Source organism: Lemur catta, chromosome 1 (assembly GCF_020740605.2).
Source record: "Lemur catta isolate mLemCat1 chromosome 1, mLemCat1.pri, whole genome shotgun sequence".
Classification (NCBI taxonomy): domain Eukaryota; kingdom Metazoa; phylum Chordata; class Mammalia; order Primates; family Lemuridae; genus Lemur; species Lemur catta.
This window is the reverse complement of record NC_059128.1, coordinates 115004601-115073282: the sequence shown is the minus strand read 5'-3', so window position 1 is coordinate 115073282 and position 68682 is coordinate 115004601. Positions and strand designations below refer to the sequence as shown.

Below are 68682 nucleotides of genomic sequence, written 5' to 3'. Positions count from 1 at the left end.
TTGTTGGTTTTTTTACTCCAGAGGTTACTGTTTTGAATGGTGCTGCCATTGGCCTCCTTGATCTTTTGGCATTGACAACTGTTGTGAAGACCCCCCAGGCATGCACTTGGCATGGTGGTCTGGCAGGAGCCACCCTTTCAAGGATACTTAACTCCAAGAGGAGTTAAAGAGTAGGACACTTGACTCTCAGCAATGAGCAGAGAGTTACTCTCCTTCCTTTGCTGGAATTTTCCCTGGTCTAAAACTGTGAGACCCAAGACCTAGAACGCTTTCACTTTGGGGATGTGGCTTTTCAAAGAAACTTCTGTAGATGTTTTCTTATTTGCTCACAGTGCCTTACTAGGCATGCAGTTTTCTCCGTAGCCCATTGTGTAGTCAAAATAATACCAAGGGCTTCTGGGTGCAGCATTTCCAGCAGCAAACAGACACACTTTGGCATATAGATAAGTCATCCAAGTCTGCAGCCATAGGTAATAGGACAGCACTCCCTACATGGTTGTGAAATGAAGCTCTTTTTGCCTTCGGCCCTTGGAAGCTGTGAAACCTCTGAGAATTCCAGCATGCGGAGACGACCAGGGTCATTAAGCACAGTGGCTTATTGTTATAAACTCTTTTTGTCTTGTCTTCTTTTTAAAGCAAGACAGGGTCTCACTGTTACCCAGGCTGGAACTCCTGGGTTCAAGGGATCCTCCTGGCTCAGCCTCTCGAGGGTATCTGGGATTATAGATGCAAACTACCACACCCAGATTTTTTTTCAGGGAGTGAGGGCAGGGTAGAGACAGGATCTTGCTGTTTTCCCAGGCTGGTGTCAAACCCCTGGCCTCAAGTGATCTTCCCACCTCAGCATCCCTAAAGTGCTGGGATTATAGGAGTGAGACACTTCACCTGGCCTTATCTTGTTTTCTTTTTTTCTTAATTAAAGGTGGAACATATTTGTGAAGTGAAAAACTTAGCTTTGGTTAGCAGACTAGCTGTCATTCAACACTGCCTACAATTATGTTTGTTTATGGAATCATTTTGTTACTATCTAGCAAAATAACTGGTGTACCAGAAGGAATTACCATCCTTCTGGCTGGAATAGTGTGAACCTAGGAGTTGCTGTCATTGTAAACTGCCTGAGGGGCGGAGTCAAGGATGACTGAATATCACTTGTCTCAGGAAAATGTGCATATGCTTCTTATAATCCATGTCTAGGCAAAGTAGTAAAGCACACAAAACCACCGCAGTTGTAGTATGAGACTGGCTTTGATAAGCTGTTGTCTTATATGTAAATTCTCAAAGGTGTAAGTAAATTCAGTCCTTTTTCATTATCTTTGAAGATGACAGCTAAAGATGCTGTCTCCCAATGGAAGTTGTGGTATTAAGTAAGCCACAAGCCCCCAGTATTCAGAATACATATCTATCTGGGGAACCAGCTTTAGAGTAATTTGCACACGGATGAGATGTTCCAGTGGAGAAAGTTTGTCCTCTGGGCAGACTGTCCTTCTGTGTAATGCATAATACAGAGGAAATGGGAAGAGATGAGGAACCACAGAGCCTTACTTGTGAAAGTCACAAGGAGTAGGAATTTAAAAGCCTTATGCCATCTGCCCCTTACTCTTTCCTGTTCTCCATTGTACTTACCACCTCCTAGTATATCACATAATTTTAGTTGTTATTTTTTTCTTCTTAATTGTCCCTGTGAACCCACAAGGGTAGGTGTCTTTGGACTGAATTTCAAGAGCCTGCAGTGTTGCAGGGTATGTAGAGGGATGGATGAATCGGAAATGCAAAGTTTTCACCTCAACCAGGAACACCTCAAGTGACAGGGAGATGTACTGAGTCATCCCCCAGCACCTGCTGCATGGCTAGCCTCAGTCAACCAGGAGTTGGTTTGGAACCTGTTCTTCACCATAACACCATCTGCTTATAAACTACTCCAGGAGCAGGGCACAGCAACAGTCAGAAACAGGTCCAATAAACAGGTACATGTTAGTGACAGGGTGAGGTGGGGATGGTGGTGAACACTAGTAGTTGGGTCACAGGAGCAAAGTTAATGAAAGGAGCAAGCTGACCCCTTGTTATAACCTATTGATTGGGGGTTTTGCAGTGTCTAAAGTGCCATAATGGCTACTTCTTCCCATATGGGTCCTGCTGGGACCAAACATACCGTCTACCTCTATAATGCAATAGATTTTTTTCTTTTTTATTTATAAGGAACACTTTTTAAAACCTCAATTCAGCCCTTGTGTTGAAATAAAATCTGTAGTAGCCTGTATCTGTATCATTATCTCTTAGAGATAGTGAACCTAGTCATGAGGGAACTTGTGTCTGTGAGGGGCGGGCAATGATATTTTCATAATTAGGGATCAGTATGAGAATGGAAAAAACCAGAAACATGAAATCTGTGGGCTCAGAGTGAGAAGGAGGTATGTGTGCTGTGAGCTTGTCCCTCTAGGGCAGAGCCTGGGCCGGCAGAGTATGGTGGGGCTCCAAACTGGTCAGGTCAGTTGTTTGCCCCTAGAGGGTCTTCCCACAAGTTGGTGTTTTATATGTTAAAATGAATGAAATTCCTTTCTTCCCCATGCCCGGAGCACATCTGTTTGGGTGGTGTTCTGGGTGTATACTTGCTCTCATTTATTATTAAAGGGGTTCGAGTTGATACTGCATTTGGTGAGGGTTTTTCTTTTTCGGCACGCGTGATACATTTCTTCACCTAAAAGCATAATGCATTTTGATGCTATTTCTATGGCAACCGGTGAATTCCAAGGGAACCAATTCTATTTTTGTGTTTTAACGTGGTAACAGGATTAGTGAAGGAACATCGAAAATTCCATTATAAGTCAGTGCTGCATTTTGAAGAAATTGAAATAGTCGAGTGCTAAATTTTTAGCATTGACTCCATTTGAGCATAGTTCTAATAATCTACTTAACTTAGTCTTGGTTCTAAGTGTCATTAGGTTTTTTGGGACAGGAGGGGGGCCTTGATAGGAGCTTCTTTTTAATCCCAAATGAATCCTCAGTGAAGTCCTTATGGACGTCATTCTCCGGGATTCAGAAGTACACACACCTCTGTCGTTGGGGGCTCATGTGTCCATTGTGTGACTGGTGACTCCTCCCATCCTGGCAGTCAGGGGTGTGTGTGTGTGTGTGTGTGTTTTAATCTGTTGTTCCTTGAAACCAAACCTCTCCAAGAACTAAAACAAAAATGTGAATTCCTCCTCACCCTTCAGGCTACTTCCTCAAGAAGTCTTCCTTGACAGGCCCCCTGTGTTTTCCTGTCTGTGTAGGCAGAGGCCTGGCTGTGGGTGGCACCCTGTGGGCAGAACCCAGAGACTGGGGACTCACAGTGCCCTCATGAGCACACTCCTGCCATGGCCCGAGATCCATACCTTTCCTAGCTTCCATTCTCCCGGTTTCATCAGATTTAGCTATTTTAAAAGTGGTTTTGAGTCAGGGAAGTAATGCCCACCTATTCTGATTCTAGCTTTCTACTGGAGTCATTTGGAGATGACATAAGAGAAGCATCTCAAGCCTACCGAGATTCTTTCTTCAGGGCCTGGCCTCTGGCTCCTGGGCACTACTTGTCTGAACCCAGGACCCAGATAACAGTGGCATGGGGGGCTGTGTTGGGAAGGATTGGGGGAGCGGAACAAAGGCAACCAGATGTAGAAGATACAAAACATATTTTGCTTTCCCTGGATTGTTATGGGCAGTGTGGCGTAGCTCACTTTGTTTAGCTCCTCCTGTTTGGGGAACCTTGCCTATTGCAGCCACCTTGGCATGGTGGGGATTCCATGGCTGTGGAGGGCTGAGGAGTCGGTGCCTGCTCCTCTGACCTTTCCCTCCCCTCAGCAGATGGTACTGTTTCATGTTCTCTGGCACCAGTGAAAGAGCTCATTCATGCCATTCACTGAGCAGTGTGCTCAGAACTCGGCCCTTGTCCATCTGCTGGGGAAGGCTCCCGCCGCCCCACTTGGTGGCCACCCTCAGGCGTTGACTTCCTCCTGTCGGCAGGCAGCTCTGCGTGTCTGCTGGGGCCCAGCGCTGGCCTGTGTAGCACCAGCTGCTTGGCTGCCATGGCGAGAACAAGGGAAGACTGTGAAGCCGAGCCATCCTCTGTGAGCCAGCAGGGTGTGGAAGGCTTAGGCAGCGTCAGTAGTTCCGGGTGAATTGTGTGTGTGCCTCATAAGTAGCGTTTGGGAAGGAGCTACTTTTTGATAGAGAGTAATCGTCCAAGTTATAACAGTGTTCCAGTCCCCTCCTTCTAGTGATAAGGGAAGCCCAGGGACCCAGCAAGGTTTTTGCCTAGGCTTTGGAACCTTCTTTGGAAGTTAACTTTTCATCTTCCCTTCCCTCTTTTTGTGTATTTTACCTTGGTCCTAAAGTTCCTTCAGTATCTGATGCCTTTGTGGGCCAGGCTGGGTGGCTAAGGCAGGAGGATTGCTTAAGGCCAGAAATTCAAGACCAGTCTGGGCAACATAGTGAAATCCCATCTCTACAGAAAATTGTAAAAATTAGCCTGATGTGGTGACACACACCTGTAGTCCTAGCAGCTTGGAAGGCTGAGGCAGGAGGATCACTTGAGCCCAGGAGTTGGAGGCTGCAGTGAGGTATGATGGTGCCACTGCACTCTAGCCTAGGCGACAGAGCAAGACCCTGTCTCCAAAAAAAATCCTTTGTGTACCTCACTTGTAACATTTTCTAGAGTAGATTCCATTCCCCCCCCCCTTTACATCAACTGTTCAACTCTTGGAGGACAAACTTTTCCCCCACTCTTCTGATTAAGTTGCCAGCAGCCTGAGTCCATATGGCCCATATCTGCTGCTTTTAACCTGCCTTGCTGTGTTGCCATCTGAGATGCTGCTGGTTTGATATCCTTTTCTGGGTGTGCTCCTTTCTGGACATAATTTTCTGAAGTGGTCTCATTTAGCCTCATTACTCAGCTGCTGCTCTGCTCTGCTCCCATATGGAAGACCCAGGTAACCTATTTGGGGTTTTTTGTTTGTTTGTTTGGTAGTTTTTAAATCAGAGATGGAGCTGTCTTTGGAAATTTGGAACAATTTGATGGTTCAGCAGTTGAGATTGATCCCAGCTTCCTCATTGGCCTCAACAATTGGGAGTCCAGTTGATTCAACTTCTTAAATTATCTTTGAGTCTGACCACATCCTCCTCCTCTTTTTTTGGTTTTGTTTTGTTTTGTTTTGTTTCTTGCAGTAGCCTCCAAGCTAAACTTGCTCTCCATCCCCTCAGCAATATTTCCAAAGCATGGGATGCCTAACCCCTAATTAAGGTGACTTTAGCTACTGCAGGAAGATCCCCATCTTCCAGGTGCATCAGATGCTGATCTTCTTTTGTGCAAATCAGGAGCACCCCAGAACCTTGGGCCTGCAGCCATGGCGGTTTTCATTGTACTTATTTTTACACTGGCTTTTGCTTTATAGCAGCTGATGCTACTTTTTAAATTAGTGATTCTTTTTTCTTTTTCAAACTTTTGATTTTTGTATTTACTTTTTTTATTTTTTTTTTTAAAGGCGAAGTCTGGCTTTGTGTCCCAGGCTGGAGTGCGGTGGCACAATCATAGCTTACTGCAGCCTCCAACTCCTGGGCGCAAGCAGTCCTCCCACGTCAGCCACTTGAGTAGCTGGGACTACAAGTGCTCACCATGCCCAGCTAGTGTTTCTATTTTATTTTATTTATTTATTTTTTTAGAGACAGGGTTTTGCTGTGTTGCCCAGGCTGGTCTCGAACTCCTGGCCTCAAGTGATCCTCCCACCTTGGACTCCCAAAGTGCTGGGATTATAGGTGTGAGCCATTGTGCCCGGCTTAATGTTGAAAATCTTTACATCCTTTAAAAAGTAAATTCATCCTTTAAAAAGTAAAATTAACATTTTGCCAGATTTGCTTTATTATCTGTGCATAATTTCCCCGTCCTAAGTCCTTTGATAGTAAATTGCAGATGTGATATTATATGTCGGTATTATTCAGCAAACGTCTCTTTAAGAATAAGGGCATTCTCTTGAAAGCAGAGATCAGAACAGATACTTATACACCTATGTTCATAGCAGCAACTATGCACAATAGCCAAAAAGTGGAAGCACCCCAAGTGTTCATCGATGGATGAATGGATAAACAAAATATGGTATATCCATAGTGGAATATCAGTCAACCCTTACAAAGGAAGTTCAGAGGTGCTATAAGGTGAATGAACCTTGAAGACATTACGCTAAATGAGATAAGCCAGCCACAAAAGGATAAATACTGGGTGATTCCGCTCATATGGACCTAGAGTAGTCAGAGTCATAGAGACAGAAAGTAGAAGGATGCTTACCCAGGGAGAGGGTGGGGAGTTAGTGTTTAATTGCTACAGAGTTCAGAGTTTCAGTTTTGCAAGATGAAAGAGTTCTGGAAATGGACGGTGGTAATTGTTGCATGACAGCATGAATGTACTTAATGCCACTGAATTGTACACAGTTAAAAATGCTTAAAATGTTAAATTTTATATTATATATACTTTATCACAATAAAAGTAAATAAAAAGATGATTAGAGTTTTTTACTTTTTTTTTCTTTGGAATATGGGCATGTCCTCTAGAACCACAATAAACATTGTTACAAACAGCAAAATCAACAATTGTATTGCATATTGAGACTTCCCATGTTATCTCCAGGAATGTCTATCTCCCCATCCACACAGGTTCACATATCACATGTGACATGTTAAATAAATATATTTTAGTTTGTAAAAAGCAAATTGATTTAAAGCACAGGTGGATCGGTGGGTGTGGAACTGACTGGGGTCTAACCAGCCCCGAATGTGTAGTGGTGTGGGTCCTTGCTGCCTCAGAGCCACATTCCTATAAGTATGTTTGGGACACCTTGGATATGTGACTCTACATTTTCAACTTCAAGTTTTATGGAATCTAAACACAGGTAAAATATTTAAGTGTGTATAGCACACTTAGATTTCAAAGATTAGTATAGGAAAAAAAGTTATGTATCTCAGCTTTTTATAGTGATTACATGCTCAAATGATATTTTGGATATATTGGGTTCAGTGAAATATACTGTGAGTTTCACCTGTTTGTTTATGTTCACGTGGTTACTAGAAAATTTAAAAGTGCATGAGTAGCCCCGTTAGATTTCTGCTGGATACATGCAGATGTGGTGCAAGTATGGAGTTTCACTTCCATGCAGCAGCCCTGGCTGGTACCCTCCACCTGATCCTCCTCTTACTTCCCTTTCTGTGTTGCTGAAGTCTCTGGGTCCTGTTGTTTTTTGGTGAATTCTCTTAACTGGAGTCTCTTTCTCATCTTTTGTAACTAGGCCTCAGGCCTGAGTGCCCTGGTGCCTGATCATGACCTTTGCACAGCACTGGGTCAGCTTCTCCTTGAGGTGTTAGGCTGGTGGAAGGGAGAGGCTCCGCGGGATCTCTCACCTGCCAGTGGGAGAGGTCAGGACCTTTTGGTGTTTCTGGATATGTGGGAGGAGCCCCGTTCGCCTTTCTGTCTGGCTTTTGGCCCCAGGTGCTCAGGTCACAGACATGGGAAGCATTGGTGGGAGGGCATTGGGACTCAGGAAAAGGGTAGGGGCACCCACTCAGTTTGGCTCCTTCCCTGGATGAGACGTGCCAAGTGTGGCATCTGGGAAAACTTGGAGAGTGATTTGGAGAGCTGGGGAAGGGCGATGTGGGCCTGGTGCTGCCTAGCATGTGGATCTGTGGCTTTCCCCATGCATGCTTCCTAAGCCAGTTGCTGAACCCAGGGTGAGTGCCAGTCCAACTAAGCTGGGTATCTTTCCTGGTGTGCCTCTTGCCTCCACCCATCCCTGGCCATTTAAGTCTCCCTTAAAGTAAAAAAGAAAAAAAATCCTTTCTTCCTGATTGAAAAGTATATTCATGTCATTTCAGGAAGTTGGAGAAAACAAATATATAAAGCAGTAATAAAAATTAGCCAAAGATCTCTATCTTGTGATCTCTTTTCTACTCGGGTGTACATGTGTACACATTTTCATTTATTTGCTTACTCTTTATGCTAGACCTTGGTCTAAAGCTTTGTATGTGACGAACATTATTTCTGCATCCTTAAATACTTTTGTTTTTAATGCAAAGGTGGCAAGGAGTTCCAGAAATGCTGCAGGTTCAGTGGGAGTGTGATAGTGCCCTGGGATTTGGTTTCTGTCTGGCTAAAAGCTCCTCACCAGTAAGTGGCTCTTACTCTTCTAAGTGGACTTGAAGGACAAGCTGACCACATCTGCGGGGGAGTAAACATAGGCTGTGGGACGGACTCTGAGTCTGCAAGATGCCAGCCTGCCTGCACTTCAGGCTCACCTGGAGCACAGCACCCAGGACTGCTACCTACGAGGGCTGGAGAAAGGAGCTGGAGGACAATGTGTGAGGAGACATGCTTTGTACCTTTTCTCTCCGGCACCTCCATCCACTCTCCTTGGAAGTTAGGTGTAATTAATGGCAGACAGGAAGATGAACTCTCATGAAGCATTACATCCCTGCCTAGTTCTTTGCTTCCTTAGCTGTTCTCATCTGAATGGTGTGGGTTTTGTTCATTCGTCTCCTTTGCATTCTGAAAATTAATTCAGTTAGATTGTCTGGGCAGAAGTAGACATTGAATGTTTGCTGGGGGCCTCCTAGCAGTGTGTGAAGGGGGTGTCTGAGTAGCTTACTCTTGCCTGAGGAGAGAGAAGCCTGGAACACAGTCACAGCTGGAGAGAAGGCAGGGCCCCTTGGTCTGTTCCCTAGGGTGGCACTGACTGTCGCCCTAGGGAAACAGGGTGACAGTCCTGAAGATACAGGACTGGCCTTTTCTGTCCCCCTGGGGGTGTATAGCACATATAAATCTGACAGTTTAGACACTGTCAGCTCTCACTGACTGGTCGTCTTTGGGCTTGGATCTGTCTTCAGTTCCTGCCTTGTCAACCAGGGACTGGGGTCTTTCCAGCTCTGACATTAATTTTGTGTCACTTTCTGTATTTCGTTTTCTTTGAAAAAGGTGATTCTGTACCTGATGAAGGGTGAGGCAGGGTGAGAGGAAAAATCATCTTTCCTGGAGCCACTTTTTGAGAGTGCTTGGATAGTAACTGATGTAACCTCCTTTTTTCCAGATCTTTTGTTTTAAAACTCAAGTTTCACAATGAAGAGCACAGGCCCAGGGTAGTGTCATTGAAGAAAAGATCATCCCATCAATCCCAGCTCTCCATCAAGGTAGCCAGGCTCTGGCATCTCTAAACACCGAGTCAGTATATGCCCTGCCTTTTGTGGATTGTCTGTCTGTTCCTGGCTCCTTGCTGTGTCTCCACGTCTCCTCTTGGCCGTTGAAGGCCTAGTTTGGCTTTGCTTCCCAGAGAGGGTTCTTGGTGGCTGTGGTTAAAGTGATCCTGGTGGGGGGTGTCAGCGTTGTAGTGTCTCTGGAAGCATTTGTGTGAGAGGGCTTTGTGTCCCTTTTGTGTCCCCAGCGAGCATAGGTGGGTTCCAGGGATGCCTTGAGTCACATTGTCCACTGCTCTGCGGGTTTGAGAAGAAACTTAGAGGCATGATTTGTTCTTGCTTAGTACTCATCCAGGCTGCTTCCCAGTGGACGAAATTGTAGGAAAGCTGATTGGAAGGCCACCTTCCCCACTCATGGGTCTGTTCCATGTGTTCAGTTTTGTTTCTACTTACATGCAACAGGCCTGTGTGCTGAGCTGGCGCATTCTGGAACATTTCATCCACAGGCAACGTGGTTGTGGGCCATGCAGATGGTTCGTTTGCATCTAGTTCATCTCCCTTTCTTTGGCCCCCCCAAATTCCCAAACAGCTTGACCTTGACACATAGGTGGAAGTTGACACTAAGGTGCTTCCCTGGTGTGTGGTGTGCTGGAAGTGTCATAGTTTTCTTTTTTATAGTTTTAAATTTTGTTCATGGGGATCATGAACTTGATTTGAACTTTTTTGTTTGAAGTGGGAAAATTCCAGAAGACTAGTGTGACATCATCCCTGGAAGCTTTCTGCCAGGGGCAGCCCAAGCCCAGATTACCAGCCTAGTTTGACTGAACCTAAGTTTTTCACTCTTCAACTTCTTTCTCATTTCAGTTCTTCGTGTCCTCCAGGAAGCCTTGTCTCTCACTCTTGCTGCCTTGCAGATGCTTTCGTTCTCCAGTGTCCCTGAGTTTCCTTCCTACTAGGAAACCCCCTGTAAGCAGAGGGAAATGCCCAGCCTTGCCCGCCTCAGCACATCGCTCTCTGCCCATCTTGGAGTCTCTCTCAAAGAAGGGTTTTTCTACATGAATCCACAGTTTTGTTAACTTTGTTTCACATTATGGTGCAGATGAATCCCAGTGCTGCATACCTGGCACCAGCTATGTTGGAAAACAAATAACTAAAAAGGTGTAAAGTGAAGACAAGTAAAGGAGATGGAGTAATAGCTTTAAAAGAGGCAACCAGGAGAAAATGTCACTCCTTTTTTTTTTTTGTTTTTCTTTTTCTTTTCTATCTTTCTTTTTTTTTTTTTTTTTGAGACAAGTCTCACTCTGTTGCCCAGGCTAGAGTGCCGTGGCGTCAGCCTAGCTCACAGCAACCTCAAACTCCTGGGCTTCAGTGATCCTTCTCCCTCAGCCTCCTGAGTAGCTGGGACTACAGGCATGTGCCACCATGCCTGGCTAATTTTTTGTATATATTTTAGTTGTTCAGCTAATTTATTTCTATGTTTAGTAGAGACGGGGTCTCGCTCTTGCTCAGGCTGGTCTCGAACTCCTGAGCTCAAACGATCCACCTGCCTTGGCCTCCCATAGTGCTAGGATTACAGGCGTGAGCCACCATGCCCAGCCGAAAATGTCACTCTTTACCTGTGAAGGGCACAACCTAAGACACACTCAGGGCACAGCCAGGGTCAGTGGGAATGCATAGTTTGAATTAATGACATGATATTTCTATCATAATCTTTAACCCTCTATTTTGGGAACTTAGATCACGGCTGCTTTGGGAAGCAGTCCCTGGGGGCCAGCTCACCAGGCAGGGACAGACAGACACCAGTAGAAGCCAGTGGGGGCTTGTGAAAGGGGCAGATTGCAAAGAGGCTGGGCATTGCTGGTGTGTGTGCTACTTGGTTGGTGGGTTGGTTGGTTTTTCAATGTAAATAGGTGTGGTTGACCCGCTACCATATCCCACTTCATTGTATGGTTCCATGTGCCCGCTCACCTGCACATCGTTGCCTCATTTTGTCTCTAATTTTGCATTCTGCTTTTCTAATGCAGTGTCATAGTGCCTGACCTTCACCAAGTCTAGAAATCTATGGAATAGGCTGCAGACTGTGGCCTGTGTGCCAGTCAGTTTCATTGGCACATAGCCAGGTGCATTTAAGGTTTGTCGGGCTGCTTTCATGTTCTGGCCCTGGCAGAATGGAGTATTTCAACAGACTGTGTCCTGCAGAGCTGACGGTATTGACCCTTTAGCCCATTATAGGAAAAGTTAGCCTAGCCTGTCCCTGTGGAAGTATGTTTCAACCCAACAGTTTGGATCTTGAGCACATCATCATTTTGTTTTGGTTTTGCTGCATGCTTCTCACAGGAGCATTTTAAATTCATGAATCCATCCACCCAGATTTAGCCATCAGTGCCAGACGTAAGCCACATGTAACAGTGGAACCTTCACTGTGCCTGGGCTGCTCATCCCTCCAGCTGCTGGCAGCTTTCACAGGCAGGAGATGGTGCAGCATTCCCAGGGCGCTAGTTTAATTGGCCTGCTGATCAGTTTCTAAAGCAAAGAGACAGGAATTCTGGTTGGCAGGGTTGTGGCCTGCCCAGTCCCTTTGTCCTCCTGGCTGTGCGAGGTTCTTGTGCATCTGTGTCCCCTCCAGTGAGGGACAGGGGGCTTGAGTGTGGTTCATGCTCTTTCCTAGCAGAAAGGCAGGCTGCATGGTCTGAGGTAATGGGGCCCTGCTTGGCAGGTCCAAGGGGTGGGGAGCAGGGTGTGTACACGCTACCTGAAGGAGGATTAAGGCCTCTAAGAGCTGCCTTGATGCACAGCCACTGGCCCTGCTCCAGGCGGTGCAGTCTGGCTGATGACACGATTGCTGTTCTCACCAGCTGCCTGAGCCGGTCAGATGGAAAAGTAATCCTGTGCTTCCCCACTGACACAGATTGCACAATTAAACAGGGCAGTCATCGTGAATGTGAGATAGCTGCTGCTCTGCAACCTATGAGGGAAACGGGCTTTCTGATACCGATATGTGATCAGCATTTCAGCAAAGATGTTCTTAGGATGAGATAAGATGTAAATTGACAATATTAATATTGAGAAATTACCAGGTTTTTACCAGAGTTGGGGTCCCCTGTCCCCTTCTCTTTGTCCCTCAGTAGAAGCTAGCATTTCCCCAGATCTTTACACAAGAGCCTTGTAAGGGTAGGGAGGTGACCTCCTCTGCCTGAATGGTATATGCTACTGTGAACTTGTAATTTCCTGAGGGGCTGGTATCAGCTGGCATCCACTGGTTCGTGGCTTGGCCTAAAACAGATTCAAGCCATGTCCCTTCGGGCCTCTTAACTGCTTGAGAAGCATAAATGACAACTTGGTGTCCACTCCCCCTGTCCTATACTCTAGGGCTTCCGCAGGGAAGTGTGATTTCACCTAAGTTGGGGCTTCATCTCTTTGTAAGCAGATGGCCAGGTGCTGTGGGAAGTTGTCTGAGCTCTGATTTGTTTACAGGGATGAAATAATTCTTTAGCAATATCACTACTAGAAATCTGTCTTGAGACCCAGCTTCGTGGGCCATGTGTCACTTAGGTGCTTCTTCAGGTAAGGCAGGCCTGCTTATGGGGACACAGAAGCGTGGTACAGCTGGCCAAGCTGAGGACCCGCTGTGCTTGGTGAGCAGAGACAGCTATGGAGCAGAGCATTGGAAGCACACACTGCCAAGTGACCTCCAGCCGACTAGGTCATTCTACCTCTGTGTTACCATGGGAATGATGATGATGATGATGAAGATGAAGCAGCTGCCTGTTTTGGGGGATTGCTGTGAGGATTAACTAAGCCGATGTAGGTCAAGTGGTTTTTAGGGTTCCGGCCCAGGAAGCAGCAGGTACCTCCTGGCGAGTTTTCCTAGTATGTGTCATGATGTAAAGCTCTGCTAAGTGTGGTCACCACATTTCACAGGCAAATTCAGAAAGCCTTCCCTTAACTGACACTCATGTTTACAACTGCTCTTGTCTTCCCTGGCATCTTGTTGTCTACGTGTTTGTCAATTTAGGAGGCAAGTAAGTCCGAATCAACAGGACAAAGTTGAGGCAGGGTCACTGGGCTGAGAGACCAGGACTTCAGATGGAACTACAAGTACGAAGTATAGCTGGTCCCAGCCTGCTTGTTTTATTCAGCCTCTGGAACTGAGAACTGAATCTCTAGAAATCAGCTGATTTCTGGACAGTCATTTGTGGTCTTTTCTCTTTTCCTCTCGATTGCTTGCCCTCAATGCCAGCACTGAACCTGCCCTGCACATCTCTTTATCTCTGTCCTGCCTCCTCATCTCCTTCCTGGTCTGGGAATAGGTTGCTTGGGGCCAGGCTGCTTTGTGAAGAGTGGGTTCAGAACAAAAGCCCTGGAGACCCTAAGAGCCCCGACAAAAGATAGGAGCTAAGTGGGGGTCGCGTGGGACAGCTACAGCTTTACAAGTGGAATCTCCATCACAGTGGGAAATGTCCCAACTTTCTGAACTTGTTTTGGATTTTTTGTTTTCTGTATCTCTACATTTCTGGACTGTTGGCTAGATTATAAATAAGATTAGTGTCAAAGTAAATGAAATACTTTCTGTTGAAAGTTGGATAACGTTACTGTTGTGTTGTCTGTTAAATACTGTCCTTAAAATTTTCTCAAATCTCTTAAATATTGTGATAGCATTGTTGAAAGCAGGCATGAACTTGGGAAACCTTCACGTTTTTATTTTCATTATCCCAGAGGTTCCCAAACTGTCTTGATTCACAACATGCTTAAGCGTCTCAGTTTTTTCAGTGCTCCTAGGCCAAAGGAAATAGCCAACATTTTGTTTATTAGGTAGTTCGGTACAAACAACTGAATAAGTACTAATGTCCCAACAACTGTTTAGCTGTTTGAAAATATTTAACACAGGAGTTGAAAGGATAAATATTCTTACATAACAGTAGTTACTTTCTAATGGGGTGTTTGTGCCTGTGGGCACTGCACAAGTCCTCAAACCTTTGAACCAGGTTGGACACTACCACATGCATTTCCTGTTTATATTAATTTTTATGTGGTCTTTGCTTTTTATTATAGCAACTGCTGAACGCTATGCTTTGCAAGCTGTGACATTGATGAGAGGAATATAGTGCAATCTAACATTTAAATTACTAATTGCCTTGTGCTAATGCTAAGAGTTCCTGCAGTGCCCCTCTGAGTTCACCATGACATTCTGGGCACCTTGGCATTCAGTTTGGGAACCACAGCACTGTCTAACTTTGCTTCATTTTGTTCTTATTCCTGTAAACGAGGAACATGTAGGATTTCTGTTGGGAGTAGATCCAAAAGTAGAGCATCCAGTTGGATCATGTAGCTTCTTTGGGTTGAAAACAATAGGTGAAATTTTTTTCCTGCCCTTTGACCTCCAGCTAGCTTTTAACAGGGTGAATGGTGGCTCCTGCCTCTTGGCCATAGGTCAGTGTGAAGATGAAGAGGGAGCAGCATTTTTAATCTTTTAGGTAGAAAACTGTGGTTGAAGATAACCTGCTCTGTTGCTGCCCCACCCCACCCCACCATAGACACAAATACTCCCTTCCTCCGCTTCCCGGTCTTGTTCTCTTTCCCTCCTTCAGGGGTGCTGCCCTGTCCCTGCAGGTCAGTGCAAGTCCCTCTCTCCTGTACATGGCCAGAGCAGCCCCGTCCTCCTTCATGATACTTCCCCCAAGTATAGCTTAATTAACCACTCTGGAGAGTGGCGTGTTGACTAGTCCCAGGGCTGGGTTGTGTGAGGACACATTGCCTGAGCAAGTGACTGAGTTTGGCAGCTACCACATTGTCCACATGAGAGTATTTTCCATTTCCAGAGTTTTGAGATTGAGCTGGAAGCCCCGGAGTGACAATCTATGTGTGGTCACTGTAGGGTACACATGCTGTGTGCTGAGAGGATAGGAATGAGATAAAGATGGGCCTGCCCGAGGCTTCCCAGATGTGTGCACTGAGCTGACCATGGAAGCCACTAAACAGAGATCAGAGAAGCACCGGGTGCTGTGGGCCAGGGTGTGTATGTGTCTTGGCAGCAGAGGTAGCAAATGAAAGGGCAAAGGTGACGGTGATGGGGGTCCATTGTGGCTGTGTTGTTGGAGCATGTATACTTGGGGCCCTGGGTAGTGTGGGGCGGGGGTGACTGCTGTGGGAAGAATTTACCCAAGGAGGCTGACCTGGCCAGATATGTGCCTTAGAAAAGTTGCTGGCTCTGACCACCGTAGGACTTCTCACTGGTGCCTCTCTTCCTTGACTCATAACAGACTAGAGGTTCTGGCTGATTTCCCTTGTGTTTTTTTTCACTGTTGGTAAGAGTGGGTTCTTGAAGTTTCCCGAGGATTTTACTTTCCTGCGGTCATGGGAAGGCTGAGCCATAACATGCAGGCTGTCTAGGCTTAGCAGCATTGCGATGGGTCAGAGCATGGCCTCTTGAGGTGTAGGTGCTGCGCAGGCCCGGAGTGGGTACAGAATGGGAGTCCTGGGTGTCTCATGGCTCAGTTAATGTTACCTGGTGATTCCCCTTGTGGGGGCCATGAGTGTCACTTGTCACTGGTGGTTATTGGAGCCTCCTAGAAGGAACTTTGAGGTACTGTGGCTGCCAAGTTCCATCTGTTGAACACGTTCTGCTTTTGCATTTGAACTACGACGTGCTGCAGTTTCCTTCCTCATGGACTTGACCTCAGTCATTATGTGTGTCGATCTTGTACCTAGCTTATGTTAGGGATGGTGGCCAGCCTGTCATGACTGTGTATGTTGGACCCTTCTGGCATGTGTGTTCAGCTTGCGGGGGTGGGGGGGAGGGTGGCGAGGGGGCTTCTATGGTTCCAACACCAACTTAAACTGCCTAGGAATTGGGTGCCAGGTTTAGGACCACCCTGGGTGCTTAGACCTGGTCTTTCTACTTCCTGGATAAGTTATTTCTTTCTGCCTCAGTTTCCTTATCTGTAAAGTAATGATGCCAGAAGCAATGTTAGAGTTATTGTGAGGATTTAACTGTTACTATGCTTCAAATGTGAGCTAGCTGGCTAGCTAGGAAGGTGCTTTGGCTTTTGTAGTGGTTTAAAGTACCAAGATGAGGCTTTTCAAGAGTCCAGGTTTTCTGTAGAAAAATCTCCCTTCATCTTATGAGCAGGAAATTCAGCTTTCTTGGCTCAAGGACCTGTCTGGGCCTGGCATGAAGGTGAAGAAAGGTGGTCACCAGCCCAGGACACAAGAAAGTCCCCCATCCCTTGGTTTTGCTGCAAGTCCCTTTGGAAAGAGAGAAGGCATGGGCCAGTCCAGAAGCTCTAGAAATCAGTTACCTTGGCTTCATCTTGCCTCAGGGAGATTGCTTAGAGATTTCCAGGATGTCATTACTTAATGGAAAATTTATGGAGGCTGCTTGCACTTGGTGGGACGAGCTGGCCCCCTGGTGGCCTGTGCCCTTGTGGCTGACCTACTCTACTGTTCTGAGGTGGAAGCTTGCCCTCCAGGTAGGGGCTGCCCCTGCCTCCACCTGAAACAGCCATGGCTCACCTGGCATGTGCTCCGTGCACATCGGTAGAAACCAAACTGCATGGCATTCTTTAACCTCACTCGCTGCATACTCCCCGCCCAAGCTCCAGGCTGCTTCAGTGCTTCAAGATTTTCCCTTGTGTTGGGGCCATGTCAAGCTTACCACCTCCTGTCCCTTTGGATATGTTGGATCTTCTGTACTGAAACCCTCTCCCAGCAGATTCCAGGCATCCTTAAACCCCACTAACATATTTCTTTCTCTGTGGTGCTGTCCTTCTGCCAAGACCTGTGTCCAGTCATTTAACGTGTTCTGTCAAATCCCTCTGTGCCTGGATCAAGGCTGGTACACTGGACCCAAGGTTCCTGGTGAGCTAGCTTGTGGCTGGTGTCATTTTTCCCTTTGTCTTCTCCTGTCTCACTGGCCCCCACCTCGAGTTTCTGTAGTTGCCAAAGAAGTGATTGCCCACATCCACTTAGCCGAGGACGATTTGGGAAAAAGCACTCTGCCATCCTGTGATTGACTCTCCATCTCCCTTCCCGCTTGTGTGCTTGTGTTAATAGCCATTCCCTGCAAACTCCCGTAGCCTCTGGCTTCTCAGTGAAGCCTGCAGCCTGTCCTGGCTGTCCCCCTCCCTACTCTCACCTCTGGAGAGCCTCAGGGAGCCAGAGGCCCTCTCTGCTTCAACCAGCCCTCCCTCTGATCCCCCTGGGGTCCTACAGCTCTCCTGGAGGCTACGCTGCCCTTACCACTTCGCCTTGCCCCTGTCTTGTCTTGGTACTCATATACTTAAAGGTGTTTTTAAAAGAATCAGTTTGCTGTTTTGTTTATGGTACACTTATTTTGAAAGGAGACTATATCAAAGCCATGCATGGAAATCAGTAAAATTAAATACCACAACAGCAAAATGACATTATTAGATCGTATCCAGATAACATAATTGTCTTCTAACACCTCTGAGTACAAGCTTTTACACTGGCATCAGGCTGGGACTTTCCTCGTCAGGTAAGAGTGAAAAAAGATGGAAAGAGGGGAAAGTCATCCTGAGTGATTACACGCCATCCACCTAAAGCCAGTCTGTGCTCCCCTAGTGGCTTCCGGGACACAGTTTGCAAACCCTCCCACATCCCCACTCTGAGCCCTGTCATGGCACTCTGATGGTGGCTGTAGACCCTGCTTCTCTGAGGTTGAAGTGCCTCCCATTAGCAGCTAAACTCTTGGCAAATCCTGTTTTCTTTCCATTCATGTCAGGAACAAAGACACACCCTTTATGCAGTCTGTCACACAGCTGGACACTGCTTCTAGGGTGTTGCCTCCCTCTCACCATTCCTCAGGCTGGGCTGCCCCTCTCTGGTTGGCAGTGATGTGTTCTGGGCCAGACACCCGCCTCCAACACTGTGTCATGTGATTCAGCCAAGGCCCTGGGTCTTTTATCCCTCTGTACTCTTCTCATCTCTGTGCAGGCTCTTTGTGAGGTTTTGCACCTAACTCCCAGCCGCTGGGTGCTCCCCCTCCCTGGATCTGTTTGTGGCCTCCCTCCTTCCTTCTTTCATTGGGGTGTGTTTACTCAGGCCTCTGGGTTCCAGAGCCCATATTGTCATTTCCAAGCTTCCAGCCTTGCCTGAGCTGCCATCCATTGTATTTCCAGGCCCTCCTCATGCACCTCCCTTGCACCAACGGGCACCTCTGTCCCTGCAGCCTCGTTTGGTTCATTCCACAGGCACCTCTTTCTAGGACCATGTGGCACTTGGTTCTGGCCAGACTTGGACTATATGTACCCATGATGGGATGGGGGATCTCCTCAAGCAGGTTCACTCAATCGGATGTCTGCCTTTATAAACCACTGAAGTCTGTGATGTTTGCTTGTTAAGCTATTACAGTGTTTCATGAAGCCAATCATCAAGCAGAGTTGCTTCAGGGAAACGCCTTGTCTTGATCTTGTACTCCTGGGCTCACTGCTCTTTTCGCTAGGGGCATGCTCTCCACAGGCTGCTGCCCAGCTGTCACCAGCTCCAGTCCCCATCACACACTGACACGAGGTGTCTGGTTTCAGCTTTGGGTGTCCCTTCACCATCCTCAGCACTGTGTTTGGGAGACGTACCAGGATGTGGCTTGGTATCCCTGAAGCCCTCCCTGATCCCCTTCTTCCTGAGCTGGGTGTTCTCTGGGTTGCTCCCTCCCCTTTTCACGTCTCAGGAATACCCTGGGAGAGCACAGATTGTCAATTCTACTCTGGCATGGTGGGCGTGATTGGACCTCATGAAATACTTGTTTAGCAATGGATATAAGACCCCCTTTACACACCTAGCCAGCACTGCTCTAGCACGCCCTCCCTTCAGTTCCTTGGACGTCTCCATGTAGGTGGCATGAGTGTGTTTCTTTCCACAGTGTTGTCCTCTCCTGTGAGCTGAAGCATTAATGAATTATTCAGGTTTTTAAAAATGAGTTGCATTCCCACTCTGAATAGACAAAACTGAAGTATCTTAAATCTCTCATCTATTTGGTGATTAAAGCAAAGAACGATTCAGTTCTCAGACTGAATCCATGAGATTCAGACTCCGGTCAGCCCTCTGTATCTTGTTACATCCAAGGATCCAACCAACCTTGGATTGGAAATATTCAGAAATGGTTTCAAGTGTGCAGTAGGATAGATACGCATAGGTCATGTGCACATATGCTACACCGCTTTATATAAGGGACCTGAGAGGTCCTGGGACCAACCCCCACAGATACTGAGGGAAAGCTGTACAATGTGTTCACCACTGCCAATTGTTTCTTGACTTCTGAGTTGGATTTGCACCCTCCTTCCTCCCTTCAGAGTCTTGTACTAGGTGGCCTTGGGCTGCTTCCAGACAGGTCCCTTCCCTGTGGCGGCCTCTTCCTTAGAACAGTGCTCTCTTCATGCCTCTCTTCTGTGCCTGCCGTCAGTGAGAACATTGTGGAAGGAAGAAGCTGTCTCTCTGGAGATGTTGGTTTTTCCAGCTTCTTGTCAGCCTTTAGGCTCATCCTGCAGCCAGGACCTTGGTGTAGGGGGCATGTGGCTAGGATCTGTGCATGAGGCAGTCAGCTGCCACACACGGGCTGGGAGGTCCAGCTCTCCACAGCCTCTAAACATTGACTACAGAGTTGGCTTTCTGTAGCAAGTTCTCTCCTGGTGCTTTTAAAATTTGTTAATTTGCCAGAACTGCATTTACAAGGAGGTTTGTGGGAGCCTTGGTTTAAATTATATTTGGACGGAATTACAAAGTAATTCATTGGCAGCTAGGGTGCCTAGTATGTGCTAGGCATGAAGCTATTTCTTGACCCACTGAAAGTACGTTCCAGAATGAAAGCCATGACAGAGCCAGCCAGTCTGCCGTGTCTTTTCTTGTCCCCTCTGTCTGCCAGTCTTGTGATCCTAAAGCCTGCCCACTCTTCCTCGTAAGCCCTTGTCTGACTACCTCGGCCAGAAAGGTTTTCTTAACTCCTCTACTTCGTAATTTTATTCCTGAAGATGGTTGTCAGATGCAGGCAGCCCCTGATTTACACAGTCTCTCATATGGCTGGGTAGGAAACTGTCACAAACAGGCAATACACAAAAAGGATGCAGACAGCCAGTATGTGTTTGAGTGGATGTTTATTAGAGTATGGGAGCTCTCAGCACTGTAAGGTGTGGGGTGATATGTTTCTGCGGGGCAGTTTGGCATGTGTGCATAGCCCCTGACCTGCGGTTACACATCTTCAAGTTTGTCCCATTGGAATAAATGGACAGGTATACAAAGTCACCCTTGCAAGGATTCTTGTGGCAGGGTTTGTGGGGCTGGCAGGGCTCTCATGGTCATCCAGCTGTGAGGAGGGCACCAGAGGGGTGCTCAGACAGGCATTGGCACTGGGGGCCTGTGTTGCCCCTTCTTGTTAATAAAATGGCAGGTTGAGTGTAGATTCATTCTTATGTTATCAGCAGTAAACTTTTGGACTTCTCTCATCAGCAAACATGGATTTTTTAAGTTACCAAGAAAATGTTCTCAGCATGAGGCTTTGCCTCGAGCACTTGGCAGTGGACTCTCTGTGGGCCATCAAGGATGGGTGGGCCTGGCCTTCCCGCCCCTCCCTGCCTGGCCCACCAAATGGAATTACTGACTATTTTCCATACTTCCTGAGCCACAGATGCAAACAAGAATTTTAATGTAAATATCATATCTGAGGGCCTGCAAATCATCCTCTCCCACACACAGGTAGCATCCCTAAAAGGCTCGCAGTGGAGAAAGGGAGGTGCAGGTTTGTGAGATGTGGCTTTATCTTACCTCCTTCCTTGGAAACTCTGTAGCTCCCAGAGCCCCTGCTGGCCCCTTGTCAGTTCTTACCTCCAATGCCCTGATCCCCTCTGTTGGTGCATCATTTTTCTTCTCTGCTGGATGGCCAGTCTCTGAGAGCAGCAGGCAGTGGGTCCCTTTGGATAGACAGTGCATGGAGTGGCTCCTCTGGCCAGCCTGACCAGTTACTGCCAGCAAAGCTCAGTCCTTGGAGGCCACAGTTAGAGGGACTTGTCATTACAGCGGTACCTGTCTACTCACTGGACTCTGATGGGGACTCTTCTCTTCCTTGTAGAGTACCCAGTGAAGAATGTGATGGGATCACTAGCATGTCTGCGGAGAGTGGCCCTGGGACGAGATTGAGAAATCTGCCAGTAATGGGGGATGGACTAGAAACTTCCCAAATGTCTACAACACAGGCCCAGGCCCAACCCCAGCCAGCTAACACAGCCAGCACCAACCCTCCGCCCCCGGAGACCTCCAACCCCAACAAGCCCAAGAGGCAGACCAACCAACTGCAATATCTTCTCAGAGTGGTGCTCAAGACACTATGGAAACACCAGTTTGCGTGGCCTTTCCAGCAGCCTGTGGACGCCGTCAAGCTAAACCTCCCTGTGAGTAGCTTGGGCAGGGCCCAGGGGTCTTCGGGGTCTCCTCCTGCAAGTTTCCTGGTGAAGGCAGGCTCCAGGGGAGGGTGGAGGTGCGTTTGGAGTCGTGGTGAGAACTCAGGGCCCAGGTCTGAATGCCAGCACCAGCAGGGCCCTTGAGGGAGTGGTTTCAGCAGTCTTGAAGAATTGCAGATGGGGAGGAGAATGACTGAGCTAATTGGCTTAAACAGTAACTGGTTTCTTGGATATCAGGATCCCGGGGAAAACTGTGTAAAAGTTGAAACAAGGGGGGATGGGATGCTCACAGACTCCTTCCAGTCCCATGGTGAGCTGAAGTCAGAGCACGTGGACAACTTGGCCCCCTTCTCTTTTCAGGTGTGGCTGGCTAGGCCCAGGAGAAGTAGATGTGGCTGGTGAGACTATGCTGGAAGGGGACTGGCTTGCTCCAGTAGTGGTCGCTAGCAGCAGCAGCAGCAGCAGCATCACTTGGGTTGCAGGGTAGGGAAATATAGTAATTCTTTCCCAGGGAGCAAGTGCGTGGAGGCGGCCCTGGCTGGAAAAAGGGCGAGTTGAGAGGTGGCCTTGGCTGTAGCTGCACAGCTGGGAAGCAGCTGTGCCCTCCCTCACTATCATGTCTGCAGTGTCCTTACTCTTGTTCTTTTGTACCCCCACTCCTCTTCTCTTTCCCTGGAGTTCTCAGCTTGCCCATGTCCCTAGCAGACAGTTCTGCAAGCACAACTTACATCTCTAACTGAACCGCAGGGAGCAGGCAGAATACATGCTTTAATTTTTTTCTCTTCTTCCTTGTCTTTAAACTGCCTTCTGCTGTTTGCTGGGTCCCATATACCCCTAGGCGAGTGGATTAGGTGATTGTAGCTGCTGGCACAGGCTGGGTCTGCAAGTGCTGGAACTGCTTGTGTGCAGGGCAGCCTTAGCCTCTGTCAGGCGTCCAGACTTAAGAAGAATGAATGCTCCAGTGTGACCCTCCTGGCTTGAAAGTCATGTCTGTGACAGCTGTCCAGTGCTATCTGTCCACTGGATATGTGTCACATGTATTCGAGGGAAGAGAATTGGGATGGGGCACTGAAGATCTGGGTCATGAACTGCCTCTGGAAAGGGGTGTGGGCAGAGATGGGCCACACTGGCCATTGACCAAGACAAGAAGTGGAGACAGTCAGCCGTGGTGTCTTGCAGGTCCCTCGGGAGAGGCTGCATTGGTCTCTAGCTGGGCTGGGCAGGGCCCACAGTTGAGAGTGACATCTCAGAGCAAATGCAAAGAACCAGGAGAGAAGTAGTTACAGGGCGTAGAACCCATGGGGCACCAAGGCTTTTGCGGGGGGGGGGGGGGGTGTCAGAGGCCTCCAGAAAAGAGCAGTTTCCCAAATTTCCACATTAGAGGCTACAGGGAGGTCAGAGAGGTGAGGATTCTGACCTGACCATCCTGTTGGCCTTTAGGGGAGGGCATTGGTGACCTTAGGACGATGTGATGCAGAAGTAGAAACCAGACTTGCCACGGTGTGAATGACAAGGTGAGGATGCAGAGCCACCATTTCAAGAAGCTTGGCTTTGAAGGGAAACTGTATCAGGGCCAGGAGAGCAGAGGGGTCCATTTGTTACAGGAAAACACAGAGGGGACTGAGGCATGGAGGGCTAAGAAGGGAAGGGGGGCTGGAGGACTTGAGATCACTGAGGAGGCAGCAGCATCACAGGTGACATCGAAGGAATGGTGTTGGCCAAGTGGGACAGACACATGTGGGTGTTCAGTTAGGCCAAGGGGTTTGGGAGTTCATGGTCAATCTCTGAAGTGGAGGATGGGCTCCCAAGGATGGCCAGGACTCTGAATGCACCTGTCCCTGTAACTGTTGACATTGCCCTTAGCAGCTCTGATGTAGGAGGAAGGGGACGATTAATGGTGGCACTAACTTGATGTTTTCAGATACGGGAGAGTGAGGAGCCCAGGAGGGAGGTTGCCTTAGGAGAGTGCTCTCAAGGCACTGGTGCGGGCTGACCCAAAGGGGCTGGTTGCCTGGGAGCATCATCATGCTAAAGCCTTGTTTTCTGGGGGACCCCCTCCTTCAGTAGATGTTAATAGGGCGAGCAAAGAAAAAAAAAACTCCTTCTTTTTCTGTTTTCTGATGCCTTACAGATATTCACCTGCATTTTGGCCTCCTTTCGTTCCCCTAAACCCACTGCCCCAGCTGTCAGTTCCTCACCCCGCAATATTCTGCCTTTGCTCCACCTCCTCCCAGCACCATTCTTAGAGATAAAATCTAAATTTCCATTGTGGCAGATGTATTTGGACTTGGTTCTCTTGGGAAAGGAGGTCAGAGCATAGAAAGTCCGGTTTAGGTCTCCCCTCCTGGCCACCTGCCTGGAGCACTTGGGTATGTACTTAAGCCCTTACCAGGGCAGGGCCGTGACCTTTGCCAGCCCTGTACCTGTAAGTGGGTGGCTTTTGCCTGCTTTCTCGTGGGTGTTAGAGCAGGTCAAAACCCTGTACCCCATGCTCACCTTTCCAGTACTGTCCACTATTCCTGGGCAGTGGGTTCTGTCCTCCCTGCAGCAGCCTCTCTGCCCCCAGCATGCTTCTCTGCCATTGGGACCCTACTTGTCCTCAGTGGGGGGGTAATGGCTGCAGAGAATTGGTTCTCAGTGGAATGTTCTGAGAGACCTGAGCTGGGCCAGCCGCTGGGGGCTTGCTGTCTATGTGCAGCCCCCCGCTGGGCCTCTTTAGTCCTCCAGCCTGGAAACCGAGGCCCTGCTTGATTTGTCCCTGAATTCCTCTGGTAGTTCTTAGAAATAAACTTCATTTTAAAATAGGTTCATGGTTAGAGGAAAGTTGTGAGGATAATGCAGAGTTTGACTTCCTTGAGGGTTGTCAGACATTTACACCTGCTCTCTGGCTCCTATGTGGCACGTGGAGAATAAGAGCTGAAGGTTTGAGGATTGGGTCTGGATATGTTTTTTTTAACTGAGGATTTCAAAAGCTGTCCAGATTCTTCATTTGGCAGTTAACCTGGTTAGTTGTTCAACCATGTCTGGGTACTAGTGAAGCCTTAGTGGTAGACTGGGCATGTAAAAGAAATGTAAGTCCAGTGAACTTGACTGACATTCTTCAGCGTGACAGGAAGCAGGGAGTGTGGTGGCTATGGGTGGACTCCAACACTGGCGCCATGGGGATTTGCATTTATGTACTTGTAAAATTTTAAATGGCAGGGACAAAGTATTACCTGCCACGTGTGGTTTTACTAGGTAAGAATTGCGTTTTAAAAAGTCATGTGCTTTCCACATTATTTATTAAAAATGAAAAAATATTTCAACATTGAAAAGAAAAGAAAAAACATAAATTTTGATAAAGACAACCTGATCCAAGATAGGGCAGTTAGCTAACTTGTACGTTTTCCCTCCAAATTGCCAACCAGCATTTGGGAATCATTCCCTGATCCAATTTATCTTGAGTCCCCTTTATCCCTCACCGATGCCGAGGAAGGGCTTCAGCCTGTGCTATAGCTCCTGTCGGTCTGTGGAGCAGCCTGGCCAGCCCAGCATGCGTGCCACGTGGCTGCTCAGGTGACACTGGCCCTTTGATCTCTCTGCTCTCCAGGATTACTATAAGATCATTAAAACACCTATGGATATGGGAACAATAAAGAAGCGCTTGGAAAACAACTATTACTGGAATGCTCAGGAATGTATCCAGGACTTCAACACTATGTTTACAAATTGTTACATTTATAACAAGGTGAGCTGTGGGGGCAGGCGTCCAGCTGCCCTGGGGGAGGCGGCGGGTGTATCAGGAGCCAGTGGGCAGGGGTGCTGGGAGCTGCTGGGCTTCGAGTCTGGCAGGAGGAGACCCTTGGAGGTGGAGGTAATGGGACCTGTAGTTGTGCCTGTGACTGGGTGTGTTTCTTTTGCGGGGAGGAGGATGCTGCCATGTCTAGTTTGCAAGCTGTCCTTGTTACCCTGAAGCATGTGCTTCTGATGCCCTTAGGATTTTGGTTCCTGAGCATGTCAAGTAGAGAAGGTGTGAGGCGGATAGTGATGATTCCCATCAAAGTCCATTTGGGTGATGTAAATGGTCAGGAAAGAGCCTGCTAAAACGTAGTTGTGCAGAGGTGTGCGCAGAAACCTCCATGTGAGAGAGGGTGTGATGGGGCCAGCGCAGAGCTCAGTTGCTCTGTGGGTGATGGTCTCCTTGAACTGTGGACATGACTATTGCCATGGAATCGAGTGTTCCCCTGATCTTACTTGTAGACCTGAAGGTCACTTCCTAACCCCATAGCCAAACTTCTCGGCTCGGCTGTGCCATGAAGCCAGATCATTTGTTTACAGTTCAGACCACAGATGTGATTAAAATCAACCCTTTCAAATAGAACGACTCTGGAGGGAGACACTATACAGAACTCAGCTTTTGACCTCTGCTGGTGTAGTGGGTAAAATGGCCCAGAAGAGATGGGTAGGTGAGTTTCTTGAAGTTTACTGTGTTTTTTAAAGTCTCAGCTCTCACCACTTAGGTTTGAGCGAAATGTACACACCAGGCTCTCAGTCTAGCTGAGTGGGAACAGCATGTTACGGACGAAGTGACAGAGTGGGGATCCCTAAAGCAGTGTGAGATGGACAGTGCCCAAGAGCCCTGGTGAGCTGCCTTGGGGGTACATTGGGGAGCACTGTTGGGGCCCTATTAAAGTATCCTGGCAAGAAATCCTGTGTCATTCAAGTATTCCTAGGGAAGTCGAACTGTGTCAAAGGAGGTCCTAATGCAGGTAGAGCCCCGGTCAGTGATTGGCTGAGCTTGGTAGATGCTTAAGGCATTAGGATGGTTTTGCACACAGCCCAGAGCTTAAAAGATGAGAAAGGGAAGTGCAGGCAGACAGGTGCAGGCTCAGCACACCTGTAGGAGCACAAGCCTCCATGATACCTGGTAGCCTAGCCATCATGGCTCCTTGGAGTACAGATTGGGGAAGGACCCTGAATACGACGCTTCAGGCTTTGGGGCAGGGGGTGGTATGTGGGGTGCCCTGTCTACACAGGTGGGGAGGGGAGGGCTTTCTGACCCTACCCCATGTGTCTCCTTGTCCAGCCTGGAGATGACATAGTCTTAATGGCAGAAGCTCTGGAGAAGCTCTTCTTGCAAAAAATCAACGAACTACCCACAGAAGAAACCGAGATCATGATAGTCCAGGCAAAAGGAAGAGGACGTGGGAGGAAAGAAGCAGGTAGAGTACTGAAATAACGAGTACGTTGGCTGTACTTCTCCCTCATCTCTGTCCCTTTTTGAAGTTCAGGGGAGGACTGGGAATGGTGGGACAATGGACATTATTTACTGATTTGGTGGGCTGCAGTTTGGTCAGAGTGGAAGCAATTTCAATGTTGGAGCCACCCACAGCGTCATGTGACCCTGTGGTTTCCTCCAAGCAGAAATGATTTGGCCCTGCCTTTTCTGAGGGTGGCAGATGGACTTACGTTATAAAAGAAAGTATAAGCAAGATGGGTTTTTTTGGTTTTCCATTTTAAAGAAATCAAGGTGACCAGAAGCATTTTTAACTAATATCCCAATCCTTGAGATTTGTTATTTGAATTATCTTAGTGCAGGCATGTCAGAAGCGTGCCTGCCTGGTCATCTGAAGGCAAAATTAAGCCCTCCTTATCTGTCTCTGCATGTCAGCCCTCTCAGTTCCCCCCTTCTGCCTTGACACAGGATTCCGGAGGCCAGCTGGCAGAGAGTTGCCCACTCAAAAAAATGTTTCTCTCTAGGAAAATCTCTTAACAGCTGCTGTCCGCGTTGTGTCCCTTGCGGCTCTATGCTGCAGAGGGGTGGTATGTGCGAGGTGCTCCCTGGGTGTGAGTTGCTGCTTTCCCCTGGCCTCACCCTGCTCTGGAGTGGTGGCGGAAAGGGGGATGGCTGGCTCCCCTGCAGCACCTAGGGGTAACCAGGGAGAACTCGTTTGCATATCACACCTTTCTTGGCTGTTTCACGTGTCAGGTCATATCCCTTTTCCTTACTTGAGAAGCCCCGTCCTCAGTCCCTGGGACCAGGGGTTTGGGCCGCATGCGGGGCAGACATGGTGATAGCTTCTCTGTTCCAGTCTGGGAGAAGCCCAGGAGTGGTGCCTGGGGAAGGAGAATTGGAACACTCAGCAGAACCTCGCCCTTGCTCCTTGAAGCACACTGGCAACCTAGGTGCTGCCCAAGGACAGCCCACAGGTGAAGGCTACTTTTCTGAGGCACTGGGTGTCAGTCCATTTTCATGGCAGCCCACGTGCATGCAAAGGATGTGGCAGTCTAGGTCATGCTCCTGGGCTCTGACGCCCTGGTCCACCTGCTCATGTGAGAGCTCTAGTCATAACCGCTTATGTTTGGAGCTGGTTGGCTGTGCCACGTGACCGTTGTGTGCTCAGGATTGCCTGCACAGCTGCTGGGAGGCAGCCCAAGCCAGCCACAAAGGGCAGTAGCAGTCCAGCCATCTCCTTTGGCTCTAGGAGGTCGAGGCCTGCCGGTTTCCAGAAACCTTGGTGAGGGCAGCCACTGCCGGTCCCCCTGCCAGAAGTGCTTCCTTACCAGGCAGCGCTTCTGGAATCAAGGGCAGCTGTCGCTGGAGGTGCCAAGGAGCATTTTGCTGCTCCCCATCCACGGTTTCGGTGTCCACACTCAGCGTGTGTTTCCTGTGACTTCAGCCTGGGCCTCCACGCTTCATGAAGGGGTCTTTGTGCCCAAGTTGGGAGTTGCAGCCACGACACCCCAGGAAGCAGGAAGTGTGGTTTGCCACTGCTCCCTGAGCACTGGGGGCAGGTGGACAGGTTTGGCAAAGTGAAGTCTGTCTTTCAGGCAGATGTGTGGTGCTGTCCCTACAGGGTCAGCGTGGATGTCAGCACAGCCTCTGACTCTCTGTCCTTTTTACGATTGGCAGGGACGGCAAAACCTGGAGTCTCCACGGTACCAAACACCACTCAAGCATCAACTCCTCCACAGACCCAGACCCCTCAACAGAATCCTCCACCTGTGCAGGCCACACCTCACCCCTTCTCTGCTGTCACCCCAGACCTCATCGTCCAGACCCCTGTCATGACAGTGGTGCCTCCCCAGCCACTGCAGACACCCCCACCGGTTCCCCCCCAGCCACCACCCCCACCCACTCCAGCCCCCCAGCCCGTGCAGAGCCACCCGCCCATCATCGCGGCCACCCCACAGCCTGTGAAGGTGAGCGTCTGGGTGCTGGCAGGCTGCTGCCATCAAGGACAGGAGGGCTTGCAGGAGACAGGTGGCCCTGTCCTTGCCTGTGCTTTATGTAGAACCTGTCCTGGCTCCCAGGCACTGCCGGGTGTTTCTGGGGGGATCATGCCATGTTTAAATTACAGTCCAGAAGCAGCTGCTCTACTGACCTAAAGATCCCCTAATCATGTCACAGCTCCCCATGGGTCCCTACCCTGTCCCTAATTTAGGCTGTATGTATTTGCAGGTAACCGTCTAAATACTCTTCAAACTGTGTTCCTCTGCCCCATGGGCACTGGGGGGGAGGTCCCTGGTCTTAGGTAGGAAATGGCTTCAGGAGGTTCTGTGGCCTCTGAGTGAGCAGATCCTGCACTCAGTTGTGCACTTTTTCCTGCTGCTGGGAGGTCCTGTCCTAGCTGCAGAGCGGAATGGTGGGATAAGGTCTCCCTGTCCTCAGTCCTGTGTCCCGTGAGTGTTGGGACCCTAGACAGGGCCTGGCTACAGGGGTGACCCTGAGGGGGCAGCTGTGCCACCTCTGACTGTGCCTGTCATGCCTGTGCTCCTGGCAGACAAAGAAGGGGGTGAAGAGGAAAGCAGACACCACCACCCCCACCACCATCGACCCCATTCATGAGCCGCCCTCACTGCCCCCGGAGCCCAAGACCACCAAAGTGGGCCCCCGACGGGAGAGCAGCCGGCCTGTGAAACCCCCAAAGAAGGACGTGCCCGACTCTCAGCAGCACCCAGCACCAGAGAAGAGTAGCAAGGTCTCAGAGCAGCTCAAGTGCTGCAGCGGCATCCTCAAGGAGATGTTTGCCAAGAAGCATGCCGCCTATGCCTGGCCCTTCTACAAGCCTGTGGACGTAGAGGCGCTGGGCCTGCATGACTACTGTGACATCATCAAGCACCCCATGGACATGAGCACAATCAAGGTGAGCATGGAGCTCAGGGCAGGCCCACCCTGGCCTGGGGCTCTTGAACTTGTGTGGCTGTGTAGACCTTTCAGCGCCCTCTGCTGGAGCTGTGGGGACGTGCTCTGAGATAGTGTGCTTGGCCATTTTGGTAGCCCCCTTCCGCTTGTTCTCTGAAAAGCAAGAGGAGCCCTGTGGCCTCAGGGGCCCAGGGCCCTGGATTACTGGCACAGAGGAGATGCTCCATGAGAGTTCAGGGCTTGGTGACTTTGCCGGGCGCTCTGTGCTGGAGAGGACCCTCTGTGTGGAAGGCACGCTATATGTGCTGACTTGTTCACTGTAATGTTTCAAGGCGTTTTTGGTTTTGTTTGTTTTAAGACTTTTTTCCATTTTTCTCCTTCTGGCAGTGGAGTAAGTCTGCCCAAATATGGGACAGGCATAGTAGGGGACAGGGCTTTGTCCCTTTGACCAGCATCCTTTACTGTGTCAGCTTTATGCCAAATTAGAACTGGGCCCAGCCCTCCTTTCTTCCCTCCTTCGGTTCTGGCTTAAGCTCTGCCGCCTCTGTGGAGTCTGTGTTTGCCTGCCCTTCAGGCAGGCAGGGGATCCTGGTGGGTGAGCTTGGGATGCAGGGAGGGAAGTTCCCAGCCCTGAGACTTGCTGTTGAGTGTCTCCTTGTCCGCCTGATGCTGAGAACTGGGGTATGGCCTGTCCCCCCACTAGGGTCTGGATCAAACCGAGAGAGCCACTGAGAAGCCTCACCTCCCTGTTGGAACATGGACAGTCATGGCTAACAGGGACCTATCTTGTTTTCCAGTCTAAACTGGAGGCCCGTGAGTACCGCGATGCTCAGGAATTTGGTGCTGATGTCCGATTGATGTTCTCCAACTGCTATAAGTACAACCCTCCCGACCATGAGGTGGTGGCCATGGCCCGCAAGCTCCAGGTGAGGCTTCAGGGAGGGCGTGGTCACCTGCAGCAGAGCAGGCTGAGGTCCTGGTGGGACCAGACCTCTATGGGCTTTGGCAGATTGTATTTCTTTCGTGTTCCTTAGGATGATGCCATGTTGCTTTGGAAAAGTGCACTCAGCTCAGGCTGATGCATGTGCTTTCAGTTGAGATTATTTAATTATTATTAAAGCAGGGTGGCTGGTGATGTTTTGGCATGTCCCACCGAAAGCCCCTCCCCACCCTCCACCCACATGGCAGGGCGGGGTTTGGCCAGAAGAGCATGTGTGTGCTGTGCATGGGGTCAATCTCCTCAAAAACAGACCTGTCTCAGGTTGGCAGGGGACACTCTTGCCTGTAGTAGACCGTTGTCACAGTTACAAGCTGAAGTAACTGCTTGATTGTGGCTATTTCTTCACCAGAGCCTTGAAACCTTTTGTTTTGCCTTCTAGCTGCAGACTGGCCATTTCCCTGTGACCCCGATTCCTTAATGGGTGGTGTTCGTGGGCCCTTTCCCTCAAGTTGAAAGTCCCAGGTGGTGCACACTGCAGAGTGCACATGTGAGCAGGGAAGGGGGGAACAGATTGCAGAATACCTGTGTAAACTAACTGCACTTTTCTTTGTTTTAAAAAAAGGAAGAATACACACCCAAGATTAAATAGTGATTACTTTTGGTTAATAAGATTGGGTTAAAAATTTTGGAGAATAAAGTCAATATTTAGTACTTCCATAATCTTTTTTAGTTCTTTCAAATTATACATGCACAATCATAAAAATTGCCAACCTTTTCTCCCCAAGGCCATGGGTTGCTTCTGCCCATGGGGTCAGAGAAGGCCATGTGGCTGGGCTACGTGCTGTTGTGAAGTGTCATTGTGTGCTTTGAGCGGCTTCTGTCTGTGAAGTGCTTCCAAGGCAGAAGTGATGGCTTGTGGGGCCATTGCTGTGCTAGGCAGAGGTCTGCCTGCCTCCCTCCAAGGTCTGCTAGTTCCATGAGTTCTCCCAGACTCACCACTGTAACACCCCTACCTCGTCTACTGCCTAAGGCACTGCCTCCCCTGTTCTAAGTTAGGGGCTTCCTTTGGTTCAGAGGACATGTCCTGACTCTCTTGATGTAGAAGAAAATCACTTCCCTTGGGATGTTGGTTAGGCTCATTCTTACTAGTATGGACCTGGCTCTTGTTATTTAAATGCATGCTTGGACTTGAAGGTTTTTATTTCTACTGGTCATTTCTTAGTTTTATTTTCTCTGACTCTGGAGGTGGGGGTTTGCTCTCTCTACAATTTGGTATTGTGTGTGTACTTTACGAAGACAGCTGCCCCTTCACTGTTTATGTTTTGTATTTCCCACTCTTGAAGTTGAGGCTTTTTAAATTTTAATGCAGTTTTTGCACAGGGCCATGTGGTGGCAGTGGTACCTTCAGATTTGTGCCTTAGGCTCCTCCATCCTTCCCACTTTCTTGAGAAGATGGGGGTAGCTTTGCCCACACTGCCCAGATTGATACCTGTACCCTTTATTTGCCCTCATGCAAACAGCTAAACCAAAGCACATTATCTGCCAGCACCAAAGATTGCTATTTTGAGCTACTTTATTAAAAAAAAAAAAAAAAGAAAGAGAAAACATCTCTAATGTATTCTAGGTCTCTCTTCCTAATTTTTGTGTCTCTATTTTCCTGTCCCATACTGACATCCTGGAGCCAACTCCTTTTCACAAATCTCTGCTTTTCCAATAAAAATTTGTTTTTGTTTTCTTTCTCTTTTTTGGCATTTTTCTACGTCTGGGAGTAGAGTGAGTCTGCCCAGACATGGAGTTCACCTGTAACATGCAAGGCCACTGAGATGTCTGCCACACAGCAGCCTTTTTAACAGAAGGGGTTTTTTGGGTTTTTGTGTGTGTGTGTGGTTTTTTTTTTTTTTTTGAGACAGAGTCTCGCTCTCTTGCCTGGGCTAGAGTGCCGTGGCATCAGCCTAGCTCGCAGCAACCTCAAACTCCTGGGCTCAAGCAATCTTTCTGCCTCAGCCTCCCGAGTAACTGGAACTACAGGCATGTGCCACCATGCCTGACTAATTTTTTCTATATATATTTTTAGTTGTCCATATAATTTCATTCTATTTTTAGCAGAGACGGGGGTCTCGGTCTTGCTCAGGCTGGTCTCGAACTCCTGAGCTCAATCCACCCGCCTTGGCTTCCCAGAGTGCTAGGATTACAGGCGTGAGCCGACAGAAGGGTTTCTTCCTGAACACTGACTCTGGATACTGGGCCGAGTAGACTGGGCTTTGCCCTACAGGAGGGGAGAGGGGTGCCTCTGCCCCCAGCCTGCTTTGCCTGCTCCAGGGCAGGTCACCTCTTCACACCAGTGGATGGATGGGGGTGTCTCTTTGGCAACAGAGTCAACGTGGAGCTGTTCCTGGGCAGGCTTCTTTCCTGGCGAGCAGTTTTGTTTGTGGCATTTGAGGCTTGTTTTTCTCCTTTTTCTGTGAGTTCTTCTATATTGGCATGGTTTAGAGAGCTAGATTCTTCATCATAAGCAGGGAGGAACAAAGCCCCAGCCCTCATTCACCTCTTTAAGAGGTTCTGGGACCTGCTTAATTAGATCTCTTAATTAGGCTGTGCTCAAGTTGTAGGATTTATCTGGAAAGCTGCATGGAAAGTATCCACTTGATTTTCCTCTTCCAGCTTCTAAATTCTAGCTATGGCCACAAAGACGACCAGGTGCCTCAGGAGTCAGGGTTTCCTTAGGAGGCCAAGGCTGGCTTGGGCTGAAGGGCTCAGCCTGCTGGTGGCAGCCCCCTTCACTATCTGCTCTGTTACGAAGTGAAGAGTATTTAGGAAGTTGGGTAGTGATTATGACCCATGTGACTACCAGAGTTTTATTTCAAGAAAAAAGTGGCATATTCAAGGATGTGTATAATTGTTTTTACAGCAGAGAAAAGTAAACTGAAAAGTATATTGGTATCTCTGCGTTAGATCCCAGAGGCAGGAAGCTTTTGAGGTAGGGGTGTGTATATCATGTCTTGCCCTCACAGGCATGTCCCCAGCAGCTGATGGGCCTCCCACTGCATGCGGCCTCCCAGCACCTGAGCACGTTTATTTCATTAAAGGGGGAGGCTTCCCCCATGGATGTGATGTAACCTAGGGTAGGTGACCCTGCTCACCATTCAAGCAAGAACAGATACTTGTCTGAAACCAGTGGGATGTGTTGGAAGTGATGCAATGCTGAGTGGGGAGCTGGGCTCCCTTTTCCCTGATGAGTTCTGGCTTTTGGGGTCTGCTGCTCCTCACCATCACTGCCCTCCCTCAGGAGACAGGTGCATCTTGTTGCGTTTCACTGTCCTCATGGCACCCCCTGACTACATTCTTGCCCCTCTGTCCTTTCCCTTCTTGGTGCCATCCTTCCTGGTCTCTGCAGCAACGTTTGTCTTCTGGCACTTGGCGTGGTGTCCACCTTTTGTGCTTAGGTTTCAGCATCCCTTTCCAGTCTCTGGTTCATCCTGACCCCATACTGTCTCCACCTTAGCACTGAGCACATTTACCACTGTTCATGTACTTGCCGGGCTTTCTGTTTCCCATAGACTGTGAGCTCCTGGAGGGCGGGGAGTTCATCATTCCTGTTGACCACAAAACTGGTGCTTGGGGCAGACATGTGACTGTTGGAGCCACCCAGCAAGGTTTTCCTGCAGCAGCCCTGGGCCCGTAGACACGAGTGTCCCGAGATACCCCCTATTTGGGCGAGAGCAGGGTTCTCGCGTCCTACAGACAGGAGGGTGATGGGCTCATATAGCTGGACACCAGCAGCTCCAGCCCTGCTGATGCTGGTTTCTCATCCCCCTGGCATCTTGTCTTGTACTCTATGCTATTTGGTTTTTGGGCCTCAGGAAGGCCAGGGCCACGAGCACCCAGGGAATAGGAGGGCTCAGAGCAAGTGCCACCTGCCCCAACTCCCCATTTCCACAACAGCCACAATCTAGAAGGGGAAGTGGGGATGCCTTCATAGTAAGGGCGGTGCTGCCTCCAAGCTGGACAAGGGGACTGGGGGGACCAGGCTCACAGACAAAGTGACCTGAAGCAGCTCCCACTTGATAAAGGGCCTTCCCTTTCACCTGGGAAGGAGAGGTGGTCACCTCCCTTCATGATGTCCTGTCACTCTGAGGCACATTCGCTTCTCTAACCTGCTGCCCCTTGGAGTCAGTCAGGGCCCTGAGCCTACCCACTCCCATGGCCCTGCAGGTGGGGAGGGGCACTGCTCTCTTGGCACATGGCCAGGTGCCGCAGCGCTGGGGTCTTGCCCGCTTGCCTCACTGGGGGCTTCTGCTCTGGTGTGAAGCTTCTGCCTTTTCCTGCCTGGGCCCCCTCTCCCTGGCGGGCAGGGTGGTGATAGTCTCTAGTGGTCCCCTCCCATGTATTTTCTTCCTCCCCTCAGACCTGCTCAAGGATTTATTTCTGAAGAGATAAGAAAGTTATTGCCCTTCCAGTACTTGGTGGTCAGCAAAACTATTTAACAGAATGTAGGCAGGTGCCTTGCTGGAGGGGAGGACGCTACACCACTGGGTGGTCTGGAGGGGAGGGGAGCAACACCACGGCTATGTGGGATGCCTGCTGCAGAGGGCACCCTCTCTGCCTGCTGCTAGGACAGGAAACCTCAGGGCTTGTCTGCTGGGCCATCAGGAAGGGCTTCTAGGGCTGTTCCGTTGAGTGCACCCCGGGTTGAAACAGCAGTCTTGGTTCTTGAACCCATGTGATGCTCTCTGAAGTATCAACACACACTTGGGGGAAGAGTCCTTTCATTTAATCAGTTGCCACATTGATCAGTTTATTCCAGGCTTAGAGTACGTCCCAGAATCCTGCTAGGAAGCCAGCCCTGTCCTCTCAGTCATCACAGGCTTGATCACGGCTTGATCACTTTTGTCCCCAGAGTAGGACAGGACTTTGCAGCTGGTGGGCAATCCATAGCCAGACCCTGTGTGTCCAGACAGGGCTGCTGTCACTGAGCTCAGTGACCCCACATGGTTCCATTGGGTTTCTGGGTGTTAGAGTTGAAGGGTCTCAGTCTCCTGGAGTGAGAGCCCGTGGCCTCTGCTTAGATTGCTTACACCTCACAAGGTGGCAGCCTCCCTTGCCTGCCTTCAGCGCCCCCACACCTCCTGTGCTTGCCCTGCATGCCCTAGAGACACTTCAGCCAGCCACTTGGCACTGCTTGGTTAGGTGTTCCGTGGGTGATTTGAGGAGTGGGAAGGCAGACTCAGACACGTGCCCACTGCTGCGGGGCCTGGCCCCTGAGTGGTTGTGTGCTCTGTGCCAGGTATACTCCTACCTTGGGGCCTTTGCGTGTGCTATTCCCTCTGCCTGGAAGGCTCTCTAAAACCAGAGACCCTACCCACTCCCGCTGGAGTGCCAACCAAAGGCAGGCAGAGCCTCCTGCCTGGGAGTCATGGACCTGGCAGGCGCCTTAAGGGACTGTTTTCTAGGGGTTGGCCTTGGCCTGCCTTCTGTGGCCTGGGTCACATGTCCTTACATGGGCTGTGTTCCCCAAGGGGTGAGTGTCCAGCCACCTCAGGACCACCTTGCTCTTCAAAGTGAGAGTTGAGAGAAGAGTAGTGAAAGAGTTGTTAGAGGGCCTCAGCCAGCCCGTTGACCCTGTGTTAGTGGCAGAGAGAGGGTCACCGTGCTTCAAGCCCTCTTCACTCTCTGATTGCTTCCTGTTGAGTTGGCCCCAGCAGCTAGTGAGGCCAAGGTGATCCTGGGTCACGGCCTGGGCACCTAGCAGCCCTCACGGGCATGGCTTTCCCTTCCCAGGATGTTTTCGAAATGCGTTTTGCCAAGATGCCTGACGAGCCTGAGGAGCCAGTAGTGGCTGTGTCCTCCCCGGCAGTGCCCCCTCCCACCAAGGTTGTGGCCCCACCCTCATCCAGCGACAGCAGCAGCGATAGCTCCTCGGACAGCGACAGTTCCACAGACGACTCCGAGGAGGAGCGAGCCCAGCGGCTGGCTGAGCTCCAGGAGCAGGTGAGGGCACCCCTGACTCTATTCTTGGCCCCTGGAATCCATGGGCCAGGGCAGTCTTCCCAGAGCATTCCAAGGGATGTTCTTGGCTCTGAGGTCCCACGGATGCAGAATTGCCACTGATCACCTTGTGGCCTCTTCTCCTCTGCTAGGTCAAGTGCATGTTGATCATACGCATATGTATACTATATGTGTTGAGGTTGGGGGATGCTTGGCTGTTTTATGGGTAGAGTTGAGACTTCTGGATCCTTCCAATGTCTGGAAGGAGGAGGTTGAGCTGGGATGCCTGTCTCTCCTGGGCCTGCCTAGTTGTTTCTCTCCCTGCAAGCCAGTGACGAAGCCTTAGTGCCCAGTGTGTCTATATGTTTTGCCCAGCCTCTTAGGGACCCTCCTCCTGGGACCAGGGTGGCCACGGGGCTTAGCGTTTGTCGGCTTGAGCAACTCCTCTGGCACGGAGCACACCGGCAATCCTTGGGGTTCAGGGAATAGATAGGCGTGGGCACTTGGGGAATGTGGTTACTGTGGTGGGTCACAGAGCCGAGGGCCAGCCCTCCGTCTGCCTCCCCCATGCCCGCACCCTGATGCTTGGGGCTTCATGCCATACCATGTGGTTGAGAGCAGATGCCTGGGCCTCGTGTGATGGTAAGGAGGTCTCAGCCCTGGGTGTGTGTCTTGCCTGTCTGGTCTACAGCTCAAAGCCGTGCACGAGCAGCTCGCAGCCCTCTCGCAGCCCCAGCAGAACAAACCAAAGAAAAAGGAGAAAGACAAGAAGGAAAAGAAAAAAGAAAAGCACAAAAAGAAAGAGGAAGTAGAAGAGAATAAGAAAAGCAAAGCCAAGGAACTTCCTCCCAAAAAGACAAAGAAAAATAACAGCAACAACAGCAATGTGAGGTCTGTGCCCCCCAAGAATGCCCTGGGTGGGGACCCTTCTTCCAGGGGCAGCTTTGAGGCCATTCGGGCCCTCTGGCCCATTCTGCCCACATGGTAGAGGGGCTCACCCTCTGCAGCATCAGCTAGCCCAACGGGGCTGGCAGCACTCAAGTGCAGGACTTAGCTGCGTGCTCTCTGCGCTGTTCTGTGGGGGTGAGGCCTTTGGAGCTCAGCGCCTTGATGAAGGAGGATAGCGCAGTGCAGACGCAGGCTCGGGGCCCCACAGCACAGCTCCACCTCCAGCAGCTCCTGGGGTCATAGTTTGTTTTCACTCTCCACTGGGTGCTCCCAAGGGTCGAGTTGCCCATGTCCCGTTTGCTGTGAAGGCCAGCAGGTGGGGTGTGGGAAGCCCCCCACTCATAGAGGAATGAGTGCCCAGCTTCCTCAGGGGACCCACTCTTGACAGTGTCTGCATCGTCCCTTCGTAGCAAGAAGGAGCCAGCACCTATGAAGAACAAGCCCCCTCCTGCATACGAATCGGAGGAGGAGGACAAGTGCAAGCCCATGTCGTACGAGGAGAAGCGGCAGCTCAGCCTGGACATCAACAAGCTCCCTGGCGAGAAGCTGGGCCGCGTAGTGCACATCATCCAGTCTCGGGAGCCCTCACTCAAGAACTCCAACCCTGACGAGATCGAGATCGATTTTGAGACCCTGAAGCCATCCACGCTGCGGGAGCTGGAGCGCTATGTCACCTCTTGTTTGCGGAAGAAAAGGAAACCTCAAGGTGCACTTGGGCCCTGTGGGCTTGGGGGTCCTTCCCACGGGTACCCTCAGTTAACTCTTCCTTCTTCATTCAGCCCTTTCCCTCTGCGGGCTTTTGTTCTAATTATAAAATCTGTGTCCTTGACATAGAAACCTCTGGAAGGTCACACTCAGCCCTGGGCTATCAAGTGCCTTTCCAGACCCCTCTGGCTGGTGGCTGTCTGAATTCACCCAAACCTCGGTGTCTTGACCCTTGCTTTAAGCAGCAGCTGCTTTCATTCCAGCTGACTGGTGCTGAATTTGCCCTGAAAACCACCTCCCGCCTCTGTGGGGCATGGTCTGTGGCATGTGGCCATGAGAAAACCCCAAGAAAAGGCATGTCTGCAGTGCCTTAGAGGCCTGTGTGCCGATGCAGTGGCTTAGGACTGAGTCAGCTTCTGTTCTTTTCTAGCAAGGACAGCTTGGCGTGGCGCCCTTTCTGGGGACACTCTTCCAAGCATCTCTTTCGTGTTATATATGCCCCATCTTGGCTCACAGCTTTCCCTTTGGGACTATGGGACTTAGGATCTGTGTCAGGATATTCCACACGGCCTTTGATCCCAGCTCAGACTGGCCTCTGGGGTCCTTGGGCCTCTCCCTCAGGTATACCACATGATGACATTCAGGCACTGGGCAGCCATGCCGGGAGAGCCCTGGGGCTCTCTCCTTGTCCTGCTCTGTGTCTGGGTGTCATGTTCCCTTTGGGTCCTCTTCACTCCCTCCCAGAAACGTAACTGAGAAAACCCAAGCCCAGCAGTAACTGTGTTAGGAAATTACTCCTTGCCTGGTCTCTGGATCCTTGATAAACCCCCCAAAAGATATTCTGAGAGATTGGAGGGCCTTGAATTTCCAACAAAAGCCAAGTCTTTGGCTGGTGTGTAGCAGGCTACCAGTGGGAACCAGGGGGCCACTCAGGTCCTGGGATGATGGCAGCTGGTGGTTAGGAGCAGCCCTCATCAGCTCACGGGGCACAGGCTTCCCACTGGTCCTTCGTCCCAGTGGGTGGGTTGTGCCTGTGGCTACAGCATCCTTTCCTGGATCAGGGCCCTGCCTGACGCGCTTCCTGTTGCTTGGATTGCAGCTGAGAAAGTTGATGTGATTGCTGGCTCCTCTAAGATGAAGGGCTTCTCGTCCTCGGAGTCGGAGAGCTCCAGTGAGTCCAGCTCCTCTGACAGCGAAGACTCCGAAACAGGTTAGGTGACTCGTGTATTAAGCATCTTGTCGAATTCCACGCACCTGTGCCTGGCACCACCTCGGTCCTGTGCCCTTGCTGCTAGAGAGCCCAGAGACGGTAGTCATGAGAACTTGCTGGGCCCTTCTGCCTGTCCATCTGCCATGTTAACTTTCTCCCTGGGGGTGGTGGGAAGCCCTGTTCCCTGTGCAGCAGTGTCCATTCTCTCCACATGGACCTCACACTGTGCCTGCTCAGGCTTGGACTGGGGGCACTAGTGGCCAAGGACGTTGGCATTGCAGAGCCCAAGGTGGGGGTGGGGACTGGGCTATGAGGATTGTGGGTGTGGGGTCCAGATGGTGCCATTGACCTTGCAGTGACCCCACCCAGCCTTCTGCCCCAGAGGAGACTCTGCCGTCCCTACCCTTGCATCACAGTCATGCAGCGTGGCTGTTCCAGGGGAGGTGCTTTACTGGGCTCTGGCAGGTGTGGAGCCACCTTCAGCTGGCAGACGGCACAGCCAGTCTGCTCTCAGCCGGCGTCACCAGGGCTCTGAACGCTGCCTGCTCTGCCCCAGAGTGTGAACACTGCTGTTGGCTGTTCCCGACTTCGCTTTAACTCTGCACGCACCTGGACATGTGTGTCCTGCACTTCTAACAGCCCCCCTTCTCTCTGTGGGCCTGCACGTCTGCCCCCTGGCGTCCCCTCAGAACCCACCTTCTGAGCAGCAGCTTCATCCCTCAGAGTAGGAGGTGGGAGCAGGTGGTGGAGCTGGGGGGTGGGAGGAGCTGCTTTCCTCCAGATGTGCACTTCCCTCATTATTCTCAGGGGAGCAGATGCTCAGACTGGCCTGGAGGGGAGGATAGGGAAGGAGCCGTGGTGCCCAGGAGGCCTGGCGACCAGTGCGTGCTGTGAGGCGCAGCTGACAGTCTGTGTCTAGGGTGAGCAGAGTTGCCACTGGGCAGGTGCAGCTCCATCAGCTGAGCCAGTGTGCTGCTGCCCACCGAGAGCCAGCCTCAGGGTCTCAGGCATACTCCCCCTGGCAGGCGGGGGTGTGCAGATCACAGTGGGACATGTGTTTGGCCAGCAAACATTCCTCATGTGCTCTTCCATGGACTTTATTCCACCTCCGGAATTTTATTCTAACTGGAAATAAGTGCTAACCCCCACGCAACCAGTGCATGTAAATAACACTTTGTGCCAAGGAAGGTTGAGGATCCCTCACGGCATCTGGGAAGAGCCACCTTACTCCGAGGTGCATGTGGGTAGGATGGGTGGGGGCAGGAGTGCCTCTGGGCCTTGGACAGCCGAATGCCTTCTGCTTCCCAAGTGAGTGAGGGGGTCTCACCTTGGGTTTGGCTGAGGGATTCTTCAGGACTCCAAATGCCCTGGACTGCTTCAGTTTTGATGGGCCCAAATGAGATGAAATCCCTTAAGCCACATTCTGTATCTCTACCATGATCATGTGCAGAAAATGCCCTGGGCAGCTCCGCTGGGCCATTGGCGCTCGACACCATCCTTTACCCTTTCCTCTCTCTTTAACCCACCCCACGTTGCTTTCTATGCATCGTCCAGCAGGGGGCGCTGCACCCCAGGGCTGCCCAGAAAGGGTTCCTCCTCTCAGCAGGGTGAATGGCCACATTCTTGGGTCCAATTAGCATTCCTGGTAGCCAGTGACTTTTCACTTTCAGCCAAGCCTCAGGATTTTTGCGTCTCCTGCGTTTTTTCTAGCAGACTGCTGCTACCCGGGGCTTCACAGCCTTTTCATCTAAGGATCCTAGTGATCAAAAGAAAACCTCAAAAGCTGAAATTAGCTGTGAGGGGACTACTTTGTCCCTGGCCCCCATGTCCCTCTTCCGGGCTCTTCTGCTTTACATGGGAATACTCCTGGCTTCCTGAGTGACTGCCCTGCACCACTCCCGCTGCTGCCTGCTGTGGGGGTGGCCATGACGGCATTTCCAGCAGCTCTGTGTTGCTGCTGAGATTTTTTTTGCTTTTTCACCCCCCCCCCCCCCGCCAACCCCCTAAAGAAAGTGGGAAGATTGTGCAACAAGTAATCTGAGAGTCCTGGGAACAGCTGTTCTGGCGGGAAGGAGGATGAGATTTACAGTCTTGGAGCCCACTTGGCTCCCAGGCTCCCAGCTCTGGCAGTAAAGCCCTGGCCGTGCTGGGCTGCCTCAGCTTTGGCGTCTTCCTCTTCCCAGGCTCCCTCCCCACCTTGGGTTTGCCTGGCTCCCTTTTGTCTTCACCCATCAAACAGGAGCTTTTCCTTTTCCTTCTGTGTGCACTGGATGAGCTCTGTCTGGGCTGGCAGGGTACTTCTGCTCTCAGGAGGGGCCCACTGTGAGGGTTTTGTGCAGCAGATCCCTAAGCGGGAACCCACACCCAGCAAATACAGCCTTCTGCCACCGCGTCACACATACTCTTCCTGGCAGGGGTTGGGGGCAGCTGCTCTCCTGGGTCCAGGAAGCCAGACAGCCCCAATGTCTGTGGCCAGTTACAGGCAGCTCTGCCTTGGTGGAGTAGGGCAGGATGGAAGTGGGTATTGAAGGTATTTCTCTTTGGTCTTTTGGGGCTTAATTGTTTTGCCCTCCTTGTTCTTGTGTTTCCATTTGGATTGGAGCCGAAATTCCTGAAAGGGCCTATTTTTGTCACTTGTACTAAGGGTCAGTTCTGCTGACTCGGCCCTGAGACGTGAATCACCAAAAGAAACCGAACAGAGGCACCAGATTGGGGTGGGGGCGGGGGTGGTACACGGACCCCTCCTGGCAGCTGTCTATAGGCAAGGATGCTGTGGACTAATGGGGTGTGGGGCTGGTCCTCTGGGGCCAGGCTGCAGTTCAGGGAGGCGATGCACAGACAGATAGGAGGTGGGCAGGAGGCTGCTTTCACAGCTTCGTCCCAGGCCCCCCTATATTCCCCTGCCTCCTGTCCCAGCAGCATGCGGTGCCAGGGGCCAGCCCTAGCACTTTCTCTGAACCCAGCTGTTACTAGTAGGGTTGTGGTCTTCCATTGAGCTGCAATGCCAGCTGAAGCCTGGAGCTGCCTGGGGGTTCAGTATTGGGGCAGGCGGAGGTGGGGCACAAATGCCACCGTCCCCCCACCCCAGGGAATCTACAGACCTGGGCTGGGCTGGGTAGGCTGAAGGAGGGAGGCGTGGTTCTCTCCGTCCCACTGCTTCCCAGGTGGGCTGTGGGCAGAACTGAAGTTTTGCTGTCACCAGTGCTGGGGTTGGGTCTGCCTGGATGTGGGGCAGGGCATGTCCTAGGACTCTTCCCTCTGGCTTGCACTCGTCATGTTGCTGATGTCGGCTCTTCCTAAATGCTATCCACAGGTATTTGTGGGCAGGGGTGACCCCACAGCTTGTGTCCTTCTCAGGAGCGCACTCTACCCCTAGATCCCTGGGCTGGAACAGTGCCAGGAGGTATGGGGAGACCCTCTCCAACTTTGGCCTGGTCTTCTAGTTGCAGCAGGAGCACAGCCCAGCTATTTTAGTCTCCTGGTTTCCTTTTCTCAGGATTGGAGCGAGTGGGTGTTTCTTAATAGCTCCAGGGGAAAAAAGAATGCTTGATGTTTTGGAAAGATTTGAGCCTGGAAGTGTAGACAGAGGCCATGGGGTGTTCTTACCACACAGCCAGCCACGGCTTCCTGACTCCCAGGGTCTTTGAGGAACTCATTCCCAGTCACATCTCAGAGCCTGCTGCTTGCCTGTTCCAAGAGTGTGGTGCTTGCCTTGGGGAAGGGGTCAGGCCCCTGGAGTGGGTGGGAGTAGAAAAAGACCTGGAAAGTGGAGCTGTAGCCAGTATGTCTGCACAGCCAGGTGACATCCCACACACACCCTCTAGAAGTTGCAGCTGGAGGGATTCTGGGGCTCATGGGTGCGTGAGGGGGCGAGCCTTATGGAATGTGGCTGGGAGTGATAGGCCACTGGTGGGCGGGTTTTTCCCATGCGCACACTTGGGGGCCAGGGAGGGATAGTGTGTCAGTTGCATCCATGACTCCGGCAGAGGCATCCGCTCTGCTGCGTGGGTGGCAACAAGCCCAGTGCTTCTCCCTAGTCTAGGAAGCCATGTTGGATGCCCTGGAAAAGAAAAGAAAAAGGACAAGATTTTTCTTCCTTGACCTGTTTTTGTTTCTTTTTGCTCTCCTTAACAACGTGTCACTGTTTCCTCTCTTTATAGCTTGTGCTTTGGGTTTTGGGGATCTAGAGGAATGCAGAGGTGAGGCTGTTGGCTTTTTCCCTCTCAGCTGGAGGTATGGACTCGGGACCCTCTAGCTCCTCCTTCCTCAGAGACCATGAGAGACTATACAATACACAGCCCCCAGGGAGATCAGCTCAGAGGCAGTGGACGCCTGGTGGGCTTGCCACACCTGGCTGGTGGGACAGGCAAGGCGCCTCTCAGATTAAACAGGAGCAGCTTGGGGAGCAGCGAAGGAAATGCCGGTGTGTGCTCGCAGAGGGCACACATGGATCTCGTTAGTGAGAACAGTTCTGTCTAGCAGCGTAAACAGTCTCAGGGCGGTTTTGGAGATGTCCACCCATGCTGGATCCGTGGCCTTTCTAAAGTGGGGAAGGTGGGTCTGTCCCCGCCGAGGCTGGCCAGGCAGCAGGTGGGGCTCCTGGTCTCCAGCGCCGTTCTCATGCCCTGTCAGCCACCGGGGCACAGGAGGCTGGCTTGGTCTGCAGTTCTTCTGTTCTTGTGACTTTGAACGATACATTCCACACCATTTCTCTCACACTGGTTTCTCTCTCCCTCTACGTAGGTCCTGCCTAATCATTGGACACGGACTCTTAATAAAACGGTCTTCAGTTCCAGATTCCTTCCCAGCAAGCTATAGCTTAAGTCCATTTTCTTCCGTGAAAGGGACAGGACTCCATCAAGTTATGGAATTCCTCAGAGCCCTGGGCCTGTCCCCCGGGGTGTATTAGTCATGTCCAGCAGCACACGCCTAGTCCCGCCTTTGGGAAGGCTGCCTGCCTGGCCAGCCGCCCGGGCCTCCCTGTGTAAAGACTGCCTGGCTGTCCCATCCAGCCTCCCTGGTCACCTGGGGTTCTCTGGGTGGGTGACATCTCCTGGAGGGTGATGACAATCCCCCCACACGTGCATACATGTGGTGCTGTTCCATGTGCAAAGCCCGATCGCAAGTGTGTTTCCTCTCTTCGTCCCCTCCCTCTCTTTCTGGGACTCTGGACCCTAACTGCTTCCCTCCCGGACCTCGCAGTGACGTTAGCCCAGGAGAGCTCTCGTTCAGTGTGAGGAAGAACACTCTGGCCTCTAGAGCTGTTCCATGAGGAGTGCGTGCTTTAGCAGTGAGGCCACTGGGCCTCGAAGGCTCGGTGGGGCTGTCCTCACAATATGCCTTCTGTCTGGTGTCCTGTGAGGCTTGAGCCACGGCTGACCCACAGCCTCCTGAAGTCCTTCCTCTCCGTTGTTCCTGTGCATTTCCAAAAGCTTAAGTTACGTGGAAGGCATTTTCCCAATTTCTTTGTCCTCTTCTCAAGTCACATAGGGGAAGTACCTCCTAGGCAGCTGCCCATTCCTCCCAGGTGGTTGGAAGCCTCTGCTCCGGGAAGCAGGCCGCAGTGTGCAGCAGCTGCCAGGCAGGCCACTGGTGAGGGGCCCTTAGGCCCCTCATCCTCACCCCAGGCAGGGGCAGGATCTGGGCCAGTGGATGAGAGGGCGTCACAAGCCCTCAGGCTGTCCAGTGGACATCTCCAAGGGGCATTACCACTGTGGACATCCTCCCAGAATGATGACAGCCCCTGGGGCCGGGGCAGGCGAGGTTGGCCATGTCATCCAAGCCCTCCCACGGGCCCTGAGTAGGCTTTTTGCTCTAAAAATAAATGTTAGCCCTTTTTTGGTCACAAATCCAGCATCTCAGCAGAAAACTGCCTGACATAAAAAAGTCCCCTAAGGAACGGCATCTGCATTTTGGGGGCTTTTTTTTTTCCCCCCCATTTCTTTTTAAAATTGTAGTTTGTGTGTACTTCCTAAAGGCCTGTCCATCTTCTGGAACTGGAAGCAGGCTGAGGAGGTGCTCTAACTATCGGCAGGCCCTCAGGCGCTGGCTCCCCGCCTGCCTGGAGAAGCCTTGGCAGCTCCTTGGGTCCTTGGGCTCAAGTCGCTGTAACTGCCCCAGATTTGCCCTGTCCGTAGGGTCTAGCCTCAGTCTCACCAGACCCTCCCAGAGCCTGGCAGCACTGCTCAGGAGTCCCTAGGCTGCTCCTGATCCTCTCTGGGCGTCCAGCTTCCAGTCAAGCTCCATTTGCCAAACAGACTATTTTGAGCTGCCCTTTGGCCTACGCCTGAATGTGTTTCCAGTGCAACTTGGCCTGGCTGGGCTAGAGCAGGCGGGGGAGCCTTCATGCCCAGCGATTCCCACAGGACGGTTGGGAAGCTGCTGGCATTGTCTTTCTGGGAAGATTCTGCTGTCTTGGACCAAACGACAGCTTGGATTCCCACAGTGTTGGGCCCGTGTGCTGCCCCCACCTCCACCCCTCCGCACACACGGGCTGTAACTGCAGGCTTTCCAGGGATCCTGCCCTTCTTGCCCGTGGGGCTCCCATCTGGCAGAGAACGCCCAGGGCCCATTGAACTTGAAAGCTCTTTAGACTTAAACTATCACCTGTGCTTGGTGCCCCAGAAACAGAGCCAGAGAGGACAGTGCCTGCTCACTTCTCCATGTTGGCAGCCTCCTGTGTGTGGGCAGCAGGAGGTGCCGGCGGTTGTTGCCACCAGCTGGCTTTGTGTCCCAAGGAGCTGTGGTGGGGGGGGGAGGAGCCAGTCAGTGCAGATGAGGGCTCCGTTCCTCTGCCCTGACCCTGTCCTCCATCCTGTCTCCTTTGCTGGAGTGGGGCCCGGGGGGGAGGGGGTTGGCGGGGTGGGAGAAATCAGTGTTTTAATCAGATTTTACAAAAACATTTTATTTCTTTGTACAATTACCATCCTATGTAAAGATGAAATTTGTGTTGAGTTGAAGATTGTCATGGAATAAAGATCACACCATACTTGAGGCCATCTTCATGTAACCCTTTCTAGAGAGTTTTGTGTGGGGGGTGTCTTGGGGCTGGTCTGTTGTGAAGCTTTGCACTTCCCATCTTGTCTTCTTCTTGGTAACTCTGACACGAAGCTCGGGCCACATGAGCCAGACAGGGCTGCCCTCAAACTGGCACCAGCACCCCTTGGCCCCCACCACCAGCCCCTTAGTCATCTCATCCTGGAGGCTGCCCTGTGCCTCCTGCCTTCTCTCCCCACTCCAGGCCTGCCCTACCCAGGTGCCCCAGTGTTTCCAAGGGGCCCTGGAGATGAGCCCTGGGATACTCCCTGTGACCTTTCCAAGGCAGCCAAGACACACTGCCTGGAACCCCCAGAGGCCCCACACTGTGCTTTGCCCCCATGTCTTCTGCGGCCTCTCCTCGCAGCCTGCAGACAGATAACGAGGGGTCAGAGCAACCACCCCTCTTTTATCATGGGAAAAAACAAGGCTTCCTCTAAGGCCATGAGACGCTGACCCTGGGTTCCCCCCTTTCCCCCCCCAAACCTTCTCCCCATGACTTGGTGGCGACTGGGCACATCTCTGAGGCCTCTCCTGGTCACACTTCACATAGTGGCCCTGCTATTCCCCCTAGCTTCCTTCCTTTGTTCCCTGGGTCCCCTCACAGGTATGCCCAGCATGCAAGCAGCTGTCCCAGCCATCCTGGGATAAGAGCCTGTCCTAGAGGAGCCCCGGCCTCCCCTACGTCCCTGGCTCAGTGGCCTCAGCTGCTGTGAGGCATCAGGGCTCTGTGGACTGGGCCTCCCCTGGTGTGCAGGGTCCTGGTCCTGGGGCCTCTGCAGCCAGTGCTCCTCTCCCACGCTATAGCAGCCAGCCCTGACCCATATTTACCCAAACTGTCCCATTTTGCACATCTCCCCCACAAGAGCACCCCTCACCACATTTTGTACTCTCACCCAAAGAGTCCAGAGCCCTGTATCCTCGCATCCAGATTTGGGGTTGGGTCCCCAGTTCCCAGGTGTTCCCAGTTGCTGCCCTTTGCCATTTGTATGAGGACATATGTCTGTAGCTGCTGGGGTCTGTGTCCATGTCTTGTCTCTTGCATGGAGTGCTGAGCTCTCGCGGGGCACAAGGTTCCTTCTCATCCCTTTTTGGTGGCTCACTGCACCCCAGGAGCCATGGACCTCACAGAAGCTTAGCATGGCCCTTCATGAAGCAGATCCAAGCAGAAGTAGCCTTGATTTGGGCAAAGCATGTGTCCTCCAACACCAGCAGCAAGAGCTGGCACCCTGGCAAGGAACCTCGGGGGAAGCCAGGCAGAGCCAGGAGGTGTTTCTCGGTGACAGGAATCCTAAAGGCACCAGACCACGGGTCCAGCCTCCACCCAGTGGTTGGCAGCTGTGTTATCCGCCAGCCTGTGAGCACTGGGCAGGGCTTGTTTCCCCTCTTTAGGGCTCATACATCATCTGTGTTTGGCTTAGGGGCATACAGCTGGGAGAAGTCCCTTAGCATAAACCTCTGGGGTGGATGAGGACAGAGGTGGGCACCCTGGCTCTTGAGCACACACAGCTGAGGTGCCAAGCTGTCGACTCCCAAGGAGCCAGGACATGTGCTGCCTTCTCTCTGCAGCATGTGGACTATGTCCCAGGGCAGGGACTTCTCCAAGGTCCATCTCCCCTGAGCAAAGGGAAGCTGGCCAGCTTCCTCCTCTGCTGGCCATGGCAGTGAGCACCTACCCCATTCGTTCCTGGTCATTCTAGGGAGGCCAGCCTGTTGCCTTCCCTCCCTAAAAGTGCACACACCATGGTTTTTTCCATTGTCACCTGCTGGCACTTCCCTCAGCACTCCCGGGGCTCTGTGGCCAGGCCATGTCACATGCCAGGACCCTTGTCACTCCTAACCTGAGCATCTCTGCTTCCCCTCAGAGGACGGGAAGGAAGCAGGCCTCAGTGGACCGTGCAGTTGGAGGCCCCTGAGTTGCTACTTTTTAGCTGCGTGACCCTGGACAAATCCCCTCACTTCTCAGAGCCTCACTTTCCTCAACTGTCAGACGAACATGGTCATTTCCAACAGCACAGGTTGTTCCAAAACAGAGCAGGTTGGGGTCCAGAGTGTGCAGACACTGAGTCACCATAGCAGTGTCTGACCTGCAAGTAGGGGAGGCAATGGGTGAGGGCCCCATAGCTCTGCTTCCCATGCAGCCGCAGCTCAGCCTTTAATGGCGCTGGTGGTGTGCCGCTTGGCAGGAGAGGCTTTCTCAGGCACAGTCCCTGCAAGGAAAAGCAGCAGGCCAATGGGTAGGTGACACCTCACGTGTCTTTCCCTTCCCTGTGATGACCGGCTCATCCTGGACCAAACCTGGCCACCCTCTCAGCATCACTGGCCCTTCTCCTGAACGCGCCCAGTTTTCTCCTCTCTCCATGTCCGCGCCAGCTCACGTTTGTCTTTCCCAGAGCCTCACCACCTTCTCTTTTCCTCTGCAGAGATGGCTCCGAAGTCAAAAAAGAAGGGGCACCCTGGGAGGGAGCAGAAGAAGGTATGTGGGCTCAGGGGCCTCCTCCACTGGCTGTGTGGGCCCCAGTGGGGCCCTGGGTCTGGCCTGGGCTGGTCCTGTCTGCCTGACGTCAGCCTGTCTCTCTGTCTCTGTCTCTCCATCTGCAGCACCACCACCACCACCATCAGCAGATGCAGCAGGCCCCGGCCTCTGTGCCCCAGCAGCCACCCCCACCACCCCAGCAGCCCCCACCCCCTCCACCTCCACCACAGCAGCAGCAGCAGCCGCCCCCGCCCCCTCCGCCCCCGCCCTCCCTGCCACAGCAGGCAGCCCCTGCGATGAAGTCCTCGCCCCCGCCCTTCATCGCCACCCAGGTGCCCGTCCTGGAGCCCCAGCTCCCAGGCAGCGTCTTCGACCCCATCGGCCACTTCACCCAGCCCATCCTGCACCTGCCGCAGCCTGAGCTGCCCCCTCACCTGCCCCAGCCGCCCGAGCACAGCACTCCACCCCATCTCAACCAGCACGCGGTAGTCTCTCCTCCAGGTGAGACGTGGCCCACCGGGGTGTCCTTCCACCTTGGTCCTCCCATGCAGTGACTGGGCGTGCTGGGCCATCTTGGAAATTAAGGGAGATGCCCTGGGACACAACTTGCATGGAGTTAGCATGTTGATTCAGAAGAATTTGATTCAGTTTTTCTGCTAAGCTAAGTGTTAGCTGAGAAAAGATGGAACCCCTCTGCAACTCCTGGCCAGGGGTGGGGAAACAAGCTCATCCTGATCAGACTCCTGTGCAGCCTGGACAGCATGTACCTGGGGGATACAGTGACAGGGTTTGCCCGCCTGTGGGGCTGGGAAAGGGTTGTGAGAGTAGGTGACAGAGCTCTGCACAGAAACCTGAAGGGCCAGCGTGAGCCTCAGGGGCAGGGAGGGAGGGAGACCGACCATAAGTCAGCAGCCTGACCCCACACCCTTGCTGGAAGCTGTCTTTATTCTGGAGTCTGGGGTCACGGAGGGTGGGGAGAGCTGACCGGTTGGAGGGAGGCCAGTAGGAGGTCACTAGAGTCCAGACAAGGTCAGGATGGAACAGAAAAGGCAGGCTGGGGCCACAGGCATTCAGGCCTCACCGCCTTGGTGTTGTATCCTTCCAGCTTTGCACAACGCGCTGCCCCAGCAGCCATCGCGGCCAAGCAACCGAGCCGCCGCCCTGCCTCCCAAGCCCACCCGGCCCCCGGCCGTGTCGCCTGCACTGGCACAGCCCCCCATGCTCCCACAACCCCCCATGGCTCAACCCCCTCAAGTGCTGCTGGAGGACGAAGAGCCACCTGCCACGCCCCTCACCTCCATGCAGATGCAGCTGTACCTGCAGCAGCTGCAGAAGGTGCAGCCCCCCACGCCGCTACTCCCTTCCGTGAAGGTGCAGTCCCAGCCGCCACCCCCGCTGCCACCCCAGCCCCACCCCTCTGTGCAGCAGCTACAGCAGCAGCCACCACCTCCGCCCCCACCCCAGCCCCAGCCCCCACCCCAGCAGCAGCACCAGCCCCCACCACGGCCTGTGCACTTGCAGCCCATGCAGTTCTCCACGCACATCCAGCAGCCCCCACCACCCCAGGGCCAGCAGCCCCCCCACCCGCCCCCAGGCCAGCAGCCGCCCCCGCCACAGCCCGCCAAGCCTCAGCAAGTCATTCAGCATCATCCTTCACCCCGGCATCACAAGTCGGACCCCTACTCAACAGGTAAGTGGCCCCTTCCCCAGGACTCTAGGGAGACCCAGAGTTTGTCCTCAAGAAGCCAGAAGGGTTAGCTTGTACTTCAGACTGTAGTGGGCTGAGAATCAAGCCTCAAAGGCACCGGCTACTTGGAGGGGTTGCCTGGGAAGGGGGTTGTCGGTGCTTCTTGCAGTGTCTTTGTCGGGTATCTGTCTTGCTTGCAACCTGAGATCACCCAGAATAAGGCTCCTATTGGCCCTTCTCCTAGAATTCAGTCAGGAATGTGACAACACACCGTGTGCCCTGCTAGCTGGGGAAGCGGGAGCCCAGGGGAGGCATCTGATCCACCTCTGGAGCTTGGGGTAGGCTTCCTGGAGGAGGTGACCATAGGACACATAGGAGTGAGTTGAGTAAGTAGGGTGGGGAATGAAGTCCAGGCAGAGCTGGGGGCAGGCCTGGGGCATTGTGGTCTGCTCCAGGCCCACGAAAATGGGTACCTCCAGCCTGTAGGCCCTGGGGGATCCAGGGGTACCTGCTCTTGGCCTTGTGAGGCCCACTTGGCAAATCAGGGCGCCATGGTGGGGAGCACTGGGCAGGAGCATTTAACACATTAACTGCCGTGTGAGTTGTATTTAGCTCATGTTAGTTTTGAGTCAGGGTCCTTACGAAGCATATGTAACTCACTCGTCTTTTCACCTTGGGAGCTGTGTGAATTATGTTTTCAAGTTGCATATAACTCACACACAGAAAACAATAAAAAACAAATTTTTCACCAAATTGGGAAGAATCGTTTTATTTTCAAAGTTTTATTCTATTTTCATGATAAAACACTGTGGCCCCAAGGAAAACTTTTTTTTTTCTAGTTTGGCAGTCAGTGTGTTAAGTGTCAGTAACCGAAGCGTCCTGGCTGGCCCTGGCAGGGGGACATTCCAGTTGATGCCAGTGGCATGGTGGTGCTCCAGGGTCAAGGTGGAGGTTCCTGGACTCAGCAGTGTAGACTGTGCAGTGTGTCTTGGGGATGGGATGCACTGGGCGCTGCCTGCAAACTGAGCAACAAAGCAGCGACTGCTTCTAAACTTCGCAGAAGCAGCTTGGCGCCAAGTGGATTGCCGTATGCTCTGAGCCGAGAGCAGCTTTCTGTTCACCCTGGGAAAGGCTGGTGTGGGCCTGGCAGCCGTGCAGCTGTGCCGCTTCTCACCCTGGGCTTCCCTGTGGGGAAGGTGATGGACAGGGATACAAGGCCTTCAGAAGAGCCAACACTAGGTGTGCCTAGGACCCACAGGGGCCAGTGCTGGTTCCCTCTGGCCCACTCTGCTTTAAGTCCCTAGACCCCCACCCCAGCTCCTATAGCCTAGGATGGGGCACAGGGAGTGGCGTGGATTGGAACACCTGGGGTTTTTGGCCAAAAGCCAAGTTGTCAGACTCCCAGGGAAGCTCAGCAGGCATCCCTGGGCACCCAGCCAGCTTTCAGGCGCCATCTCTGAACCACTGGGCCTCCCCTTTAAAGCCGACAGCCTGCTGTTGCCCAGGTCAGCCTCAGCAGGTGCTCCAACTGCCCTAGGTTGGAGGCTTTCGCAGTCGCATGCCTGTGAATCGCTGGGGGCCAGACCCAAAGCCTCCCAGCACCAAACAGGGATGGCAGTGTCCAAAGCGGTCCTGATGTGCTGGAATCGGAGGAAATGTCAAGGCCAGCAAAATCAGCCACACAGGTGGTGGGCCTCGCCACCACGTGGGCTCCAGCTGTGATGCCTCCTGGGGTTAGGGGCGGGCCCTGGCTCTAGAGAGAGGCAGGGAGGCCCACCACACCTGGGGTGTTACTGTCTGTTCCGGGCCCACAAAAATAGCTACCTCTGGCTAGTGGGGCCCCTGGGAGACCCAGGGGTACCTATGCTGGCAGACAGTGGCTCGGAAGCAGGCTCTAGAGGTCCTCGATGGAAGGGCTAGCACGTGGAACCAGGTTAGGTTGTCGAGCGTGAGGCACGGGACCGGACCAGGCGCAGGGGCGTTGCACAGAGGCAGTTTCCTCTTGTGGATGGTTTATCGAGGCCCCTTTCCTGCAGGCATTCAAGCAGGGGGTATCCACGTGTTAGACTGGCAGGACTTGGCTCCTCCAGGGCTCCGCTTGCTCACCGCTGAAGCTGAGAAATTAGAGTTAAGTGTCCATTGTTCCTTCCCCAAAGGCCAGTAGTACCTGTGCCGCACGCTCACACCCGTGGCTGCCTGGATCCCTCCCAGCCTTGGGTTGGATGCAGGTGGCAGGCTAGCCAGTTTCATAAAGCAACCCCAGCTCCAGGCTTCCCCCTCTGTGGGACGTGCAGGCTAAGTTAGGGAGCAGGACTGTGGGGAGGGTCCTGGGATCCCCACCCCCGGAGACCAAGCCACACAGGGACAGAAGTGGGCGCCTGGGTTGAGCTTTGCAGGGTTGGAAAGTACTGATATCCAACCGCACTTGAGACCGATGTGTCAGGGTCTGTGTTTCTCAAAGCTTTGTAAGTCTGACACACAGGAGGATCTAACACCAGGACTGGCGCCTCAGGGCTCCTGGGAGCCTGCTGCATGCTGGGGTTGGGGAGTGACTGAGCGGTCCATGGGCCCCATGCTCAGAGTATTGGGGGCACCCAGCCCCTGGGGGAAGAGGCTTGTCCTCACCAGGCTCGGTGGCATCTGGGGGGGTCTCCACTCTTTGAGCCTGGCCAGTGACCCTTGCCCCATGGCCTGGCTGGCCATGTGCTGTTGCTGCTTCCAACCTGTCCTTTCCCCCATTATGATTCTCTCAAGGCCCAAGTGGCCCTCCAGCCCCTGACACACTTCTTGTCCCCTGTCCTAGGTCATCTCCGCGAAGCCCCCTCCCCGCTTATGATGCCCTCCCCCCAGATGCCGCAGTTCCAGAACCTGACCCGCCAGTCTCCGCCCCAGCAAAGCGTGCAGCCTAAGAAGCAGGTAAGGCCAGGGCTGGGCCAAGGCCCCCAGGGCCGGCCAGGGGGCGCCTGCCGACCTCACTGGTCGCCGTGCCTGTGCCGTCCCAGGAGCTGCGTGCAGCCTCCGTGGTCCAGCCCCAGCCCCTGGTGGTGGTGAAGGAGGAGAAGATCCACTCACCCATCATCCGCAGCGAGCCCTTCAGCCCCTCGCTGCGGCCGGAGCCCCCCAAGCACCCGGAGAGCATCAAGGCCCCCGTCCACCTGCCCCAGCGTGAGTGCTCTCCCTGCCCACAGCTGGGACTCAGGCCCCCAGACCCACTGGACATGAGCTTGCTATGGGGCTGGTGGCCCAGGCCCTTGGGCTCTTTGTGTTCCAGGGCCAGAGATGAAGCCTGGGGACGTTGGGAGGCCTGTGATCCGGCCCCCTGAGCAGAACGCACCCCCGCCAGGGGCCCCTGACAAGGATAAACAGAAACAGGAGCCGAAAACTCCAGTTGCACCCAAAAAGGTAGGGACAGTAGGCCCGTGGGTGCTCCTGCCCCTTGACCCAGGACCCATGGTGGGCATGTCCTCCTGCCATCGCCTTCAGGCACAGCAGGCCCCTCACCTGCCCCTGGCCTCTCTGCCCCGCAGGACCTGAAAATCAAGAACATGGGCTCCTGGGCCAGCCTGGTGCAGAAGCATCCAACCACCCCATCCTCCACAGCCAAGTCATCGAGCGACAGCTTCGAGCAGTTCCGCCGAGCTGCTCGGGAGAAGGAGGAGCGTGAGAAGGCCCTGAAGGCGCAGGCTGAGCACGCGGAGAAGGAGAAGGAGCGGCTGCGGCAGGAGCGCATGAGGTGGGCAGGGCTCCGCGTGAGACGTGGGACTCCTTGGGTTACACTGGGGGCCCCCGAGGCTGACAGGCCCTGCTCTGCCCAGGAGCCGAGAGGACGAAGACGCACTGGAGCAGGCCCGGCGGGCCCATGAGGAGGCACGCCGGCGCCAGGAGCAGCAGCAGCAGCAGCAGCAGCGGCAGGAGCAGCAGCAGCAGCAGCAGCAACAGGCAGCTGCGGTGGCCGCTGCTGCCGCTGCCCCCCCTCAGGCCCAAAGCTCCCAGCCCCAGTCCATGCTGGACCAGCAGAGGGAGCTGGCCCGGAAGCGGGAGCAGGAGCGAAGGCGCCGGGAAGCAGTGAGTCGGGGGGGCCACAGTGGAGACTGTTGGGCAGGGGTCTACCCCAGAGGGCTGGGAATGGGGACCTGGGGCTTGGAGAGGGTGTGGAGCCAGGGACCCCAGGCCCTGCTGGTCTGCAGTCAGCCTTCAGGCTCAGCGTGATGGCCTCGTGCCACGAGGGTGCAGGGTGGGCACTGAGGGAACAGTCCCTGGGAGGTCTGAGGGCCACTGCAGCAACAGGGGCAGTTGGTGGCTAGGTCACCCCACCTCACTCCCTCCCTTCTTCCTCTTTCCTTCAGATGGCAGCTACCATTGACATGAATTTCCAGAGTGATCTATTGTCAATATTTGAAGAAAATCTTTTCTGAGAGCACCTAGGTGGCTTCTGACTTTGATTTTCTGGCAAAACGTTGACTTTCCATAGTGTTAGGGGCGGCGGTGGAGGCGGTAGCAGCAGCCAGGGAGTGTCTCTGGGCCTGGCCCTCCTGCATGCTATGCCTGGGGCAGGCCTGATGGGCAGCTGAGGATCACAGAGCCTGTCTGCCTTACGGCCAGCTGGACAGACGTCCTGCCACCCGCCACCCCCTCACAGGACGTCAGCTCAGAGCACGCCTCGTTATGAGCAAGTGCCGGCCGGACCCAAACCCTGCGTCCCCACATGGGGGTCAGAGGCCCTTCTTTCCGCCAAATGTCTACACAGTATACACAGGACATCGTTGCTGCCGCCACCATGACTGGTTTTCTGTCCCCGAGAACATGACGTTTGCAACGTCCCGCCCACCGGGAGTTCTTCCCCACACCCCAGCCATTGCCGCTCACTCCCAGGAGACCAGGGCAGGCCCACGTGGGCTGGAGGCGGGCGAGGCTGGCCCACCCCCTTGCTGGCACTGACTTTGCCTTGAACAGATCCCACCCCTCCCCTCCCCCCACAAGCCTTTAATTGAGAGCCACTCTCTGTAAGTGTTCGCTTGTGCAAAAGGGAACAGTGCCGTGGAGGTGTGTGTGTCCATGGCAATTTGGGGCGAGGTGACTGCCCCGAGTGTGTGTGGGCAGGCCCCGCCCGGGGAGTGAGGCCACCAACCAAAGTCAGTTCCTTCCCACCTGTGTTTCTGGTTTTTTTTTTTTTTCTATATATATATTTTTTGTTGGATTCTATTTTATTTTTAATTTTCTCTTCTCCTCCAGACACAATGGCACTGCTTATCTCCGAAATGGCGTGATCGTCTCCTCATTGAGTGGCGGCTACCACCGCGCTGTGGGTAGTGTGTGACCGTGGCTGTACTGTATAGTGAACATAGTTGGCATATCTTTGTTTGAAGTTTGTTGGTGACTCCACCAAACTGGTGTAAAAAAAAAAAAAAAACTCAAAAAAAATCGACAAAAAAAAAACAAAACACAAAATGCAAAAAAACAAAACAAAAAAAACTGCTTATATTTTACTCAGTTTCAGACTTTATTAGTCTATTTTTAATTATTAAACCAGAAAGCTGCAGTTTCTTTTATTTCTCTTCCTTCCCTACCCCCTCATTCGTTGGCTTCTTTGTTTTTTAATGTCAAATCTGTTTGAGTTGTTTTTTACCAATAAAGGAAGGGCCAGGGGACAAGGTAGGCACCAGGCGCTGGGGGAGGGGGGGGCTGCAGACTGAGGCAGGTTTCCCCGCCCTGTGCCCGGCCCCAACTAGCCGGCTGCTCCTGCCCACGCTTTTTTTTAATTTTATAATTGGAGCCCTTGGTGAGGTTATGCGTGCCATGAGAACCCACTCTACACCACAACGCTGGTGCCTCAGTGTTGGCCAAACTCTGGAGTCGCTGACTGGTTTGACTTTCATACGGTGAATATGCATTTGGTCTGTACTGATCATGGAATAAACACATCTCTCTTTTTTAATGCTGGCGTCTCCCTGACATTTCTTTGTGAACCAACTGTTGCCTAGGCTAGGCCCAGGGCCCCCCTGGACCCCAGACCACCTCTATAATAATTACCACCAAGAGCTACCTAGCCTCTCTCCCTTGGCCTGTCCCTGCTTTCCCTGGGCAGGAGCTGCTCAGGCTAGTAGCAGCCACCCCAAGCTGAAGCTGTGACATGGAGCCCAAGTTCCCGTTCTGTGGACCCTGGCCTGGGTGGGTGACATGCTCCAGCAGAACCCTGGCCAAACTCCAGACAGTATTCTTCCCTTTCACCCTCCTCTGTCGTGGTCCTCCACTCACCAAAGGACTTGGGCCACTTCTCCTACCTTGCTTGCCTCTACCTAACTCCTTTCATTTAAGCTCAGGGCTAACCAGATATTCTTAGGTAAGTGTACAGCCCCTAAATAGGATCCTCGTCCCCCACGCACATACACACACGCACACGTTCCTGCCTGAGAAAGCCCACGGTTGGCCTCCTGGCCAGCCGTGCCTGTGTGCCCACCCACCTGTATGCACATGCCCTAGCCACAAGGCACAGGTGGCGCTCAAGAACAGCCCCCTAGGATGTAAGATACAAGTGTATAATTTATATGTATCCAGAGACAGACAAACATTTCTAGCACTGTTTATTAACGTACATCCCCCCTTTTCAGCCTGAAAGGCCCTTTATTGTCTTGTGTTTAGATCTGCCAAACCTCCCAGCGAGGGGCCCCCCACTTCCTTGACGTCCCTACCCACCCAGGCACTTCCTCATATACCACTGTGCTGGTTCAAGTGTGACATATTTGGGTTCTTTGGGGTTTCTTCCATTTCATCCCACCCCCTGGTTTTTGTTCCTTGTTTTGTTCAAAAACTTCCCCAGGCTGGTCCAACTGTTGAGCTGGAGAGATGGTTTTGTATGCACCTTCCTGCTGAAGATTTAACTCTGCCATGGCCGCCTTCCCACCTCCTTGATGGGTGTTTCTCTAACTGGGTTGTAATTAGAACTGGGATCTATTTAATTTCTCCAGTCATTTCCCAATCCTTCCCACAGTACTAGAAATCTTAGTCCTATACAAGAGTAAGAGGTGTGTACAAGCCCCCAATGTACTGTATGCACGGATCGCTTGGCCAATAATTATGTCAGTGAATCAGACTTGTATTAAACACTTTAGACATTTGTAGAAGGGAATTCGTAGACTTTTCACTTATATACTAAAGGTTCTCTTTTTTTTTGTGCAGTTCTCATTGCAAAAATAAACATTTGTACTGAATATAAAGTTAATTCCTGTGACTACTGATGTCTTTTTGTTTGAGAAGGGGTTGGGAAGAGGTGAGGTGAGGGCGGGGGTCAGTGATCTGTAGCAGAGGAAGACCGGAGGTCCCCAGACACCCACCAGCCATGCAGCCAGATTAGAGGACTCTGGAAGATCCCGAGAACATCAAGTTGTCAGAGAATTGACTTGATGGAAAGTGTAAAAGAAACCAAAGTTATGATATTAGGCTAATCATGCAAGAAAAGAAGACTAGGTGGTTAAGTCCAGGGAGAACAATGTGGGACACTGTAATCATAGACAGCTATCTGTTCCACTCTGAGATGCACTGTTTACTGAGAACACCATAAACCACTCTTCACCTTTAAGTAATAACCTCATGGACTTCATTATGGTCCCAGGACAGTATGATGTTTAGCAGCCTTGACAATAAATTCAAAGGTATATAGATAAAAGTGGGAGGTAGAAGAAGGAGCAGGAGGTGACAAAGGATGGTGGATGGTTTAAAGTTAGATGAAACCAACACAAAAAACAGCACGTCCAGTGGTGGTGATGTGAGCAAGTCTGTAGGTAATGCCCCAAGTTGGCAAATGAAGAAATAGAAGCACATTTAGTGATACCTAGGTAACTACCAGAAGATATAAAAGCATTCCAATGGCTGCCCCCAGGAGGAAGGGAGGTGGAGATTGCTGTCTTTCTCCGTGTTATTCTGGATTGCTGTTTAGCCAGATTTATAGCTTTAAGGCAAATGATTTCATCCTCGAATTTCAGGTTCATGATCTGTACTACAGGGATCTGTACTACCTCCACTTATAGAGTTGCTATAAGGGTTAAATGACTGGGCATCCCTAAAATGTTGAAGGATCTTGGGGGCAGGTTGCAAAACAGGAGGAAGAAGCTGGCTCCTTGCAAAGACTGGGCTCTGTGACACCGGGCCCTATCATGTCTGGCCCTGCCCTGCTTCCTCTTTCCGCCAGTAACTCAGTCGGCCCGGTCCTTCTCTGGGGAGCCGGGCCTGCTCTATAGGAGTCAGGGTATCCCGCCTCCATCGGTTGCTACCAGAACCGGGGCCTCACCACTTGCGGATTGGCTCCCCGACAGGGACCTGTCACTTGGACATCAATAGCCGCCGCCATCCAATCACAGCCGTGCAGGGCGGGCCGGAGGGCCTGCTGGGCCAACTGGAGGACGGCGCTGGGCCGAGGCCGCTGGACCCTCCGTTGGAACCAGGGCTGCATGAAGGTGCTGCTAGGTCATCGGAGCCAGGCCGAGGGGAGGGGCTCTCGCTCTGGGGCGGGGAGCTCCCGGCGGGCGGTGGCCGGGGCTCCCGAGGCTTCCTCGGGCCGCTGAGACCGCCTGCGCCTGCCCACTAATCCTAGCCATGGCATTGCCTGTCCCTCTTCTTCCGCTTCTGGGCCCACCCAACCCGCCATATTAGGTTCCGGTCCCGCCCCCTCACCGAGGCGGCCTTCACTGCCCAATGTTAGGCCTCGCCTCCTCTAGGCTCCACCCACTCTTCCGCCCACCCGCTCAAGCCACGCCCCCTAGTCCTTACACCGCTGCTAGGCTAAATTGGGTCCGCCTTTCCGGCTCGAAGGCCGCACCTACTCTGCATATACCCCGCCCCCTCTCTCCTGGCTCCGCCCATTTCCCCTCAGGGTTTCCTGCCCCAGGTTTGTCCCCGCTCCGAATCTACCTCTTGTGTTTATACGGCACGGCCACCTGGTGCGGGAGTCCTAGTAGGTCCCTGCCCCTGTCTTAAGCCCCGCTCAGGCCTCTCTCGGCCCCGCCTATCCCTCCTCTTTTTCTCACAAACTCCTCCCCAGCCCCCGCGGCTGGGTCCCCTCAGGCTCCGCCCCTGCACCCTGGCCCAGTTCCCCATCCCTGGCGCGCCCAGGTGTTTGTTTACCTGGCACTTAGGTAAGTCTAGAGCTGCGGCGGTTTCGGTCCTAGCCGCCCATCTCTTCCCTCAGGGCGTCCCGCAAGCCCCGACGGCACGGAGGGGCCCCAGACCAAAGGCGGTGGGCGCCCCGCCTCGCCGCTGCTGCGCGCGCCCCTGGCCCAGGCCCCTGACGGCAGTGCCACCGCCGTCCCTGAGCGTGGGGACATGCCGGACCTGGTGGTGACGGCGCTGCTGGCGCCGTCGCGCCTCTCGCTGAAGCTGCTCCGCGCCTTCATGTGGAGCCTCGTGTTCTCCGCGGCGCTGGTGGCCGCGGCGGTCTACGGCTGCATAGCACTCACGCACGTGCTGTGCCGGCCCCGGCGCGGCTGCTGTGGGCGCCGCCGGCGCGTGGCTCCTGCCTGCCTAAGCGACCCCTCGCTGGGCGAGCACGGCTTCCTGACCCTCAAGGTGAGCCTGCGCAGGGTGGGGGGCACTGTCGGGGCCACGGGGGCGCTTAGGGGCGCCGAGGGGTGAGCAGATCGGGACTGTGTTGAATCCATACCCGGGTCAGCACAGAGGCCTGGGGTTCAAGCCTAAGGAAGGGGGGTTTCCCAAGCCTCAAACCGTGCCCCACCCCACCCCCACCAGAGCTCGGGCCTGCGTCTGCACTATGTGTCAGCTGGACGAGGCAATGGGCCCCTCATGCTGTTTCTGCATGGCTTCCCCGAGAACTGGTACGTCTGGGGCGCACGGGACTCCGGGCAGGTGGAGCTCGGACTAACCAACCGCTAGGGCACCCAAGAGGTGGGGATGAGGGCTGGGTAGGCTGGGATGCACAGAGCATATAGGGCCCAGAAGGGTTGCCACGGGACAAGGAGACTGCGCCAGGATGCCCGGGATCCCAAGGACCTGAAGGGATGGGACAAAGGGGTGTTGAGGATGAGATGCCCCGGATTTGGGGTGCAGCTAGTCTTAGCCTCTGACTGAGATTCCCCATCCTTCTGGGAAATCTGGAGCAGGAAGCTGGGGTTGCCAATGGCCTCTGCTGGGCATAGGATGGAGGCGCAGCCTGGGAGCCCTGACTCAATTTCCCTCCCCGCCCACCGGGCAGGTTCTCCTGGCGCTACCAGCTCCGGGAGTTCCAGAGCCGCTTCCACGTCGTAGCTGTGGACCTCCGTGGCTATGGTCCTTCGGATGCGCCGCGGGAGGTGGACTGTTACACCACCGACCTGCTGATGGCAGACATTGAGGATGTCATCCTAGGCCTGGGTGCAGACACACCCCCATCCCAGAAGCCACCTTCCCCATCCTGCACACACCCATTCTCCCTTCCCCCTCCCCCCAACCCCTGCTTCCTCCTTGCTGGGACCCATGTCCCCACCCCTGCCTCAGCCCTACCTGGCATCTCACACCAGCTTCTCTGACCCTCAGGTTACTCCAAGTGCATCCTCGTGGGCCATGACTGGGGTGCTCTTCTTGCCTGGAATTTCTCCATCTACTACCCATCGCTGGTGGAGCGGATGGTTGTGGTCAGTGGTGCCCCCATGTCAGTGTACCAAGGTGTGTTGGGGAGTCTGGGACACTGGGCTGTGCCTGCGTGCAGGGGTGTGTGTGTCTGACTATATTTGCAATTTTCTGTGCACCTGTCAACATGCCAGGGGCTGGGGGCGCAGCAGTGAACCCAGGTTTCTTGCCTTGGGTCACTTCCCAATCTAAAATCGGTGACAGTGCACTTAGGAGTAACCCACATTCTTTGAGCACTTACACAGTAGCAAGGAGCCTGTGTACAGTAACCTACTCAAGGCTCCTGGGCTTATGAAAGTGTTATTCCCCTATGTTACAGCTGGGGAAAACTGAGGCAAGAGAGGTTAAATGACTTTCTTCTGGCAGGGAGGCACAGATAACTAAGCAACTGCAGTAGCATGAGATGCCATCTTTGGCTACCCACTGTCTATATCATATCACCTGATTTTAGTTCCTGGCATTGTAGTCATAACTACATGATCTCTCTCTCTCTCCCTCCCCTCCCCACCTTGTGGTTATTTCTTTTCCTGTCTCCCCTTCTAGACTCTAGGCTCCCTTGAGGGCAGGGAGCCTGTCCCATTCACTGCTATGTCTCCAGGATCTAGAACAGGGCCTGGCACACAGTAGGTGCTCAATAAGTGTTAGCCGAATGAAGCAGGGGAAATGCATCCTGGCCTAGGCAGCGGATGGACACTAGTGAATGTGGGGGCTCCCCAGAGCTGCAGATGGAGGAGGCCCCCCCCATTCTGTGGACAGGGACCACCCAGCACTATCTGGGTAGGAGGGTGGCACCTGGGCCAGGAGAGCTGCCTAGTGTCTTCACAGACTCAGGCAATGCAGTGGTGGCATTCCTGAGGCCGGTGTGCCTGACCTGGGCATGTGTAGGGGTTCAGGTGTGTGGGGCCTAACAGGCCTCACATCTGTCCCCCAACCCACCCACCCCAGACTACTGTCTGCGCCACATTAGCCAGCTCTTCCGTTCGAACTACATGTTCCTGTTCCAGCTTCCCTGGCTGCCTGAGAAGTTTCTGTCCATGTCTGACTTCCAGGTGCAGTGGGGTGAAGGCCTGGGGATGGGGGGAGCAGGTTGGGATTGGGCTGGCTGGGCACTGAAGCCAGAGTTCTGATATGTGCCAGATCCTGAAGACCACCTTAACTCACCACAAGTCAGGCATCCCACACTTGACCCCCAACGAGCTCGAGGCCTTCCTTTATAACTTCTCACAGCCCAATGGCCTCACCGGGCCCATCAACTACTACCGAAACCTCTTCAGGTGAGAACAGATGCAGGGCAGAAGCTCAGGAGAGTTACAGGGGCAGAGGGTGGGGGCATCCATCCTTCTGCCTGTCTGTCTGTCTGTCTTGGCCACAGGAATTTCCCCTTGGAGCCCCAGGAGCTGGCCACACCCACACTGCTGCTATGGGGGGAGAAGGACAAGTACTTCGAGCTGGGGCTGGTGGGGGCCATTGGTAGCCGCTTTGTGCCAGGCCGGTTGGAGGCCCACATCCTGCCAGGGGTCGGGCACTGGATCCCACAGAGCAACCCCCAGGAGATGCACCAGTACATGTGGGCCTTCTTGCAAGACCTGCTGGACTAGTGGCCCTTTCTCACCAGCCTGCCCAGGTGCGTGAACACTCAGGAATGCACACCCACTATCTGTGTGTGCCTGGGAATCCATACAACGTACATAGGTGGGTGGACTCTTGGATTTCCCACAGGCGTGGGACTCCTAGATTGTACATAAATGCATCTGTGGGTGCTCACATGCAAGCATGGGTGTGTGCACATGTGAGCAAGCACTTTGACCCTGGGAACCAGGTATCCCTCTGCTCCGTGGAGCCAGATGCTGGGACCAAGTGTCCTACCTCTCCTCTCCCTGGGACCCCACTCTGCTCCTTGCCATAGCCAGCCAAATCATAAACTTTGACCTTCCCATCCCTGGCTTCCACATCTAGTCTGGGTCTTCAGCTAAATGCTACAGTGCTGCTAGCCATATCTGTCTGATTCAACTTAAATGTAAATTAGTTTAAAATGAAATACAATTAAAATGCAGTGACTCAGTCATGCCAGCCATATTTCAAGTGCTCGATTGCCACATCAGTGCAGAAAGATCTTTTAGACAGTGCTGAAGAGGGTATTCATAGTTTAAGAGTAGGGGGCCTCCCTGGCTGGCTTTTGACAACCTCACCAAGCAGGGGACCCTCGTGGGCAGGCAGGTAAGTGTGCAGTCTCCTCTCCAGCCAGACCCAAGGCAGCTCCCACGATCCCCCTCCCCGTCCTGACCCTAGGCCTTGTCAGGTCAAATTCTCTTGCCCCAGCCTGGGCTGGCCTGCATCTCCCATCCCTGGGAAAACGACTTGCGGCTCTGGAAGGACGTGCGAGATTCTGGACTCAGCGTAGGAAGAGACCAGCTCCCAGAATGTCCCTCTGTGATCTGAAGGCTGCCTTTCCAGCTCCTGGAATCTTCTGCTCCAAATTAGCCGCACTTTCTGCTGACTTTCTGGTGGCCTCTGGCTCCAGTTTCCAAATGAGGGGGTGACAAGTGGAGGGTAAGCACCCAACTCCAGGCTTGTCACAGCATCAACTTCTATCTCCCTGGTGTCTGCCTAGCCATTGGGGACAGTGTCATTCATCACCTGCAGCGTGAGGACCTAGGGGATCAGAGAAATGCATTCTCCTGTCTCTGGGATGGGCCTGCCTGCTGGTCGCTCCCCCCCTCCCTTGCTCCTCCCTTGTCCCCAAAGTAACATCCTTTCACTCAACATAGGTGCCAGGCACTGTTCTAGGGATAGAGTGTAAACCAGAAAGACACAGCCTTTCTCCCATGCAAGCTGTGACAGGGCCCATGTAAGGCTTCCCTGAGGAAGCACAGGAGGGACCCTAGCTTTTGGGGGGACGCACTTTAAGGGGGAGTGGAAAGCAGTGAATGGGAAGGTCCAAGGCGGGAATAGCCCGGCTATTGGAGTAATAACGTGGAGGCCCGCAGGCCCTGCGAAAGCAAAACGAGCGAGGAGCCCTGGGAAGAAGACGCCACAGCCAGACCGCCAGGGACTGCAAGGAGTTTGATTTCGATTCTCCAGGGAAGCCAGGGGAGGGTTTTCAGCAGGGGAGGGACATGGTTTGCATTTTGAAGAGCTCCCTGTGGCGGCCGGACAGTCCCACGCAAGAGTGCGTGAGCGGAGGCCGGCGGGGGGCTGGGTGCGGCCTCAGCATAGGGCGGGCCCTGGGCCCCCAAGGAGCAGGTACCCAGCCCCCAGGACCGGGCCCCCTGCCAGGGTGGGAGCAGCGCCCCCGCTCTGGGACGAGCAGACAGGCGGGAGGCGCGGAGGATCCCTGAGCCTGGGGCCCTGGGGCCCCGGAGCCTGAGGTGAAGGTTGGGGGCGAGGAGGCCTGCGTACAGGATGACGACGGCGTCCAGGGGGCGGTGGGGTTGGCGACGGTTGCCAGGGTGACGGGGGAAGGGTTGATGGTTAACCAGAACGGGTAGCGGTTGTCTGGGTGACCGGAGGGGCCCACGCAAAGGCTGACGGGAGGCCTGCGACAGTTGCCCGGGCGACTGGGGTCCGCTGACTGTTGCTAGGGTAATGAGAGGGCGCCCTCTTCCGCCTCCGCGGCTGCGGGCGGGAGGGAAGCGGGTGGGCCCCCTGGAGGAAGCGATCGCGTTGATTGGGCAGAGTCCTGATGAGTGAGCCAATAGAAACTCGCGGCTCGACCTAGGCCCGCCTCCCCCAGCCTGAGCCAATCCGGACGCACCTTTCTTCTGGCCAAGGGATTTGGCGCACACATCTATTCAGGCGGGAGCTGGGCTCTCGAGGGCTCCGGCTGGGACTTCCCCTAGAACCGGCGTTTTTCAATCTCCCTGCCCGGAGCCCCTGCCTCCAGACCATTTTCCGTCACTTCATTCATTCATTCATTCATCTGCCCCTGCCACCAGCTTTACGCCCGCACCTTAGGACGGGCGAGCGAGACAGCGCGGGTCACAGACGCGGACAGCAGGGTGTGGTCGGGCACTGGTGGAACAAGGAACCGGGAGGGGCACTCACCGGCCAGGAGGAAGGGAAGGCTGCCTGGCGGAGGTGGCCTTGGAGCTGAACCTTGCAAATTTGTGCTCCGACCCACGGAAGCCTCCCACGCATGGATGATTTAGGGTTTCCATGAAACTGGGAGGGAAGTTTGGGTTAGGAAGACGTGGGAAGGTCGAGAGCTTCACGTGCCAGCGGGGGAGGGTCTCAGACAGGTCTGTGTGTCTGGAATATTCCTTGGGTGCTGGTGAGGGGGTGGTAGGGAGGGCTCGAAGGAGGATGGGCGTGGTCCAGGCAGTGTCATGGAGCAGGGGTATAGTTTGTGGCGTCAAAAGCTGCTGAGCCATCAAGTGAGAGGACTGAGTCATGCAAATCCCAAAGTCGTGGGGAAGGAAAGCTGGGATTGAGGATGGAGGGCTTGGATACTCTGAGTGAGGTTAAACGGGGATGCAGAGGGGAAGACGGGGACCCTGGTTGGGGACCCGGGGGAAACAACTGACACATTCAAACAGGGTAATTTGAGACAGGTTTGCTACAGGGACTATATATAGTGGGGTGGGCAGGGTTTGGGAAAACCAGCAGGGGTTAGCGCGGAACCCAGGGCAGGCACCCGTGGAGAGCCGTTACCATCTCTGTGTTCCTGTTGGGGCAAGGGGAAGGAAGGATGTTAGCAGAGCTCAGGGAGAGAGTCGTGTGGACAGAGCCTTTGGGTAAGGGATACAGCCAGCTGAGGTGACCCCACAGGGAGTGATCCAGGAGGATGAATGTCCCATTCTCACTTTCCTCCAATGTCATCTGGCAGTGCCTCCTACTGGCCAAACCCACCCAGAAGCCAGAGGACGAGAACTGTGCAGGAGACAGAGTGAGTGGAGAAGGGAAGAATGGAGTTGGGGGTGGGAGGAGGTGCAGAGCTGGGACTGGGCAGATGTGAGATGGACGTTCACTGTGGATTTCACTTTATCATGGAAGAGACCTCAACCTATGGCTCAAGGAGGAGGTCATGGAAGCCCAGGGGAGTCCTCCCCTTCTCTGAAGTAGGAGGAAAGGGAGTTGGGGGGTGGCAAGTGCCACCCCTACAGGAAAGAAGACAAGCTTCTGGGCCCAGGGAGGCAAGGACAGGCAGTTAGGGGACATCAAAGCATCATGGTTTGGAGGTGAGCAAGAGAACATGAAGTCCAGAGTGAGGCCAGGGCACAAAAGGTTGGTGGGGTCTGGAGCCCAAGAGCTTGAGGGGGACAGGACAGAGGACAGGGCATCAGATCCAATGCAGGGTCTTGGAGCAGGGAAACCACACCCTACTCCCCTAGAAGGGGTGGAGAACAGCCTCCCCTCCTCCCCTTCCCCAATCTGCAGACAGAGCTGCAAGTGCTCCATTGAAGTGGGTTCCCTTCCCTCTGTTTCCCTTTCTTCCCAACTGTTCTCACGTCCCCTCCCTTGGGAAGCACCCCCCCCCAAGACCCCATCTTTTCCCTTGACCAAGCCCCTGTTCTAACGGTGGCTGGATGTATCCGTGTCCAGACAGGGAGTGGCCCGGGGGGCGGTCTCAAGAGCTGGCCTTGGGTACATTCAGGTCCCAGCTCCTGATTCATTCATTCAACTGACAGTTATTTCACTTGCTGGGCACCAGGCTCTATGCTAGATATTGGGGATTCAGCGCTGACCAAGGGAGATGCCCACAGAGCTCGGAATCTGATGGGGGAGGCTGGCAGGATCATGGGGAAGGGTCAGAGCACTGATTGAGGAGGAGGAGGAGGCCAGTGAAGGAGCCCAGAGAAGGCCGTGCGAAAGACCAGCAAGAGCTCCCTCGGGAGAAGGCAGAACTTCCAGAGTGATTGTTTACGAACTAAGTCAGATCAGCTTCCCCTGCTAAAACCCTCCAGTGGCTTCCACTGTGCTTGGGCTAGAATCCCAGACTCTCTGGCCTCTTGGGACACTGCCCCACCAGCTTCCCTGACTTCCTGCCCCTTGCTCACTCTGCACCCAGCACTCTGGTCGCCTCGCTGTTGCTGTTCTCCAGCCACCCATTTCTCTTCTGGGCCTTTGCACTTTCTGTTCCCTCTGCCTGGAACACCCTTCCCCTGGTTGTTTCCCTTGCAGGCTTCTCTCCTCCCTCAGGTCTCAACTCTGATCCCCTTCTCAGCGAGGCCTCTCCTGGCCTCCCCACGCTGAAATCTCTCCTTTCCTCTGAACCCTCTTGTCTCGATGGTTCTTACTTGTTCACCTTCTTGTTTTTCATATGTCTGCCCCATCAGGGACAGGAACCAGCTCTGTCTTGGGTCACCTCTATGTACAACAGGGCCTGGTACCAAGTAGGTGTCCAATGAGTGTTTGTTGAATGACTGAATGAAGGTAAGAAGAGCCACAGGATCAGAGTGAGCGAGCAGTCAGGTGAAAGGAGACTTTAGGGTATGGGAAGCATGCTCCCAGCGGTCCAAACAACCTGTGCAAAGGCTGCAAGACAGGGTGGTAGCACTGGCAAAGTGAAGAGGGGCTGTGCCACTGGCATTGGAGGGCGCCAGGGAGGCAGTGTCCAGGGGACCTGGCCCCAGCTTCCGCACAGAGGGCGGACTGCGGTCCTGGGAGGAAAGGCTGAGGGCACATTCTCAGGTTCCTGGTCAGTGGGCCGGCAGCTGTGTCTTGGCCTGGCCCCAGGTCCTGAGTCCCCAGGGACTGAGCTCACTGAGGAGAAATGCAGTTCCCGGCCAAGGCAGCCAGCAGGGGAAGGGGAGGGGGCTCAAGCCCACCCTCACCACGTTGGGAATTGTGTGGCCGCGGGGTGCAAGGCCGTGGGAATGGTTGTTCTGACTGTCCTGTCTCCTGGGGATCCAGACAACTTGGGCCAGTTCTGCCACCATGGATTGAGGGCAGCAGCCGGAACTTGGAGCAGGGACCCCACCTTCTGCTGAGTGGGTGCTTTGTAGATGTGTGCTTGTTCCTTTAGTCTCCATTCCCCCGTGCCATCCTTAGCCTGTGTTGTCACCAATACTGTCTCATCTCACTCTGCACCCAGTGCATCCAGGTTCCTTGATTGCTCCTTGTGACGAGGAGCTCAGCACCTCCTAGAGCATCCATTCCAGCAGAAAAGCGTGTCTCTGATTGTCCATGGGAGGAGCTGCCCTTCCCTGAGGGCCCTAGCTTTGCCCCTCAATCCCCAAACCTTTCTCTGGACCCACAGACCCCAAAAATGGTACTGAAGAGAATGGTTTGGGCCCCGTGGCGCAGCTCTTCTGGGTTGGGTACCCCAAATCCATCAGCCACTTCCTGCTTCATGCCCAATCCCTGCCAGGGATTGCTGGGACCCTCAAGAAGCTTCATCCTCTGCCTGGCACCCA

At 53.1% G+C, this 68682-nt stretch overlaps 2 protein-coding genes across 6 annotated transcripts; both read left to right on the top strand.

Moving 5' to 3' along the window:
- Positions 1 to 9122: 9122 nt before the first annotated feature.
- On the top strand, positions 9123 to 56648 carry BRD4 (bromodomain containing 4). Of its 2 annotated transcripts, XM_045549499.1 has the most exons (20): positions 9123 to 9195; positions 21275 to 21593; positions 25192 to 25329; positions 26668 to 26803; positions 28495 to 28784; positions 29366 to 29728; positions 30525 to 30653; positions 36446 to 36655; positions 37344 to 37543; positions 38011 to 38306; positions 39405 to 39515; positions 48974 to 49026; positions 49152 to 49527; positions 50132 to 50716; positions 53517 to 53629; positions 53716 to 53878; positions 53985 to 54115; positions 54241 to 54446; positions 54529 to 54778; positions 55060 to 56648. In XM_045549499.1, exons 2-20 carry the CDS (start codon positions 21309 to 21311, stop codon positions 55126 to 55128), a joined length of 4104 nt encoding a protein of 1367 aa, XP_045405455.1. In that variant the 5' UTR covers positions 9123 to 9195; positions 21275 to 21308; the 3' UTR covers positions 55129 to 56648. The 2 variants fall into 2 exon arrangements, with proteins under 2 accessions (XP_045405455.1, XP_045405463.1); XM_045549507.1 differs by lacking the exons at positions 48974 to 49026; positions 49152 to 49527; positions 50132 to 50716; ... (4 more) ...; positions 54529 to 54778; positions 55060 to 56648 and adding an exon at positions 44259 to 46509 and having other exon boundaries at positions 9128 to 9195.
- A 2461-nt stretch (positions 56649 to 59109) lies between these two features.
- Positions 59110 to 63392, top strand: EPHX3 (epoxide hydrolase 3). 4 transcript variants are annotated; one of them, XM_045549480.1, is made up of 8 exons: positions 59110 to 59163; positions 59895 to 60271; positions 60452 to 60537; positions 60915 to 61072; positions 61235 to 61363; positions 62273 to 62376; positions 62465 to 62601; positions 62700 to 63392. In XM_045549480.1, the coding sequence occupies exons 2-8, from the start codon at positions 60029 to 60031 to the stop codon at positions 62923 to 62925; spliced, it is 1083 nt and encodes a 360-aa protein (XP_045405436.1). In that variant the 5' UTR covers positions 59110 to 59163; positions 59895 to 60028; the 3' UTR covers positions 62926 to 63392. The 4 variants fall into 4 exon arrangements, with proteins under 4 accessions (XP_045405436.1, XP_045405443.1, XP_045405427.1 ...); XM_045549487.1 differs by lacking the exon at positions 59110 to 59163 and adding an exon at positions 59502 to 59594; XM_045549471.1 differs by lacking the exon at positions 59110 to 59163 and adding an exon at positions 59598 to 59660.
- Positions 63393 to 68682: the final 5290 nt, after the last annotated feature.

What these genes read in the sequence shown, in the direction of transcription:
- BRD4 (XM_045549499.1), top strand. Translation starts at nt 21,309, where the DNA reads ATGTCTGCGGAGAGTGGCCCTGGGACGAGATTGAGAAATCTGCCAGTA. An exon ending in CCGTCAAGCTAAACCTCCCT is followed by an intron (nt 21,594 to 25,191) that starts GTGAGTAGCTTG and finishes TCTGCTCTCCAG; the next exon opens with GATTACTATAAGATCATTAA. An exon ending in TGGACATGAGCACAATCAAG is followed by an intron (nt 29,729 to 30,524) that starts GTGAGCATGGAG and finishes CTTGTTTTCCAG; the next exon opens with TCTAAACTGGAGGCCCGTGA.
- EPHX3 (XM_045549480.1), top strand. Translation starts at nt 60,029, where the DNA reads ATGCCGGACCTGGTGGTGACGGCGCTGCTGGCGCCGTCGCGCCTCTCG. An exon ending in GGATGTCATCCTAGGCCTGG is followed by an intron (nt 61,073 to 61,234) that starts GTGCAGACACAC and finishes TCTGACCCTCAG; the next exon opens with GTTACTCCAAGTGCATCCTC. An exon ending in TACTACCGAAACCTCTTCAG is followed by an intron (nt 62,602 to 62,699) that starts GTGAGAACAGAT and finishes TCTTGGCCACAG; the next exon opens with GAATTTCCCCTTGGAGCCCC.